Source organism: Strix aluco, chromosome 2 (assembly GCF_031877795.1).
Source record: "Strix aluco isolate bStrAlu1 chromosome 2, bStrAlu1.hap1, whole genome shotgun sequence".
NCBI classification, from domain to species: Eukaryota; Metazoa; Chordata; class Aves; order Strigiformes; family Strigidae; genus Strix; species Strix aluco.
The window spans coordinates 36983985-37056073 of record NC_133932.1 but is presented as its reverse complement, the minus strand read 5'-3'; the positions used below and the strand labels follow the sequence as shown (position 1 = coordinate 37056073).

Sequence of the window (72089 nt, the reverse complement as noted above, 5' to 3'; positions counted from 1 at the left end):
GTGTACCAGAATATTGGGCCATATATATTTTATAAAAGAATAACGGGCAGAGTAGTTTTCTATTCTAGATAGTCTACTTGGGAAACCCCTTCCATCCCCTCACTATTACAGATCTATTTTGTATTGTATACTTACTGATGTTTCCTTAACCTTCTTCTCATTTGAAAAGGTCTCAACTCTGGGGTATTTCCACCCATTCCCTTAACACAGAGGCTAATACATCTCATTGTCAAAGGTTTTTTTTGTTTTCCTGTTATTTTTGTATTTTGCAATTTCTTCTGATTAAACTCCCCATGCATCACACTCCAGAGTTCCTAGCCTGCCTCAATGTTTACAGCTTTCCAAATATTTGTAGTTTGTAATCATGCTCCCTTTGACTGGATATTAGCCAAGCTTAGATGTATTCCACTTCACAAACCTATCCCTCTTCTTCTCTGATAATTGGTAATGGGCCCGTCTTTTTTTTTTTTTTTTTTTTTTTTCTTTTGGTCTCTGCACATGGGCAGACCTGATGTCTTCTGCTGTCTAAACCGTCTCCATCTATGAATTCTCTGACTGCCACCTTCTTCCCACTGGAGTCTGTGCTGCTGTCCCCAGTCAAGCAGCTAATGTGCTTGTAGGCTCACCTGGCTGAAAGGTCTTCCTTGAGCAGCTAAAAGACCCTTCATCCCTTCAGCTCTGAATAGACTTCCATATTCTTCTTTGCTTGGAGCACTTTCTTTCTCATGAACTGAAAAGCCTCCCTCAGATGTCTCCACCAACAGACCACTAGGAAGGTTTTCCCAAACTATTGTTGTGAACTTGCTGCACTAATTCCACCAGCTCATCTCGCCCAACTGTACAGTGTTTGTTTTGGCCCTGTTCTGTGTCCTGGCCAGGCTGAAAGCTGCTTCAGGCAGAAAATACATATCCACGGAGCACCCAGCAGTATGTTGCTGCTTATTACTAGATAATCATGAGGAATGTTGCCAAAAAAAAGTGCCTATATATTTTCGATTTTCTTTATGATGAAGGTGTCATTCTTCTCAGCTGGAAACTTGAAAACTGCTCTGCAGAAAATGGATACAGTGTTCTTAAAACAGCCACAGGCACTTGGGCTAAATGTTTGCCATGGTCCTTTTAGACTTCAAATCAGTCCTAAGAGGATGTGAAAGACAAGTTTTAAGTTTTAGACATGTCTTTCATTCAGTTCTTTCATATATTTTTGCAAAATTGCCAGTTTGTATCACCAAACCAGCCATGGAGACCTCTTGACCACCTGAGACATGAGCGCAGGACTGCCAGGAGTGATACAGGGCTTCAAAGACCACCTTCTGCACCCTTCTGGAGAAGAGCTGGAGGACTTGTGAGGCTCTCCAGTACATCTGCAACAGCACTGACCACTGAAATGGTCAATTTTTAAAATAATGTTCCTTTTCCCTTGTGGGTTGGGGAGGGATATGTTCACTTGCATTACTGTAGTCAAAATACAAGGGGAAGGAAGAAAAGGGGAAAGTAAAAATATTCATTTGTTTTATGGTTTGAAAATCACCCCATGCTGTCTAGTTCCCAGAAACACTAGTCTGGTATATCAATATATTTCAGTTTCCTGGGATGAGAATGGCATTCAGATGACCCAGCCATGAGTCGGATCCTATTGTGCTGAATATGGTAAATACAGATCATGAGTAACAGATGTTGCTTTGAAGTGCTCATATCTTTAAATATACAAGACTAATAAATGCTGGAAGAGGCTGTATTTTCTACCAAGACTAGCTGAACATTCTCCATTTCATCTCTTTCTTCTAGGAAGGAGGGTAAGACTGTTTTTTTCTTCTAACATGCTCTGAGGATAAATCCAGGAAACGTGTAGAAGGTGCTTGGACATTGCAATGGGCCTATATCCTGACACAGATAGACAGCTCACAGCCTGGCTCCCCAAGGGACTGCTGTTTCCCTGAATGACTACTGGTTGCAACTATGGAAAAGTTTTAAGTGGCTCTGTATGGTTGTGAGCAAGTTGTAAACCTCCTACCACATGTTTCCAAGGAAAAGACAGAAAATTAGGACTACAGCAAGTGGCACACAGCCTTTGGAGCAGAGCAGGACTTGATTGTCAAAACAGGTGTGAAAATAAAGGTTACCTTGGCTATTCCTGGAAGGTTAAAGTGGAGGAGGTGGCAGGAAAGGGGGCATACAATCAAGGATGCATGGAAATGATACAGCTATTATCAGTTGGGCTTGGAAAGGGGAAGGAAAAATAGGAGAAGGAGGCCAAAATCAAGAAGAAAAGAAGAAAAAGAGTTATGAAGTGCTGTCAGAGGGGGTAGCAAAGGGTCATGGCACTGGCGTCCTTATTAGCAATTTATGGAAGGGGATGTAAGTAGACCTTTAAGACGTTCTTGCAAGGATTACTTGGTGCTAAGTGTTAGACCTGATTTGATGATGGTGACATGAGATCAGATCTGAGGCGTCAGTAAACAGCGAGCCAACCAGAGGATCAAAACACAGGCTGACAATGTGAAGGCAGCAGTCAAGGAGGTTGACTTAGCTCAACCTACCCTCCCCCTTGGTGAAGGGAATTGCATGTGGTCAGGGGATGCCAGCGAGGTTTCAATACCTGGGGAAATCCAAACAGGTTATTTTCCTGTATAGGCATGGAAAGTGAAAGATGGATCTGAGGGATATGGGGAAGGAAACAGCAACTGGATATCAAGAGGATAATAGAAAGAGAGGTGAAAGTGGAAGAAAAGGACCCCATAGACCCTAGGAAATTTAGAGGTTCAAGAGAACCATAAAAGGCTTAAAAAGAAGGTGAGGTCAGGTTGAATTCAAAGTACTGAGCCCAAAGTAGATGCTGGAGAGCAACTGTGATGTACAATTCAGTAGGAGGAGGTAGGTTAGCACATCTGGGCTGAAGTAACAGCTGAAGCTGCCTGCGCTGAGGAGACAGTAGAGTTTGTAAATGTTATACTTAATTTCTCTTTCTACACTTACCACTTTAGTATATTTTCAGCTAACATTTCATTGCAATTTCCACAAACATTTCATGTCACGACTTCATTACAATGTAGACTGCACACTGAACAGCTGTAAAATAGCTTTGCCAATGCTGGTAATTTGCACTGGGAATGTAATATCCAGTTTCAATCACTGATGAGTGCTATGCAAAATGAGCTAACCAGCATTTTTCATTTCTTTAACCACTTACCTCAAAAATTAACTGTATTGCAATGCTAAATGTATAGTGTATAATAAATCATTCCAGACTGTATAAAAGCATCAGACAATACATCTCTGTTGTTTTGTCATGAGCTGTATAAAATGCTGGCTTAGCACTCTGTAAACGGCTTTGTTCACTGTTGTTATTTTAATTGTATACCAAAACCCAGTAAAGTTTCATGCATACAGTGTGTGCCTCCTGCTATGAGCCAAATCCAATATGCTCTCCTTTTCCTGCTAGATGCAGATCACAGTGAAAGGTTTTAGCATAGCAGTCTATGAGGTGGAAAGCCAGTCGCTACTTCAACATTTGTGATGTTCCATTGTAACTACTGGAATAGCTCTTGAGCTGAGACACAGTAGGTGCTCCGTGCTCCTAGATACTGTTGCATTTCCATTTCCCTACGTTGGATAAAAGCTGAGACATTTGATTTGTGGTTCAGTCATCTAATTCTCAAAAATGTCTGAAGGGCTTTACTGTAATTATAATTATGTTACAGAGAACCATTGGGGTCTAGCATGCCTTTTTTCTTCAATTTTGGCATAATACAATATAAAAGTAGAGAAATTGGAAGAGGTAGTACAGCTTTATTTAGTCAGAATACCTGGCAAAATGTAATTAGTTGACTGATGATAAGGTTTCCAAAATACCCAAAGTAGCTTAGGCTCTCAAATCTGAGATTTGCAATGGGTTTTGTGTCCCTCCTCAGACGTTCCAGAAATCCTTCCCTGGTGCTTTGTTTAACAAAGCTATGTTCGTTTGGAAGGACTTGAAGCTGAGTGTGCAGCCCTGGGGGTGACCCACCCTCCAGCAAAGGCAGACATCATGGGGTAAAATGCCACCATACAAAATGTTCACTGTTAAAGGAAAAATAGTTCACCAAAGCACTTTTCAAAATGGTGATTGATAGCTTTATGTCCCCATGGTGGGGCTTGGGGTGGTCTTGAAAAGAAAAGGAGATGGACAGCAATTTAGATTTGGGATTTTGAGTACCTTTGAGTATGAAGTCTACAGTCTTGGTCTGACACCTGCATGTTGATGTGCAAATGTGATCTTCTCTCCCTAAGCAAGCTCTCCCACACAGATGGATATGGCTCTTGGACTTCAACATGCCCATGCATTTTCTAACCTATTCTGTGGGCCTGCTGGGGCCTCTCATGGCCTTCAGGGGAGTAGCAGCCAACAAGTCTCTGGGCAGCCACCTATTTCAAGGCTACTGAGCATCTGTAGGGAGAAGCACTCTCACAGACTGTGAAGGTGCTAATGAGTTTCCTGAACACAAATATAATATGAGACACTAAGGAAGGTCTGGGTGCTTGTAGCATTGTCTGACTGCCAAGTGATCTGGGCAGGGTTGTGGTTCATTGTGAACTGTATGGAGAATTGACAGGTCTCCAGAGAAGAAGCGTTCTCATACACCTGATGGGCCTCACATGGTTTATGCAATCAGCCTTATAATTAGGCTCCTGGAGACTCTCAGGCTTAGTTCCCTGCAATGCCTATAGAAAGAGGTGACTTGAACATTTTCTCGGAGTGCTATGGTTTGCTTGACTGTCAAAGTAAGTACAGGAGTGCATGCCGGACTTAACCTGCAAACACTTCATGTCTCCGCTTTGACCCTCCCTCATGTTACACAGCGACTGACTCAGCTCCTGCAACTCCTCCTGTCACTTAGCTCAGGCTTTGAGATCCAGAAACCATGGCTCCAGTGACAGCTGGACACCCTGACTGACCAGTTCCTATAGGCAAAGTTGCTCACAGAGCTGTGGGTGTGCAAGGCAACAGGCATTTTTCTCTTCAGCAAGAAAAACAAAAAATGTGTTTTAAAAAATACAAGAACTGGTAAGTGAATTTGAAAGCCATGTGTTACTGGTGGCAGCATGCCCAGACTGGACCACTGGGGCAGGGCCTCTCTGGCTGGGCTCCTGCAGAGCAGTGGACAGGGTGGGCTGCCAGGCTGGGACCAAACCCACTGCCACGGCCATGCCGACAGCCCCGCATCCTATGTCAAGGGGCGCCAAGACAAAAGCTGCTGCTTTCTCGTCCTGCATGGCCACTGCACTCCTCCTATGGTGGGGTTCATCTTGGTGCATGAACCTGTGGGGTTGGGATTTGTGCAGGCAGTGACCTGCCGAGCAGCCCTGTATGCCCCCTGCCCGCCCCTGTAGCCCCTCTCCCCACAGCCATGGAGGAAGGGCTGGGCACCCTCAGGCACCGGTCAGGGCTTCCCTCAGATGCCAGCAGAAGAGTGTGCGTGTGCATGCGTGCACCCATGTGTGTAGTTTCCATGCCCCTAATGCTCCCTGGTAAAGTCTCCCCAGGATCTTGTCATTCATACACGAGTGCCCTGTAGCACTGAGTGATCTGCAGTGTCTTGCCAAGTTGTTTATAACCGGCTTTTTGAGGGCTGTGTTTTGCAACACAGGTCATATTCAGTCTCTTTGCTGTCCTCCCTCATCTCTTTCTTCCTGGGCTACGGCTGGGTGGATAGCGAAAGCTGAAGGCACAGGACATTTTTGGATGCCCTCTGTATTTCAGATGCTCCCTGAAGTTTCTGTTTGAAGGTCTGGGCCTGTGCTTCTTTCCCTGGTCTGGAGTAGGCTGTGGTGCTGAGCCTGGTCCCCCCAGAGCAGCTGAAGGAGAGACAGAAGTGTGGGAGAGTGGGAGATGAAGACAGCGTGGTCTGGAAAGGTACTGCAGACTGTGCTGTCCCTGCTCTGCTGCCCCAGTCCCAGGCTTTACACTGCTGTTGTACCACACAGCAGGTACAATCCTGCTGCACCTTCTGGGGACAGCCTGCACACTTCCTGTCCCCTCAGCAGGTCTCTGTGGTGTGGGTGACAGTGTGCTCACCCCAGGGACAAGCGCAAGAGGCTCCCAGCCCAGTGCTCACCGCCTCCTGCAGTGCTGGACGGGCCTCACGCAGCCCTTGTTGAATGTCACACTGTCCTAGTTGGCCTGGGTCACAGTCCTGCTCACAAAAACTAGCTCTGGTTTGTCTCCTCAAGCTGCTGCAATACCAAGGGACCCAGGAGACCCTGCACCTCCAGCTCTGCCCTGCAGGCACATCAGCCTCAGAGATGTCCTGCTCCCCCGGCAGCCAAGCGCTGGCAGCAGAACAACCAGAGCTGCTCTCCTCAAACACGTCAGGACATATTCACTGGTCAAGGCATATTCCTATTTCCCCCAAAAGATGGCACTAGGATTCACCAAAAGTGAACCACTCGGCACCCTGAATATTTTTTACATCTGTGAAAAATGACACCAGGGCCCTTCACTGTGGTGCCCATGCCTCACTCCTCATAACTGAGGGCATGGAGCCCTCCAGAACAGGCAGCCACCGCCTCCCCAGGGCAGACCCTGACAAGTCTCTAGGCTGTGAGCAACAACAGCAGAGTGAAAAACGAGTTGTCACCTGCTGAGAGTACATGGCAGGAGGGGCTGTCTTTTGATAGGATGAGAATATTCCCCCCCACATATATCCTGTGGTTTATTTCTAAGGCGATGAGAAAAACAAATATGCAATATTGGAATTAATCCTCTTGTATGCTGACATTATCTGCTGTAGCAAAATTGACATCATTAGGATTTTTACTGAGAAGTTAATTATTTTTTCATTTGAGCAACGCAGCCTGTAAACCTGTGAATAGAGAGTCTGGTAATTTAGGCCACGTTTTTTTGGATGCAAATGTTTCTACATAATGATAATTATAGAAATATTTTCATGATTAAAAGAATAAAAGTAATGAAAATAACTTTTGGTGAGATTATTTTTCCTTGCAATTTTTATAACATATGAAGAAAGCTTTTTATCTGTCAGTGAAGCAATAGTTTTTTGCTTGGAAAACAATCCCCATTCCAAGATAATGGACTTTTTGTATTCATTAACGTCTCTAATAGAGCTATCACCTGAATAGCTGGGGTTTTTCTTTTCATTAAAGAAAATTATAGAATCATAGCTCTACAGATGAAAATAAGTTAAAGCATGCAGATAAAGGGTTTCAAAAGACAACAGAACTCCAAGGCTGAAGGTGCTGCCCCAGTACGTTTAAAAATGAAGGGAGTGCCTTGTCAAAGTGACTCACCTTCCTGGGCAGCTCAGCAGCCTCCGAGGACTACTGGGTCCCACAATTGCCCAAGCAAAGAGTATTCATTAGCAATAGCAAGTTCAGCAGTGACACTTCTTGCAGGAGGGTCTTTTGTTTTGCAAATGCTGGTGTCTCCTGAAAGATAGATGTCGGATTCCCACGTGCTTCCAATTTTTTTGGACCAGAGGTTAGCACACAGTCATTCCTACTGCTAACAACCAGAAAGATGCTTTTTTCCCCTGCATGTTACTACCACTACAGTGTGATTAAAAACGTAAGTGTGAAAGGCAGTCTGAAGACTGTACCTACCTCTGAGCTGAAAAGCACAGACAGACCTGGGGAAGGTGAGGTCCTTGCAATGCAGATATTCTTCTAAGTACATAGGCCTGGAGGTATCTGTTGTGCACATTACTGTCCCTGAGCATCATCCTATTTTAACAGTGTGAACTGAATGTCCCGCCTATTGCATTGCCCACTCCTTTTGTTGTGCTTAGCAGCACACTTCTGCTACTTGTGCCTTTGGGTAGGAAGCTGGTTTTTCAGTGGTCTGCAAATTGCCATGCACTGTTACAGCACATCTACTAAGGAAATAGTAAAGTGGTAACACAGCCTCAGAGGAGAAGAGTGCTCTGGGCTGGCTTCATCCACAGCCCTTCTGGAGGGCAGCAGTTTGCTGCCTTTTGTAAACTCAGGAGACTCCGGACAGCAAAAAAAAACTAAAAAACAACAAGCAACAACAAAAAAGGACTTTACAAAGCAAACCCTGACTGTGGAAATGCATTGTGTAAAGAGTATATATTTAAAATGCTTTGGAACAAAACGCGTAGGCATGGGGGAACTGAGTGTTTTAAAATGTCCTGACACTAGATGGTGCGGTGGGTTAGAGTAATCTCCTCTTTGCCGGAGGCCCTCTTTGGAGCACGTTCCAGGCCAGTCCTGGGGTTTGGCAGGACCGTGCATGTTTGTCAGCCTTCGCTCAAGAGGCACCAGGGTCTGATGGAGCCCTGTGGTTTCGGGTCAGGACGCAGAGAGGTGCTCAGCTGTTTGCATCTGTGCCAGCCCACTCCGACTCCAGTTCCTCTTCTCTTTCACTCTCTCTCATTAACAGCATCATTGCCCAGAATTTACAGAAAAAGTAAAGCTAATTACCAAAATTAATCATCCCCGAGAGGACAGAAGCTAACCATTAGTGCCGAAATAGGCACTGGATTGAGCCTAGCTCTGCTGCTGCAGGGACTGTTTCCCCGCACATACTGACACGGGTGGGGCGGGCTGTGGGTGCAGAAGTCAGCATGTGTGCATCGCTGCACCAGGGCATCGGCAACTTCATCTGGCAAGTGCTGAGCTGCCATGGGGAGCCGTGGGCGCCTGCCATGCTCACTGATGTCAACAGCAGCAAATAGGATTCGGTGCTTTGAGGATGGCTTGGCACCTTGCAGGCAGAAGGCTTTCATGTGGTTTCTTGGGTGTAACTGAAAGCAGCTTTTGGCCCAAGGGAACAAATATTTTTTGCCTTCATATATGCCCTGATTTTTGTAATCATGCTGTTAAATATGTCTTCTGGAGAGTGCTAATTAGCAGAGGCTATATTTTAGTTAGTTCTTCAGAAGCCGTTGAGTATGGTTGTTCAAGGCGTGATTTTTTCCTCTTCTGAATAGATGATTTTCTTTTCATCAGCACACATGCCAGCAGCATACTGGGGGTCAGAACAATTACTTCTGAGGGATTTCTTTCATGACACCATGGATTAGGCACATTACATCCTACTGACCTATGTTGAACTCTGTGGTCTTCAGGCACTTCAGCAGTTTTGGTCACTTTCCCACCACCCCATAAAATATTCTGAGTGCAATTTAAACTTGTCCTAGTATTTGATACTTACCTACTTATTAGACCCTTCTTCAGTTATATGCATTAGTGGTCAAAACTGGGGCATTGTGAGAGAGCAAAAGGTGCTTCCAGTTGAGGCATTGCTTTATAACTCATGAAGAACTGAAAAGGAAGTAAATGTGACACATTATAATAATTGAGTAAGGCTGTCAACACAAACCATTATAACTGTTGTTCCTTAAATGTCTCTTTCTGTGGTCCATGCGATGTAAACCTGAGCTTAGCTTCCCAGAAGAATAGTTTCTTTAAGCACATGAAAGAGGTTTCAAAGCTTGATCTTTTAAAGCCTATGGAAAAATAGACATTGAAATGATGCAGGAAAATAATAAGCTTGGGGAGGGAAAGAGGTATAAGATAATGATCGCAATAAAATGGTTACGGGCATGATTTCACCATCAGGAATGCTGCAGCGGGAATCTGAGATTGTTTTATCATTCATCAAGAGGGACAAAACCTAAACAGTTGGCTCAGGAATATTTTTTATGAACAAACAAGGCAAGTTCAGTTTGCTGTGACTCCTGGATTCAGTTCTGAGGTGGACAGAGACCAGTTGTTTATCTTGCCTGACCTCCTTCATTAGCAGAACCCACAGGATTTCATCCAGCCACTCCTGCAATGAACTTGACACTAGGAGAACAGGTTCGTAGTTTTTCATTAATATGCAGGCAGAACTACAAGAATTCTGTCACTTCCATCAGTTTTAGCACAAATGTGTGTTTCTGCCAGACATTCAGCCACTACTCTGTTTGTTGCTCTTTAGTTCCTTTATTTGTTTACTGTCTATAGCAAATATTATGTTCTCCCCTGTATAAGTGCCCACACGTCAGTCAGGGAATAAGAAACAATCCCACATCCCTGAGGTGACTCACACACCTCGTGGATACTGAATCATCATTAAGATGAGGTGAACATGTGGTGTGCAAAGCGGAGGCTGGAACATTTTCAGCCAAAACATTCAGAAAATACTGGTACGCATTAAGGAATTCACAGGAGGGGTAAAGGAGCAGCTTGTGAATGATTATTTACAACCCAAAGGGCTAAACTAACACTTCCCAAATGCTTCTGGCTGTCGCCCCCATTACAGACCATTCATTTTGTGTGACCCCAAAACCACAGAGAAATATAGCAAATTCAGCTGAACTTTGTCTAGCTCTAGTCCACAACCCCTCCTCAGCAGTCTCCACTCCAAGTCTGGGCACTATTGACCTAAGCTATTATTTGCTTAGTACTTTGAGCACTAATAATGCAGTGGTACACTGTCATACACCATGTACCATCAAAAACTCCCTTTTTGTACTGAAAATAAAGCTCTGCTGTCCCTGTCATCCCCAGGAGAGGGTTGGAATTAGTGCTACCCAGCTCCCCAGAAGATGCTGCCGAGCTGTGATGGGCCTCCTCCTTCAGAGTTTCCACAAACATCCAGGTTAAGGAGGAGCAAGGATGTTCATCAATAGCTCTCAGGCAAACTCATCCCCTGTCTGGGCATGGTGCAGGTGGAAGACATGTGTGTCTGATCATCGTGGTACCAAGCAAAGCCAGCTTCTCGCCAGGGTCTGAGTGTGTGAGCCTGGAGGCAGCATCATGTTGAGACAATGGCCGGGCCCCCAGCAGCACTGAACACAGGCAAAGCTTGACTGTGGCAGCACAGCATGGCACAACGTGGGCACAGCACAGGGGATTTTGAAACTCCATTCTTGAGCGACCTGGCCAAGGCTATACTAGAAGCACACTGAAATTGTAGGAACAGAGTCACAGATCCCAGCACAAGTATTCGTGATGGATGCTTTTATAGGTTAAAAGCAAATTCTCTTCAAGAGGTGCATTTTTTTTCTCCATATGAAGGTGATTTGGGGGAACTGTTTTGTGCAGAGTTGAAGCATGACGTTTTGTTGTTGCTTGAACTGAGAAGTTCATGTGTTAAACACAGTTCCAGAGCTGTACCTGATTGTGTCCAGGTTAATAGACAAGCTTTTGTCAAGGACATTGTGCAAACACATTTCTACAAGATATTATTGTCTGGACACATGAGCAAATATTTGCCTAAAAAGTGTAATTGACTATTGTTCAAGAACTGCCACCTGCCCCTTGGTTTTATGTCATTCTTGTAGAAGGGACTATGCTTTACAGCATTGCCTTCAGCCAGCATTTCCATGGGAGCCAACTCTTGACCAACAATTAAGTAAACATTCAGCTTGCTGTCATTTTTTTTTTTTTTTCCGCCAAGGCTGCATAGCGCTTTTATAATAAAGGAAGTGTTACAAAGAAAAGGAGAAAAGGCAACCAGCCATGATTCAGCAATAGCGCTACGGGGAAATGATATACATGGGGAATGGTAGTCTAACATGAGGGACACACTGGAGTAGTCATGGACAAGAACAAGCAGCAACACAAAGGACAAGCTCATCTGTGTTGTCAAGTTTATTGTATCAGCTGAAGCTATGAGAAGTGATGACAGTCACGATGCCAGGGGATGGATGGACAAAAGAAGACTGTGCAGCTGTCTTGTAATATGTGATGCATGACATGCCAGGCGGTTTGAGCAGGAGCTCTGCAACCTCCTTTTGCATCTCCAGTAAAGCTGCCCCAGACTGCAAATAAATGACTTCAGATATAAACACTTGCCCACCTGCCGTAATCTTAAAGATATATTTATACAGAGAGATATTTTTGAAAGCTACACACTATTTCAAACTGGAAAACCAAATATTTCTGTTTGAGAATCTTGAAGTTAAATATTTTTTTGGTTAACCATTGTCTTCTCAGTCCTTTCTGGTTGAAGTAGTTCAACGAATTTAATGGGAAATCACCAAAATATTTGGCCAATTAAAATATATATTTTTCTGATTTAAACCCTTTTGTTAAAAATGGTTTAATTGAGTTCCACTCATGAAAACCTTATGGCTGTCCAAACTGTTTTTTTTTTTTTTGTATTTATATCACCTTTCTTTCAAATTTCTTCTCCCAAAAACAAGTGATGTTATTTCCAGGCTAAGCTGTGTCACAGGTTTTGTGGAGGTAGTGACTGGCTAGAAATATGTAATTGCACTAGGTGCATTCCCTTTTAGTTTGCTCAGTGTAATAAAACATTTTGCCACCAGTTAGCAGAAATTAGTATTTCTTTTCACATCTATCAGATTTCCCTACTCACTGGTCCCCATGACCCTGGCTGTTGCAATTCTGCTGGCCTCAGAGCTCAGCAGATGAGTTTCTTCGACCCCTCCTTTGTCTCTTCCCCTCAGACCCCCACTACCTGCTGAAATGGTCCCATCTTTTCAGAACTTCATCAGAATTGTCCTAATCTTCACCCTTATGTTCCCACTTGTACTTGTCTCGTTGCAGAAAATATGGCCCATGGAATCCCTGCTCTGTTAAGACCTGACTGAACCACTGAAATAGCTTGACTTTGCCCTCTACTCTTTCTTCTGTACTGTCACTGCAACCCCCCCAGCTACCACAGCTCTTCAGAGACATAGTTCATGCATGGTATTATGTACATGAGGATTTGTGGCATCTCTGTGCTCATCATCCCTATCCTTGCTCATAAGATATGATTGTCAGGTGAGGGACAGCTGGCCTTACCTGAAGATGACAAGAGTTGAGTGGTGGGACACGCACAGTGACCTGAGGCCCTTAACTACCATCATCCTTTTGATCTGTAACTGTACTTGTGTTATGGTAACCATCGATGCTGTTGACAAGAAGAGTAAAATAATGTTACCAAAACTTCCCCAAAATAGCCTCCTCTCTCTCCATCACTTGAGAAGCCCTTTTTCAACACCAGCTGTCAACTGCCCACAGCAGGAAATGCTTCCTCCGGTGTGTTTTCCTCCTGAGGGACTGTTAGCTCTGAAACATGCCATTGTGCAGAGCATGGATTCAATACACAAAAGGCTAAAAACTGCACAGCATCCTGTCCTTGCTATTCATAAAGTGGAGTCCTTCTCTCACTCTGCGACACAGTGAGGGGCCAAAGAGAAAACCACAGGTGCCTAACCCAGTAACGCCGTTGTCATAGCAGAGTCACATCCCTGAAAGCTGAGTCCTATACCAAAGGTGAGCACACTGAAAACAGAGCAACAGTTAGAGAGCTGACATGCCATCACTGCCTGGAAAGAGAGGGAAATGAGACACTGAACTATTTCCTTGCACAAGGACTGCATGATCTGCTAAGCTGAAGGGAGGAGAGGTGCTGATGAGTTACAGTGATTTCTACCAGCAGATTGTCACCATTACCTTGCCTACCTTCTGAAAAAAATATTCACACTTGTCCTTTGCCGTGCAAGTGGCTTTACTGGCATAGTGCTCTAGGTTTCATATGGCAATGGCCTTGACAACGTCTCTGCTGTCCAACCCATTTGGAGAAGGGAGCTGAGGTGAATGAAAGTGAGCCACAACAAATTGCCATTGACCCATCAAGAGTGTGAAGGCAGTAAATGCCAAGAAATGCCCTCTTGCTGCTTACATTTAGTCACCGATGAGGCTGCACTGGTCCATAGCACACTGTGCCCTCTCTTGAGCCAAGGAAAATCCAACAGTGTCTTTCCCGCCAGCTCAGGATCCAGGGGAGACATGTGCAAAGGTTTCACTGGTGAAAGAGGAAGTCATTTCTTGATGCATGCCAAGGTTATAATGGGGGGGATTTGCGCAAATGGGAAAAACCTAGACTTTTCTTCATCTTTCTTGAGGAAATTGAGAAGCTCAGTCGCCAAATATCTGTTGGGAGAATCAAGAGGAAGCAGAGGTGTTTATTCGCTGAAGGAAATGGGAGGGCTCAGCGGCTGCAGCAGTGACATTATCTGAGCACAGGGCATGCACAGGGCCATGCTGGGACTCTCATCCTGTTGCCTTGCTGGAGCAGGAAGCTATCATCCCTGAGCTCTATGTCCTGCCAGTGCCCATGTTACACTGAGCCTCATGGGAGACAGGAGTCCTGTGAGTTTTTTTATTTTAACCTCTGCTTCAAAGACCACGTGTTTTTCTGTATGGGTGTTTATGTAAGACTTGCTTCTCATCCATGCCCTCCACAGCCCTCTTATTTGGCTTTTCCTGTTGACTGAAGGCTTGATGCCACTCTGGAGAAAAAAGAAACAAAACACAAGAAATGCCTCTCTGTGCATCTCACTCATCCTCTGCTTCAGCTTAATAGGAATGGCTCTGTGAATTTAGTGAACAGAACTGTTCAGGCTGTTCTACAATTCATAGTTTTGGCGTTATTTTATTATACTGCTTTTATCTTCTCAGGAGCTGTTCATAATTCCAGGAGTACATTATATCACATGATCAGTATATGGTGCATGTGGTTTGGTTTTCCTTTCCCAGAGGAAAAATTACTTGTGCAATGTTGTGTTTTGATTTAGTGCTTTCAGGGGTTTCAGGATGCACTTTTCTTAAAATATTCTCATTCCTCTGTGTGTGTGTATTCGAGGGTGACAAAGGCTGAGATATGGCCCACAGTTTCTGTGGACAGATGATTTCATGGTGCAGGACCAGCTTCCAAAGCAACTTTTTCATCTGAACAGAAGAATATTAAGTTTATGGGGGTAAGTTATCGGCAGTGGCAAAGTAATTCTCCACCTCAAAACTTGAGGCAGTTTTTTGGAAATGTTGGACTCAGGCCTGTGGCATGCCTGTGGCAGCCGGAATTGCAAAGCAGAGCTGCCACAGCTTTCTCTTGAAATTAGTGTTCCCATGGGCTGATGACTTTATGGTTTTGCCTGTGGTCTACATCATAAGTGAGGAAGCCAAGGGAGTGCAAATGGCCATGTCCTAAAAGAATGGCAGTTCCCAGACAATGGGAGTTGAACAAAAATGTTGTTCATTGTTGCCATCATGCATTACTTAACACACAGGGAGGACCTGGCAGGTCCCTAAAGCTGCAGGCTAAATGAATCTGCTGCAGTTCTGCAGATTGAGCCCCAAGTGGCTGCAGTAGAGCTACAAACTCTTCCAACAGCTGCCCTTGGCCAACCAGCACCGCCTTCACCCTCCACTTTGGCATTGGGTCAGAAATTGTGCTTTTCCCTGGTTATACTTGCCCATCTGGTCTGAAGAACAACAATGCTTATCCATCATTGGAACACCTCAAAGATCTGTTAAATAAAAAAGTAAATGTTAAAGAAAAGACAGACAGCAATTATCTGGCATGGTTTTTTGGCCTAATGCCCCTCTGGGAAATGTCAGTGCTCTGTGAGGACAGAAGGGGCAAGGGTGAGTGTAAGGGGTGTAATTACCCCTGTTGAATAGGGAACTAGAATGACAAAAGCCTCTGTGACACTGGAGGTCTAGGACACATCATCAAATTTCTGAAGACACTCTTGCTTTTCATTTTTTCCCCAGGACATCCCAGTCTTTGAAACCTGTGAAACAACACAGAGAGTGCCCACAGAGCCCAGCCTGGGATGGCGTGTGCTCTGCACCAGGTCCTCGAGGTGATTCCTGCCAGGCCTGCCCAGCTGAGCAGTGCCACCTTCAGCATAGGAAAAAAAGCCCACAAAAGCAGCCTGGGTGTTTACACCCCTATATGGGGCTGAACCGTTGCCCGGTGCAGTCAGTGGGCAACTCACCCCTGAGCTCTATGCATTTCAGACAAGGCTCAGGGTGTCCTGGATCAGACACCTTTTTCTTCATGTGTGCATGTAAGATGTGTTGCCCTCCATCAGCTGGCCCATGCCCACTCCTACAGAGCCTTTCTAGGAGAATCCAACCAAGTTTTTAAAGTATCTGCCCATTTACACAGTAAAACCAGATTACATTATTGTAGATCCTATCAAAGACCAGGGAATATGTGCACAGAGCAGCATGATTTGGCCTTTAAACAGGAGCCCTCTTACTAAATTGAACAATGCTGCAAAGACAAAGTCTTGTAAATAATTTATTTTACTTGAGTAGCTGTGGAAAAGGAGAGAGCAGAGAAAGAAGGAAAGGGTACCTGCATTTGCAGCCAGCAAGATTGGTATCAGCCCTGCAAAAATATCTGAGTAGGGATCAGAGGAAAACTGACAAAGATTGTCCTTTGTGTGTGATCTGCAATAACAAAAGGGGGTATAAATGACTTCCAAAGTAAACAGCAAACCTTCTCTCTTCTTTCAAGACATGTGTGACCAGGGATGGCAGAAGCTCATGCCCGGGATTGTGGTGAGGAGAGGGACAGTGGGCGAAGCCGTGCAGCTGCCAAGGCCCAGCTATAGCTGCCATGTTGATAAGGAGCACCACAGCCCCTGGAGCTGCCATGTCAGGGGCAGGTCTGTGTCAGGGCACAGGGTGACAGGGAGCATGCTTTGGCCCATGAGATGCACCTGGAAGAGGAATATTTTTCAGTAAAGCCCCACTGCTGCCAGAGTTAGCAAATGAACAACCTGTCTGACCCAGAGAGGTCCACATGCTCTCCGAACCCCTCTCCCATGCCCTGAACCCCTGCTCTCTGTGTGATGGGGGAGGCATCCCCCAGGTCCCCACAGGTCCCACAGGTCACCAGGCACTGCCAGCTGCAGTTCAAGGCACCTTCTGCATTGCCCACATCACTCTGGGCAGCTGGGCTTGTTTATGTGAGCCACTCTGACTTCAGTCCCACCAGGGCAGGGATGGTGCTCTTCAGTAGCAGGCACAATCTCCAGAACCAATGACTTTTAATTCAATCAAATCCACTTCAGAGAAAAGGAAAAACAGAAAACTTGATTCTAGCCCCTTCCTAAGGGTTGACCCTTCCCTGCTCCTGGAGAGGCCCATCCCATCCTTTTCCATTGCAAAAGCAAACCTGTCACTTGCTTGTGTTTACCCATCCTCTTACCTCCCACCAGCAAGAGGTTTTAGTTCTCTAATCTCCTTTTGATCCCAAGCTCCACCAACATATAATTTTCAATGCACTGCAGACAAGACCTCTGAACCCACAGCACTACTTACTATCTTTTGATATAACCTTAAATCACCTTACCCAGAAAACTGGTAGGTTACTTCCCTGTTTATGTTTTCCACATACTCCTTTAAATTAAAATGTACAGTCTCTATTCCTGGACGCTGATAGAGTTTATACGGTTTCTCTTAACCACCTTCATAAAGTCATTAAGCTTATTACCTAATAGTATATAGTTGGGAGTCATAAAATTTATTTACATTAGATAGTTTTCCAGGTATGTGGAAGGTAATTCAGCACCCCCAGCCTGTGTTCTGATAAGGTCAGACGGTTTCCTTAAAATACAGGAAGTTTACCAGCAAACCAATTTTTTTAATCAAAGTAATATTCCTGCCAGCTCTGAGATATTTCTTTATAATGTGTTGACTTTCAAGAATAGTGTACTTTGTTCCTTTGTTCCCGTCATGCTACAGTAAGCGAAGCTGTTCATGTTTTTCTTTCCTCTTGGACCAAAATGAGCCACCTGAGAGCCAGCAGCCAGCCATCGCCCTTGGGAGGATGGGGGTGACCAAGCACTGCAGTTCATGCTGTGCATCAGCACCAGTGATGCCCCCCTGTGCTGTGTGTCAGGACAAGTCCTGAAGTCACCCTCGGTCACAGATCACCTGCCAGGGTCTGTGCTGCAGAAACATGTCCTTTGGCACCCAGGGACACCCAAGCAGGGATGCCTCCTTGCCCCAACAGGGACCCTGACCTCCCTGGATACCTCCCCTGCACAGGCGGTGGTGGCTGGGGGGAGGCAGAGCGGAGCCTGATGACAGCTCATCTGGTGGTGGGTCACCTCAGGTTGCTGTCTGAGCATTACTGCTCTCATTTCTTTGGCTTTTGGTTGAAAGGAAGTCTTTGCGAGTAAGGCAGTTGCCTGGAAATCACCATCTACGTTCAGTTTTGAGCTCCGCCATGGACTTCCTGAGATAGCGTGGGAAAGTCACTCCATCTCGCCGTGCTGCACAGTGTCTGTCTGTGAAGGGGGAAGGGAAAGATAATCTCTCATTTCTTCCTCCCTTTGTTCATTTTGTCCTTTAAGACTAGCTTTTGAGGTTAATGGCTGCTTCTCATAGCATATATGACTATTCTAAGTTTGGCCAGTGCCCATAGGTGTTATTCTAATATAGACAACAAATAGTAATAAAAGTAGCCTTGAAATTGCTGTCACCAGATATGAACCAAAAAGAAAATAAATAAATGACATGCTGCTGAGCTTCTATGGCAGTGGAAACTGTTAGTTTTCTCTGTTATGTGGAGCTCCTATGGCAGGTCAATGTCACAGGTTCTTGTAATGGCACTAAAAGTCTCACAATATTTGAGTTTTTCTGAAAACTTCATGTCCTACAGTCAGATGGTTACAGCTGAGTGTCAGCTTCCACTGGAAAACTATTTACTTCTAATGGTCTAGAGAAGAGCTTTAAAATATTAATCCTGGAGGAAGAGAGAGAGATGGAGAGTGAGAGAGAAATTGGAGGAGGGGAGGAGGAGAGGGAGAAAGCAAGGAAGAGAGAAAGAAAGAGGGAAAGAGATAGAAAGCAAGAAAGAAAGTGAGAAAGTAAGTGAAAAAGAAAGCAAGCAAGAAAGCAAGCAACAAACAAGCAAGCAAGAAAGAAATCTGTATTTTCTTGTTTTTAAGGTCTCATGATGTTTATGCCAGTCTTAAGATCTCTAGTGGCCTGATTTGTGGTTACTGAATGGATATCTTTGGCAGCACAGGAATCTCATTTAAGACTTTAAACAATTATGTTCTCAGAGTCTCCAAATAAAATTCTCGTGCTTTAACAACAGTGGAAAAGTGAAAGGCTTGGCTTCTTTCCCTTTTGGATCAGCACTGGAATGAATGGAAAACCAGTGCTGTGTGCTGCACTGATAAAAGAGCAAACAGATTTATTTCTAGCAATGCTGGAGCACATCAGCTAGGAGGACCCAATGCAGATTTCATCTGACTCTGCTGGTCTGTGGACAGGTTGTGTTGTTCCTGCCAAAAAGTGTGTTTCTTATATAAGCTGAGAGAGATGCCACCCTCATTAGTTTTGAAGACCTCATCTTCTTTTTTAGTGTGCTGTTGAACACAGTGTGGTAAGATGCTGTGGAAGGAAGTCTCCAAGAAGTGAATGAAAAACTGATGATAAGCATCCTCTCTTAAGCCCTTCTACTGCAAAATCAAATTCAAAGAGCAAACAGCAATGCATATTTATGGTACAAATCTGCCATCTGGCACAAGTCCCTTAGCCCAATCCCAGTGACCTGGCCAGCGCAGCAAACATGCTCACCTCCATAAACCATAGCAGTGGAAGTGCACCACCCCACCCCCCAGCTAGATCAGGACAAAGCCCAGTCCCAGGCATAGTCTAGGTATCACACAGAGGCTAGAAGTCACAATACCTTACAGAGATCTAGGGTTTTGAACCCCACAGGCAAACCTGCTTCAGTGGATACTGTTCAGCATAAGAATTAGAAAATCATAAGGCTCACATAGTCTGGTTTTAGGGTTTGACTGCAAGGTCTTCTGGTCATACCATGGAAATCAGTGGATGCTGAGGGGATACTCTGTGTCCTGCTCTGCTTCATGTGTGCCCCAAATCCAACAATAGCAGCTGTTTTGGTAAGAATCCTCATCAGATGAATCCATGAATTTTCCACTCCTCAATTATGACTATGAACTCTAGTCCTGGGTCAGATTCGAGCCACAAACCAAATCTAAACTTAATCTGGATGCAGACCCAGCCCCTTCCCCCGTTCAAAACATGCAGGAATTCCAAAGGCAAATTTTGGAATTTTCCATGGTTTGTGATAGTCTCTGTGGAGCAGTGTGTGGGCAAAGCAAGCACGTAACATGGCTATTGAAGTCCAGATGAGTGGAAGCAGTTGTTTTCATTGTGGGTAATACCTTGGAAGTCAGTGAGGCTGCTCTCTAGGGAAAACATGGGAAATCAATGGCAGAATCTGGCTCTGTGTCTGTAACCCTCTATAACTACAGGGTTCAGCAAATACTCCAGAGGCAGATCTAGCAGGGAGCACTAGAGAGGCTGCTGCTAGCCCACTGCAGACCTGTTTTCTCCAGGTTTGAATCCTTAAGGAGGAAAAAAGAAAGGGAGTGTTAGCTGTATCTGAGTTTCCCATCCTTTGGATTGCCCACCTCTAGGAGAATTTGCCCTGTGAACATCTGCCAAAGTGGAGCAAACTATTCAAACTGGGTAAAAACTCTGTCCTGTTCAAAGGGCTTACACAAAAGGCTTAGCCAGCTACTGAAGCTCATCAAGTCCCCATACCTGAGCCCTACTAGGTGGGCTGAGTGACTGGTTGGGTGGGCACAGGGCTGCCTCACTGCCCAGGAACGCCTGTTACCCCATGAATTCTCAGCTGTTTTTAACCTAAATGCCTCTTAGAGTGTTTTTCCCTGAAGGTATTTTGCAAAACTGTCAAACTTCAGACATGCAAGTGTGTATGAAACCCAGTGGTGGAGTTGGTTTAGGAAGCACTGGGTCAGTTTGCCTAGCAACTGTTTCAGATGTATATAACAGTTAGACAGCACAAATGTTTGAATTCCTTGGCTGCTTTCTGGAGTCCCAGGCCTTTACCTTGGCTTCAAATCTGGATCAGACCAGAACTGCTTGGGAGAGATTTTCCTTTATCAACTACTTTACAGATAATTTACTAGCAGTCCAAGCTGCATATTTACTTTGAAGAGCAAAACTTCATCTTTCAGACAAGATTACTCCCCTACAAGTAAATATTGGGCAGAGCATAAGGAAGGGAGGAAAACTGAAGACAAAATGAAAAGGAAATGGCTGATCAGGCTGTTAGATAGTTCAGGTTGAAGTACCTTCAGAATCAGTCAGAAAGGAAATTAGAGGGGAAATCAGTTCACGGCTTTGTAGGACCAAGTGTAGAGTTCTACACTGGCTTGTAATCCTTATAAAGTATTCACCTGTCAAGCTTACTAGATTTAGACACTGAAAGTTAATTGAGAAAGAGTCTGAAGAGCTAGTATAAATACTATTCAGCTAAATGTGGCTGTTCATTGTAGCATCCAAAGTCTGTTGCGTGCTAACCCAAACTCTTGAACAGAATAATTCAATCCTTTCCTAGAAGCTTTTTCTCTGTGGAGGGGATGTTGCACCACAGGGCAGCAGGTGCCAGGTTTGCCCACTGTTCCTGTGAGGGAGCTTTTAGAGGAATGAACATTTGTAACAAGCTCTTTTGGAGCGAACACCATGGGAAGCATGCCAGGGTGGGGAACCTGGGAGAGAGACAAAATGATGACGAGCTGCATCAGCTGCAAACCTGGGTGCCACATTTCTATGTGGTGCTTAGCTACCCTGGTGACAGACGTGTTATAAATACCTCAAGACAGACCCATTTTGGAGGGGTGCCTGCAGCTGTGGGGAAGCTGCAGATTAGAAATTCCAGCTGACTCGTCACAGGCATGAAAAATATTTCCCAACGCCACTCTGTGCTTGGGGGGGCTTTTCTTAAGCAGATGAAACTTCACTAGTCTCATCAAACTGCTGTTAGAAAGGACTGTGAGAGCTGCATTCAGCCTGAAAACTGATTACTGCTGTTGTCAAAGCCAGTGTGATGTAATGCTTGCCCTTGGAGCAAAATAATAAGACTAGTGAGGAACTGACTGTGGTTGAGAGGCGAAGGCTCCAGCTGGCTTTTTAATGCCATCACTGGCTTGGGAAATGGAGGAACCAGTAGAAGAGCCCACATGCATATCTAGCTACTAGGTCACGCAGTCCAAAATGTGCTTGTAGGGCTTATGTCACCCACATGACATCAGCCAACAGAAGTCTACAGGCAGGATTATGTCACTACTCCTATTCCAACCTATGTTCAGGGAGACTAAGTGTCCACCTTCAGCAGCATGCTTTAAATTACATTTGACATTCAGTACAATGTCCGAACCATCCCCACCCATTTGTTCCCGTGCTTTGTGCTCCTAAAGAAGTGACCATCACACAAAGCCTATCTCATGATAGTAGGTGCCTACCTCATGCATGATAGAAATGTTGACAGCACAGTGCACCTCCTAGGTGAAAAGTGAGACAGATTTTATCTGGAATTATGAACCTCCTAGATCTAAAACCTTTCCAGGATAGACTGATATTACTACAAATACAATTGTGAAGACTCTTAATAGGCTGAAAGCATTTTCATTTTTGAAAGATAAACATTTATCATCCTGATGTTCCAGCAAGTTCAGTTCCAGGCAGTACAATACCCAGGACACAATCAAGGCCTCGCTCCTGCGCAAACAACGGGAAGCAGAGGAAATGGTGCAAAGCCACACTGGAACATGTACCTTCCCCTTCATGAAGACATGAATGAGAAATCATCAGGCTGAATCATTTCTTTCTTATAAACGACTCTGTATTAATTAAACCTAATCACTCTAGCATAGCTCCTTACATGGCTGTTAAATTGTTACCAGCTTACTGATGATCATGTTTAGGAAAAGTAATTGGGCTACCTTTTTATTGTCATTATCAGAGTTTTCCACCCCTCACTACCTTGTTCCTTCCTCCACCACAGATCCCTTAGATGTGCCAAATGCCAGATTAACTATTTATGGGGCTGCTGTCTGCCTGAAGGGGAAGAAATCTCCAAACTGAAGAAGGAGGCAGGTGCAATAAGCATCTTTAATAGGGTTTTTCCTCCTTGTTGGTCACTGGTGGTGCTTATAAGGACAAATGAACAAACAAGAATGATATGGTGCAAAATATCTTTGCTTCCCCGTAAGTGCCATTTTTCTGCACTACCACAAAATTCCTCCTTGCCCAGACTGATGTTAACATCAGGCCTATAAGTGTTCTTGAGGCCCTGGTTACATTCACTCCCTCCCTTTGCCAACGAGTAATGTATATATATTTTCATATATCTTTTATGTGTTCATAAAAATCTATACCCCACTTGACATCTGTTACCTGGATTGAGGCTATTCATTCAGCTGGCCAAAAAGGGATGGAAATCTGTGGAGCATTTAATTTGCCACAATCCACAGATGATGGTCATTTGTCAGGTTGATAATATGAACAAATCCAATAAAACAAGCAATCAGCCTATGGACTTAAATAAAACGAAAGAAAGGGGAAGAAATACCAGGCCCTCCTCCATAATGGTCTCCTATTTATTATTTTTGTCTGTGTGGTCTTGTGATCATAAATATTGCCATTATGGTTTACATTACTTTCTTGCATGTATCACTGAGCAAGGGATTTATCACCAAGACCTTCTAGTAAAGAGAAGACAAAATGCAATGCTTTGAAGGTCTCTTCTGAATTCAAATGCTTGAACTGAAAATGGACAGTGTTGAGCCAACTCAGAATTACTGCTACATTTGCTAGAGCTAGTAATGTCCAGAGTTATTTCCGCTCTGCTCTTTTACAAGTCATGTGATTTCATTTCTCCTCTATCAACAGTCTGGTAAATGAAAACCAGAATTATAATCATACAATCAATTTTATTACATTGCCACTGCATGAAAAAGAAGGCTTCAAATATTAAGCAGCATTTTAGATAAGGAGAGTGAGAAAACCGTGACTGCTTCAGCAACAACAAAGAGGGAGCATTTAAATAAATGATTGTGGAAAAAACCTATTTCATATAGTCAAAATGTAATTTGGTACATAATATGGCCGATATTCTGATGGCTGTGAAAATTTAATTACCTTCCGAACCACTGAATGAATTATGCAGCCTCTGATCGCTGCAGAACAAAGTTTATAGGCCAGATTCATTGTTGGCACAAGCAGTTACATTGGCTTCCATGGAGTTGTCATCATTTGTTCCAGCGGTGAGCTTGGCTTGCCATCCCTGCAGCGTGGATTGAGAGTCCTTTGAAGTCAATGGAAAGGGTTCTTGACTTCAAGGGACTTTGGATCATGTCTGGTGTACCATGTGTTTTGCCAGCAAGTGAATTAGTTATACTGCAGATCACCATGTACATACATATTCGGTGTCGTGACACGTACTGACCTGGGAGTGGGACTAGAAATGCATCCCTAGCAGCAAATACTCTATTTCTGTAACGCAAGCCCGCATTTGGCGCTGGTCTCTTCACATTTAGAATATTTCCACTTAGTGCCCAGCCCCTCAGTTTGTTTGCAGTTTAATTCCTTCTAGCATGTTATTCCATCACCCCCTCAAATCGCTCAGTAACTGCCTGAAAATTGAAGCTATTTTAGATGAAGCTTCATCGGAAAAGATGTGGTTATAAGCTAACATATTCTTGCCCTGCACCAGCTGTCTGTTCTCTAAACCTAGCTGTGAACATAATTTTCCCAAGAAAGCTTTCTGGCAGAAGTTAGGTAGGAGAAGGATGACGGGGAGCAAGCTCATGCATTTAACCACCGGTTAATAGTGTTAAATTGCAGAGCTTGCTCTTGTCAAATGCTGTCCAACCTGGGCAGACAAGGTACATGTGAACAACGCAGTGACTCCAGTCATCACATCACTAAAGAAATGCAGAGAAAGTACAATGAAACATGAAGCTCTTCATATGCTCTACTTCCCAATGACTTGGTGGGGTGCATCTCTAGACAGGTTCAGGATGCATCACCTGTGTGGTTCTCAGACAGACCTGTGTCCTGTCCATCCTGGGCCTGCGGATTTAGCCACAGATCTCAGCAGTGGCAATCCACCTTTCCTACTGACAGTCTGAGGGAGTAAATGGATTTTTACTCGTCCATCTCAGCACAACAAATGTTTGTGGGAGAAGGAAGCCAAGGAGAGAGGGAGACTGAGTAGACATATAGAAAAATAACCAAAGGCTGTCCTATCAGGCAGGAATGGCAGCACAGGCTGACCAAGGGAACTCAGGAGGACAACAAAAATTGTGCCAGTAACAGTGGTGTTTATCTCGATGGACAAACATCAGCGTGAATTTGAATTATCTCCTGGATGATAGGAGGATGAGCTAGAAAATCTGACACATACCACTTCTCAGGTAACATCAAATGTATTAAAAATGTTTACATGCTTAATGTGACCTAATTGCAACCTCACTGAACTAAAACTCAGGTCTCCAGCTTTGACATTTGGTATTGACACCTCCAGCTTTGACCTGCTGGGTCACACTTGCTGTTTTACTATTCTGTGCCACAGCTTCCCAGTTATGAAGAGGAATGACAGTAAATCACGTTGACTGTTTAATAAAGCACTAAAGAACCTCCTGGTCTAAAGAAGAGCAAAAGCAAAATAGCCAGAGTTACTATTACTTAGCAGCAGCATTCAGGTATGAGATGGATACTTGGTAATGGGATGGTGATATCAGATTGCAGGTTTAAAATAGACACTTTTAGAATATGAAAGTCCGCAGATGAACTTGTGAAATACCAGTTCAATCACTGACAATGGATTAACAATGAATTCTAAGTTCAAATTCCAGCTAAAATGCCAAATTTATGGTTGTAAAATATAATGTTTGAACAAACCTGTATCTGACACCAACTGATCATCACAAAACAGAATTAGAGCTGGATACAATTCTTCTGGGCTAGCATGAAACTACTGGAAGTTTAAAGCTTTTTCATGTTTTGTCACAATCTCGTTAATGGGCTTATTATGGGGGTTGTAAAATTTCATTACAGCACATTCATTTCTTGAACAAAATGAGGCTCATTTTTCCAGTGGAAATAGCCTGGTCTTGATGATGCTTCTCTCTGCGCCAGTGAAAAGGTTCAGCTGGCTTCTTGGATCAGCTTTACGGCCTCTTTGCAACGCCAGGCTGCTGCAGAAAGGGGAACCATGGAGCCAAGAATTTGGCTTCTGGATTTCAGTGACATTAACACCCAGAAAGAATTCCTGGGAAGGACCACTTCCACGAACGAAACTGGAGCCATTCCTCGCAGTCTGGGGCTTGTCTGCACATGCGAATAAATGCATCTGGAATAAGAGAAGCCGTAAATTTAAAGTAGGAGAGTGGTAAAATGTAGTAATTCATGTGGCAATGTGATTATTTCTTTTTTATTTCTGAAGGAATCGGTCATGAAAGTCAGTGAAGCTAATGCAGGGAAAGATACCCGCATTCCAGTCTCACACTGTCCACGTGTACTATGACTCCAGACTGAGTTACTTGGAGTTGTTAAGTGATTGTGCTGGAATAATTCCATGTGCAGACAAGCTCTCATTTTTCTGTAGAACTGGGGAAAGGCAGAAGTCTATCAGGGAATAAATTAATCTTGTTTCTTTCCTCCCAGTACTAAAAATTTGCCCAGGTTTGTGAGGTTAGTATAAATAAAATTCCCAGGATAAAACAATCAGTGTTTTATTAATGGACATTTCACAGCTGAGTAAACTTTTTTCAACGTATCAGCTGGAAGACTCAAAACGTAAGTTTTGAGTGTCTGTTCTAGATTTCAAGCACTTTGGTTGAAGGAGAAAAGGTCAGCTATCATATTCACCCTGATATAAGTCAAAATATGGGTTTAGGGCAATTTTCTAGGAAAAAAAAACCCAACTTGCCTTACACTTAGGTGCAATTTATTCGAAGAGGAAAGCAAGTCTCCATTCTGAAGTGCTACACATTTAGAGAAGGTATTTATCTGTTCCTCTTTTTCTTGCCTGTCTTTTGATAAATGTTTTCCTTGTTTTTTTTGCCAGCCATAAATTGTCATAATAGGCACCCAAGTCTGCAGCTTTTAGAGATGCTTCAGGTACATACAGAACTTTTAGGGATGGCATTTGTTATTCACTGATATTTCAGGTCATTTGGTGTACAGAACAGAACCTCTCAAAATGAATTCATGGAAGAAAGCAGAGGAGAGAGGGAGGGAGGAAGAAACATGGGGATCTCATTGGAATTACTCTTAACCTCCATTCTGACCATCCCCAGATACTTGATGGTATGCACTGAGATTGAAGTGAATGATTCTGTCACATGAATATCAGTTGGACATGCCTTGGGAAATGAACATTGCCTAAACCTTTGTTTCTCACAGGAAAGCAGCTATATGTCTGCAGTTTTACAATGAAAAACTATCTTGACTTACAACAAGCATCTTTCATAGGCCACTATGGTATATACTGTTCTTTCCAAACTTTGTCTACCATCAGGGCAGCATTTATGATACTTTTTTTTTGGAAAATAACAATCTGGTTTTTTCCAATAACTAGCAAGATTGGCCATTTAGAATGAATCACCTAATTTATTCCAGATCTTGGACTTTGATATTCATTTTGAGAAATTTCTTATTTTGGAGCACAGAGAAGGGTACATTTCACAGACCATTCTACTGATTTCATTGGGTAAAGAATGAATAACAATTCCCTAACTTGACAAATTTTTTTTAACCGTAGCTGTTAAGTGAAATCTTAGTCTGTTTATGATTCAAGTATGTATCTTTCTTGCAAAGGAAAGGTAAATTAATTAGGATCCTAGTCAGCATTAGATAATTAGATGCTTAATATGAGCAGTAGAAGGGAAAAGATGTTGAAATAAGCCTATGGTGGTGAACAATTTGTACTGTAAAAGGTGTTAATGAGCGCTGGAGCCATCTGACCTCTGCTAAGTCTTTTCCTCAGACACCTCAGCCTTTTTTAATGTAGACAACTCAGTCTCACTGCATTTTAGTTTGAGGCTGGTGTGTTCCCGAGAGAGAGTAGATATACAGTGAGGGTGGCTGAAAACAGCTTTATGCTGCTGTCCCCATCAGACACTTCTGCTCTGCATGAAAGTCGGCAGAACAGAACACACATCTTGCATCTCCACAGTGCAGGATCTTAGAACCAGCTTACTTCCATGAGCTGGTTTTGGTTTCATCAGAGCCTGCACACAGTTGAATCTTAGCTGGAATCTCAGTAGTGACAGGCAGTGCTCCATTCTGCTGTTGGTCCTGAGAATGCTGATCTTGGGCAAAGGAGAGGAGCAGGTATGTAGAGCAGTACAGTCTTTGTCTGCTGTGAAAGATTCATGGTCTGTCAGAGTCATAAATCACATGTTCTTAAACACTTTCCTCCTCTCAGTATCACTAATGTCAGTCATCATGTCATATTTTGTCTGGATAAACATTTACAGGGTATAATAAAGAAGGAATGAATTTGACAGTCATGCAATATGGTGAGGTGCACGGTGACCATTGCAGAATTTATTGTTAAGAGGAGATGCAAAAAGCATATGTATGTTGCGCTACTTTTGGAATTACATTGTTTTGCTGTGTGTACTATGTGCTAACGCAGGACAGGGCAGCTCTGAACAGTCTCTGCTGAGGGAATATATGACATCCTGGAAATGCTCCAAAAACTCTTTCAAGCCATTTAGGTACAGGATGTTCAACCAGTACCTATTGCATTAAAAGTGTTCTGGTAATCTAATATTTGCAGAGAGTATCTGCTGAAGGCTGGGCAGGCAAGTCAGGGTAACATTCCTTTATTCATGTAATCCCAACACATGAGGGTGACCAGGACATGACTGCTTTGCAGCCAAACAGTATATTAGCAATGAATAAGCAAGAGCTAGAGCATGCATTATGCTTTTTTAAGCTTCTCTCCATCACAGATTTGATAGAGTCATCACAGAGTCTTACCTGTTCTCTTTCAAGATCAGGCTGTCATCAGACTAACACTGAGCAAACATATTCAGAAGTCATCAGGAACATTTGTTCAAATACAGAACTTGCATTCACTTCTCCTCACTTTTCCCAGTCCTTTGAGTCATCTCAGCAAATCTGAGAGGTTGTTGGTTTGTTGTTTTTTTTTTTTTAACCTGGCATCCTATGGAAGTGGCAAATGTTCAGTCATATGGCTGAGTATGAGTGTGCATGTTTGTTGGTTTTTTTTTTTTTTTTCCTCTCCATTTTTCCATTCTGCATCCCCTCCTTGGTATGTTTTAGACCTAATGGTTATTTGCCCTCTTACATCTCTTCAGAAAATTAGAGAACCACATTTTTCTGGAGGCCAATGCTCCCCCGTCAAATTCTTGGCTTTCCACAAATATTGTCATCAGTTTGGAAGATGAAGTGTAACATTTATGAAGGATGGTGGATCTGACACTGGCACAGTCAGCCTGTAGTGTCTGGGGGTTCATTTCTTATCTTCCTAAATCATCGCAAGGAGAAACAGAAGTGAAATTATGCTTCTTCAATCACCTACTTCCACAGAAAAATAAATCCAAAAAAGAGGAAAAAAAAAGAACAATAAAGTATTGAAGCCTAAGCCAAAGCAAACAGCTCACAAACACTCCATGGGCTTAAATAAGTTCCCATTCAGCTGTGTGCTGTACAAATCCAAATGATTAAAAGAACTCTAAAAATGTTCTGGTCACTGATAACTCATGAATAAAAGAAAGAGGAATATGTCATGTTTCTCAGTAAATTTTAAAAAGTAAATTTTGATCTACCATGACTATTTTCTTCTGAATGATCTAGTGACTTGAATGGAGGATTTACTTGATGGACATACTCGTGCACTTAGTGCACATAGGGACGTGGGTCTCCACTGCTTTCTTTAGTCCCTGAAATTTTAGATTCAGATTTCATTTAAATTTATTCATAAAGTTAGTACATTTTAGAGACTAGTATAACCATCAAACTCAGTGGTTTCCAAAGTGGTATCTTCCATGTGTGGGGCAGGGAGGGGAGTGACAAGGTGCTGCTGCTGGCTGTGTAGGGACCTGACCTGCTGGAGCTGTGGATGCTCTGCCCTGACACCCTGGGGACCAGCAGACAAGAAGGCTCTCACACTCTCAGTCATCATGTGGGGCAGGACAGTACTTACTCATGGGTAAGGCAGCTTTGGGATGGTCATGAAGTTTTGTTTTCTGGTTCTCCATCCTGTCAGTATTCAGCCGAGGTAAATCACCATAGTTATGTTTACACAACCAGAAGAGCTTACCACAAGCAGTGAGAGGTTGTGGTTTGCTGGTGATTCATATCAGATCCACATTCATGACATTTTTCCACTACAGTTCAGTACTTTGCAGCTAAGCATGTTGCTCCAAGGCCACTTCTGCTCTTCTTAACTTGTAGATACGGCAATATAAGTTATGCTTGCACGAAAGCAGGAAGGAAAAGTACAGATCATTGCAGAGTAAGACTGTGTTCTGAAGCTGGAATGAATAGCAGAGTCATTATATACTATATTAATTTATGTATATAGTACTACTGTACAATCTCTCACTACCTGATGAAGGTTTGCTTTGACTTTGACAAAGATTTCTAGTGTTCTGTTTTTCTTTCTCCTTCCTTTCCTTTCCTTTCCTTTCCTTCCTTTCCTTTCCTTTCCTTTCCTTTCCTTTCCTTTCCTTTCCTTTTCCTTTCCTTTCCTTTCCTTTCCTTTCCTTTCCTTTCCTTTCCTTTCTTTCCTTTCCTTTCCTTTCCTTTCCTTTCCTTTCCTTTCCTTTCCTTTCCTTTCCTCTTCCTTTCCTTTCCTTTCCTTTCCTTTCCTTTCCTTCTTCCTTTCCTTTCCTTTCCTGACTTGTAGGACTGAAAGTTCAGAGAAAATAGTTTCTGTGATGCTTTTTTCTTTCCAATATTTTGGCTTATGGTGTTTTTTAATTTGGGATAACCTAATGACTGGAATGGTGTAGTGAAAATAGTGACTGAAACTTGGGATTTGTGTACATGGGGACTTAAGTCTCTACCTGCTTCCTTAGCCTCCCAGAGTGAAGATCCTAAAAAATTACTGCTCAGCAGCTGACAAAGCCTGGAGAAACTTGGTCTCCAGGCTCCTAAAGGGTTGCAACAAAAGTCCCACATGAGTACACTGCTGCAGCTGGGTACTCACAGGACTTCCTAGATCTGACACTCAAGAAATATGTAGGCCCACTGGGACTTGACATGTGTGTACCCTACAGGGCTTAATGCACTAGGATTTCTTAAGATACAAGCATGAAAGTGCAATAACAAACAAGTTTATTGAAATCAGTGGAGTGCTCACCTGAAAGATACAAATTGGCATGTCTCTATTTCCAGGGATGGGAAGGGGATGGTGAGAAGGGGATCAGTTCATCATCAGATATTTCTGGAGAAGAACCAGCTCACTTGCTGTTGGTGAAGCTGTTTTACAGTTAATACACAGCTGAGACAATGACTTTAGGAATGATCTGAGCACTTATACAGATAAGAAAGAATTGGAGTGTATGTTTGATTATGAAAACATGGAGGCTAAGGCTTGGCAGAAGGGTTAGGAGACCTGCACTCTTTCACCTCAGCATCCCAAAGCAGTCTACAAAGTGACTGCAAAAATTCATGAAGCACATGTTTCCTTGCAATGAAACAAGTGATCAGACAAAGTGAAGGAAAACTGAAAATTAACAAACAATAATTTATACATTAACATCCTCTATATGTGGTTGAAGATGAAAACCTGTGTGACAACACAGCATAATACCACCAGGAAGTTCTTTCCAAAAATGCTAGGCGATTACCCTGGTTTGAGAAAACTTGCTCACATTATAGTGGGTAGGGAACCTTCTTGGATTAAGTTAAATCGTTCTCTTCAGACAGGTACTTGGATCTCTGACTTCTCATCTAACCATCTACATAAGTGAGCAGTTTTAAGCCTCTCATGCTCCCCCTTACCACTACCATCCCCTGAAGTATGCGCTCCCTTCTTCTTGGTGCTATGGGCATCTCTGTGCTCAACTTGCTTCATGCCTCTTTAGGCACCAAGCCAGATTCATTTATTGTATAGAATATTGTATGGCAGACTGAAGGACTGCATTCCACTAGGCCACACAGTGCCAGGAAGCCAAGCACAGTAACAGTAAGTTTAATGATGCCAAAAGTCCTTTCATCACTGCAAGGCTTGGTGGCTCTCAGGCCAAGACCTGGTCCACAGACCCAAAACTTGTACTTAATATAGTTTTTCCTTGCCAAAGCTTTAGAGAAGCAAAATCTCTAGAACTCAGAAAGCTACCAAAGTGATATGAGTTAGAAATAATTTCTAGGTCCCAATAAAAATGCTGACCTACATATAATAGGCATGCTACATGTACACCACTGCTACCTGGTTTGCTACCTGTAATCTGACCACTTTAGTGACCTGTTGAGTCCCTGGGTTAGATGCAACTGCTTATGCCAAGCACTCAGCTCTTTCAACATCTCTGAGGTACCACACCCTCTCCCCGTGCCACAAAGAGATCAGGAGCTGCTCAAATGAAATTCCTTTATTAATGGAATGGTTTTAATAGACCAAAAATGAAATGGATGAAAGGAATGTTTGTCCTTTATGGTTGCCAGAAAAAGTAAATATTGTCTACAGACATTCTACAGCTTTCTTCTAACCAAAATTAAATATGGTCCATAGCAAAGCAAGCAATCTGTAGAAATGTGCTGTTATGCTGCTATTACAAACTATTTACATTCGATAAAAAACAGGTGTCTCAAAGCCAGCTTTAACCTTAGTTGATTACTGTTATGATTCTTTGTATGTTGCCCTCATCTCCCCTTTTTGCTATGATATATAAATCAGCCATTAACAAGGTTAAAAAAGTGAGTGATCGCAAAACAAGCTCTGAGCAGCAGAGACAGAGAGTGAGCTCCCTTCCTCACCACCCATCACGACTACTCTGTCACCCTCCTTCAAGATTTAAGAAGGAGTTTATCACCTTCCTGCAGGCTCTTCCCACATCCAACCATTTGTCTCTCCAATCAACTTACTTTAAGTGCCAGGAATCTCCGTGAAGGCAATACCTGGTACGAGAATATACATTTTAAATATATGTATTTTAAAGGAGCATATTTTCTTCTAGCAGTACTGTGTGCTGTCTCTGCAAATGCATGTTCACAGTAAAACCATGTCAAATAAATATTTGAAGGAATCAGCACAGTGCATCCAGTTTCACTTTCCAAACGGAAAGTGGTGTGTCTGCTTTTAGTGGTGGTATAAGGCAGAGACTTAATACAAATCCAACTTTGCTAAGTCACGATCATGAACAAAGAAATCCTGCCTAATTACAAAATACTTGATCAACAACTCAGCCAAAGGGTCAGGTTTACTATACACCAAAGCTATTTGCTGAAAAGGGCTTCACTGCTGGTTTCATAGCAGACATACATCACAGAGAGCATGTTTTTTCAGTTTGCAAAAAGGATTAATCAGAATAGTTTGTCCATTCAATCAAACATTGCTCTGCTGTAATAACATCGTTCTCAGTTCCCTCTCTCTTTGATCCTCCTGCCTGTATTTCTCCTCTAGTTTTTGTTTTTCAGAGTCCATACTATAAAAAGTGGAATCTGTGCTTCTCCTAATCTTCTCAAACTGACTGAAATCCGCAACGTACTTTCCATTTGGAGAGAGAGAAACCACAGGCACGAACTCATAGCCCCAGTGAATCTCCTCAGGGATGTAGGAAGTCCTGCTTTGGCAGACAGCGCTGGTGGACTCCACTGTGGCATTCAGAAGCACCACAAGCTCGAAGTCCTTTTCCTTGAGATTTTGAGGTGTCAGATCTCTCAAAGGGCTGCTTTCATCCAAAATATGGTAGAAGGTTAAAGGCAAAATGAGAAATGGACTCTCTGAAGAGGAGTCAACATTGAACTTGACACTGGCTTGATTCAGCAGGATCCGCTCCCCTTCTTTGGTTTCATATGTCTGAAGAAGCTTCCCAGACAGCTGACACTGTATCAGAAGGCTCTTCCTCATATTTGCTACTCTGATCACCAGGCAAAGTTCTCCATTGTGCTTGGTAATGACAGCACAGTGGCTGAATTTAATAGTCTCTGCCCGTTTTTTAGGTCTTGCAATTTTAGCCAGAAAGGTCCCTGTGATGAAGATTTCAATCAAGGTGGTGATGACCAGTTGGGCCACAAGTAAGAAAATGGCATGAGGACACTCCTCTGTAATGAAACGAAATCCATAGCCAATGGTCGTCTGTGACTCCAGGGAGAAGAGGAATGCCCCAGTCAGAGAGTCTACGTTCTTGACACACGGCTCACGCTTTGGGGTGAATTTGTTTATTTCTAAATCACCATGAAGGAATGCAATGGCATAGTAGATAACTCCAAAGAGGAACCAGGTCATAACAAAAGTAGCAGCAAATAAGGTGAGTTTGTACCTCCACTTCATGTCTATAACTGTAGTCCACAAATCTTGAAGGTAGAGTAGGTAAATGCCATCAACTTTGTCTATCCGCACGTTGCTGTGACCACTTTTGGACATCACACGGGGTTTGTGTGCCTTGAGCATGGCAGTGTCGATGCCTCCATTAACCAGTGGGATGCGGGACATATTAATCTTTGTGGTTTCCATTCTCACTGTTTCAGTCCTAAGGAGAGAATAAAAGAAGATTGTTATTTAATGAAATCAAAGCACATAACTGATTCTGAAAGCATTTGAAAATGTTGATGGAGAGAAGGCACAAACATAATCTAAACACAGCAGCAGTGAATAAAGACAGTTGGAATATAGAGTTAGCATCATACAATTTGACATTACAAATAATTTGATATACTTTTTTCCAGTAAAAAAAAAATATCATTCTTTGATTCTGGTGGCCACCAAATATGGAGAAGTAGGTTTCTTTATGATAGCCTGCAAAAGAAATTTGACAAAGCTGAAATTTTATATTAGTACTTTATTTCTGTAAAATGAATTAAATTTTTTTTCTTACGTTTCTCTAGAGAAGAGGCTCTTTTTGATTACTGAGCAGGTTTTCTTTAATGCCCTGAAGAGAGACATCTGATCAAAATTAAAGTCGCGTCAATGCTTGGTTTAGAACGCAGATCCAGCACACCACCTCTGTCTCTTCCTGCGACGGAGGCAAAATGAGCCAGACCAGCTTTCACTGTGAACAATTAACTTCCACAAGTGATTTACTCAATCGGATCTGGCTCTTTGTTACAAACCTACAACTAACCTAAAGGGAAACAAAGCAGACCTGAACACATCAAAGTCGAGTTTTGGAAACGAATATTTACACCTGAAAACACTTCGAAGCTGTTTGCACTGTACAGCACTCTGATTTTAAGCTGTCTAAGGAAAAAAAAGGAAGCAATTCACAAAGTCAGCATTCTAGCCGTGGGCCCTGACCTGCGCGAACCCAGAAATCATTGGACCACCCGACTCCTGAAGTTTGTTTACTGTGCATCAGTCCGGATGGAGAGTAAGTGTGCGGACACTCAGGACTGAACAAAGCCCACAGAGTGAAGCAGAACGGTGCCTGTGCCAGTTTGATGAGGCTTGCAGGACCAGACAGTGATTACGTAGAGCAAGGACAGTGCATGTTATAGTCGTTTCCAACAACAAAACTTCCTGCTGATAAAAACAACAAAGAAAAAAAACAACCCATGCATCCTTTGTGCTTTGGCAGGTCGTACAAAAAGCATTGTTTTGTTCCATTGTTTTCCTCAAAAAGAGCCTTAAGTGATTCGTTTTCGTGAACCACTGCAGAAAAAAAAAAAAAAAAAAAAAAAAGAACGTCTTCCTTACAGCAACTTAAAAGAATTTTGCAGGAAGTACAAGATATATTTGTGGTACACACATGTGCCAGTCCAGGACATCAGCATAATTGCTCACTGAAGTACCTTTCCTGTTATGTCAATCAAGGAGAATTTTTGTTTATGACCATACTCATCACACTGTTGCAGGTTTTCTGGGAAAGGGTAATTAAACTTAACTCCCATTAACACCTGTAGGTCATTCCAATTTTGGTTAAATCACCAACATTTCTCTTCCATAGCCTTGGAGCCATTGCCATATATATATACATATATAAAAGAAAGGAATGCATCAATGATCCCAGTAGGAGATTCCTTATGTGACAGTCAAATCAACACAGTGCGCAGCATGTCCGGATAATAAACAGGAAAAAACCTTCAAGTGATCTGAAAAAGAACAACGGGAGGAAATGGGGGGGGGGGGCGTAGGAGGGGTAAGGGTGGGAAGGAGCGTACATGCAACTGCTCTTTAGACAAACTCAAAATCAAGCACTACTGTCAGTGCGCGGTAAATACATGCAACCTCTAATGTGAAACCTTTTAGGAAAATGCATACTGCTTAGTGAAGAGGCTCCATTCCCCACACCAAGCCTCACCCTGGATAAGTCATGGATATAAAATATGTGCAAAAATCTGTCCCGAAATAAGTACACATCTTCCTCTCAAGCACACTTCCCCATAGCCATTACTTCCAGGCACAAACATTACATTGTCAGAACAGATTTCACTGCCACAAATTGCTAGGCCAGGAGATAGCTGGTCTCTCCAATCCAGTTCCAGGGAACGTCCCCATCCCATCCCCCTGCTCAGCCTACCTGGACGCCTACTCCTGGGAGCAGCTCCCAAGGGCTGACGGCTCCTCCTCCTCTGGAGGCCAGAGGATGGAGACAGCCAAGGCTCCACCTTCCCTGCTCAGTGCTCCAGCTGGTGGTCTTGAGCTGGTGGGGCAGGGACGGGGCTTGCAGACTTGACAAAGAGCAGACTTACCTGTCTTCTGCACAAATGGTGGGCGCATGTGTAATAAATCTGGCATGTTTGGGATGCACTGGGCATGCTGTGCACAGCACCTCTGCCCCACATACACTGTGGCTCTGATACTTCCTTCATATACCCAACTTGGTATGCACACACCACACCATTCACCTGCAGTACCAGCTGGGTCCACAGTTTCAACCCGCACAAGGGCCTGGTAAGAGTTCTTGCCCTGCCTCTGCTCTGCCCTGAAATACATTGTTCCCTGTGTGGGAGCCCTGAATGGGGAAAATCCTGAGACTGCAGCCTGCCACATTTCCAGACCCAGTGGAGGACACCTAACATCACAGATGTACCAAAATGCCATAGCAGAAGAGTTACCCCCACCAAACGGGAGATAGGGAGGCAGTTCCAAGGCACAATGTCTTCCCTGGGCTACGCCAACAGACGGACAGCTGCAAAATTTGCCATTTCAGGCTTAACCTGAGAAGTAAAGCTGTGCTGCAGCCCTAGGCAATGTCTGGCACGCTCCAAACTGTGTTTCAACTCACAATCAAAGCCATTTCTCACTGTGCCTCTATACTGTTCCCATGTGTAAAGTTGATCTTGCACATGTAAGGTCAGCATGGCAGAGCTGTTAGTTTTGGAGTCTGCCATAGATGAAAGAGGCTGTATCAGAGCTCCCCTGTCATCTTTTGTGTCCTCCCTTGATTTGTATTTCTGTATGTGACAAAGTTACTCAGCTTTACAGTGATTTCCTGAAATGGATCCCAGCCAATTTCTGGTGCTTTTTTTGGTGGTAGGGTACTTTTTGTGTTGATTTGCTTCCTATTTTTTTCTCTTACATCACTTTTTCCTGTGTGATCCTGAATTCCTCTAATGCTTTTTTCTTCCCCAGGGAAATTAATCTTGGTTTCCTTTCCCTGCGGAAATACTTCCCTTCTTCTCTGACACACTGATACGGGAAGAGAGGATCTGTCACGCCGTCTCGGAGCAGCACTGCCTCTGCTCCCCTCCCTTATCACTGGCAGCAGCCAGCAGCAGTCATCTGGGGAAAGAAACTCTGATGAAACCAACAGCGGAACAAAACTGGGCTTCAGACAAGGGTTTTCCCCTGTCCTCCACTTCCCCACTGCTTCCTGAGTGAGGTGACTAGTACGATATCCCACAATAAATGATTCGTGGGTGTCCATATGTATAAAACCCATGTTATAATACCTGCATTACTATTTCCCATCTTATACCTTATACAGGCACCTCAGATACTCTACACCCTGACAACCATTCCCAGGACCTCTGCCGAAATATTTTGGTTTGTTTGGTTTCTACTCCTTTCCCTCTAAATCAGAAAACACGTCTAACACAGTAAGTTAATATAAGCAAACAAGCCTGAATAAAAATAGTAGTATACATTTTTAAATTAAAAGAACATCTACTGTCCATTAGCTAACTGATAAAGTATTTTTTATTACTGTAAAAAAACCCTATTCAAACTGTAGCTGCAAATAAAAGTGAACTGAAGTAGAGTTAAGGAAACAGATATTTCAAGAGGGAAGAAAATAAAACTGTCTCAGACTTGTCTACGGCTCTACTGTCCCATGAATTACCTCCTTTCCTCACCAGCCCTTTGGAACAGCCAAAGGAAACTCCCCATCAGCGCACATGCTGGTAAGGAAGTTTAGTGCAGACAAAGTCAATAAAATGTAGAGCTACATACCAAACCACCAACCATGAATACCTTGATATTAAGGTAATTCCAGCAGCCAGGGATATAACAAGCACATTAACACTGCTTCCAGAGACCACATTATCAAGAAGTTGAAGCCAGCTTGCATACATGCAAAAATGTTCCTGTTGCATGAAGCCAGATTTGCTTGTGCAAGATCTCTTTTGGCAGACACAACCGATTAAAAGTGTACAGGAGCATGACTTTTCGAATGGCCTCAGCTGTTTTGTTTTTTTCAAATCAGATAAGCTTTGCCACTCGAGCAAACCCTCACGCACGCTTCATTGCCACTCTGATACAGGGGCAAAACTTGAACTGTTTTTTCAACCAGCATAAACCATTAGCAGGCTTGGCATTAAAAAAAAGCAGGGGTGAGGACAGAAAACATTGAAAAGAACTACATAATCTTTAGATCTTTCCTAGGTCTTATGTGGTTCAGTAGCTTATAAAAGCCCCTCCTGAATTCTCAGTGCTCTGCCTAGCATGAACACCCTCCTCCCTTTGGGCTATGCACCAGGTTATGCTGCACACTTGTCAGCCAGAAAAATCCTCCTCTGTAGCTGACTTATAGAATACAAAAGGAGAGAACAGAGGTAGAGGGAGGGAAGCAGCGGTTGCAAAAGGATGCGCCACCTCCACCACCAGCTGCAGCATGCAGTCATACAGCCAGATACTGCTGCCCTGGACTTCATAATTGTCCCTCAGTGCTAGGACTGATCAGCGCTGAGAGTGGTGATAGGCAGGCTGGCAGTCAGTCATATTGTGAAAGATGCTGCCTTTAAAAACTAAATTAACGACTTTTTATTTTCTTTCACAAAAGGACTGAGCCAAGAGAACTGTAAATACCCCCTCAAGTCAAAATCGGTTCCCAAAGCTCTGCCTTTAGCTTCCCATCCTTCCGTAGAGCCACCCGTCAGCACAGGGCAGCCCTGTGAATGGTGACTGTCCCCAGGCTCGGGCACCCAGGAACGGGAGAAAGCAGAGGCACAGCCGAGCCTGCAGGCAGGGTAGTGCCAGGGGCTGCAGATCTAACTGCATCAGAGGTGGGGGTGAGTGGCAGGTGGGGGAGCTTGAGGCATGTTTTTCATCACCCACAGCAGGGCCAGAACAACAGCCATTTACAGACCAGTGTCCAGAAAGTGAAAACCCAAATCCATCTTCATCTCTCCTAGGCTGCCTGCCTGACATCTGGCCATGGAAGGTGAGTTAAAGCTGGAGAAGTCTCATGGTACATTGTTTCTGAGGGAGATTTGTACAGGAATCTTGTTCTTTTCAAGGGCAGGATGTAAAGCTTTGCAGTAACTATTGATTTATGTAGATGAGCCTTGGAAACTACACCGATGCAAGCAAATAGGAAAACAACCAAGCAGGCAGAGAGAAGGCAAAAGATGACTCAAAGCTTACTGAGGTTAATGGAGAAGCTCCAGTGATGGTCTCTGGATCAGCCCTCCAAGTGGAGAAAAAGCACATACCACTAGTGTCTGAACAGCTAATACACTGCAAGTGAGCCATCCATCCTTCTAAAAATCTGCCCTCCAGCCTCTGCCCTGGGCTCTGCAGATGAACAGGGGACTTGGCCATGCAGAGCCTTCAGTCCAGGAACCTTCATGTACACCAAAGTCTTCTTTCAGAACTGGTCAGTTTCTGAAACTCTCCCTTTTGTGTTTGGTAATATGGTTTATACAATTCTGCTGGAAAAGAGAGAAAGGTTCCCCAGAAACCTGTTCCACTTTTTTATTTTTACAAATAGTTTTCTTCAGCAGTGCAACATTCAATACTTTCGAATGTCTCCTTTGCTGGCATATTGTTGCTTCAAAATCTTTTCAGTTTCAAACACTCCAGTTAAGCATTTGAAAACTGCCTCTTCTGTGATGCTTTTCCCACCCTCTAACCTTTTCCTCGTTCTTGCTGTGCAAACCTTACCTGGCTCTTTCTACACAGACAAGTCTAAACAGACTCTCAAGAGCCTGTCCTTTCTGTTTCTGGGGAGCTGGGTGCCAGAATTATTCTGCAAGGCTGAAAGGGACATTATTGTTGTGTTATGCTTATCAAGCTCACACCCTGCTTCCACTTTCATTTACATCTTTGACCTGCTATAGGAACATTAGTGACCCTTCACAGTAGGCCTCTGGCACAGGCAAACATCTCAGTAACACCACAGAGAAGGAACTGAGCTAAGGGAGGACAGGAGTGTTGTCCTATCCCAATCAATGTAAGGAGTCAATACTAAGGCCAGGACTAGACCTTCAGAGAGCTTAATGCCTACTGTTGCCCTGTTCTGCAGGCACTGCCACTATTTCTTCATTCTTCACTTCTAGGATGCCTTTGGGGGCTTTTAGTAGCTACATTCTGTCCTCCCTTCTTTCTTAGGTATTTCTCTTTTCCACAAGGGTATCTCTCATTATCCTATTTTCCTCCATTTTGCTTAGCATCCCACTCCTCTCCTCTCTGTGAATCAAAAGATCCAAACTAGTTGTGCTTGCAACACCACCAGAGGAACATGTAGCTGTGTCAGCAGAGTTGTTTCTCACAAGACCACACACTGGTCTGTGTTCTGCAAGTATCTTGCTGTAGGTTCACAGCACTGACCTATTCCTGACCTCTCCATTATATGACTTTTCAATGGTTTCAAATTTTGCAAGACTTCAACCCTTTGGGCTGAGGTTTTCCTCAAGACTGGTCACAAGCAAACACACTTTTTCATTCATTTGTTTACTTAATGTGCCAGTCAAAACAAAATAGCCATTTTCAAAATCAAAGCCAAGAAAATATGTTTTGGGATGTTTCTGCATCTATGTTAAGACAGTTTTGGTGTCTTTCCCTTCAGGAAGCCAGAGTGTAAACACATAAGTAATTCTTGGTGCAGAGACTGAAGCTCACACTCTCCATGGCCAGCTGAGTACCCTAACAGCTTGGCCATAGAGTAATGTTGATACCTTCTTGCTTTCTGGCCTTACAAATCCTCATCCATACAGTGATGCAGCTTCATTAGGAAGTGCAGAGTCTCCCCTCCCCATCTCCCTAGTTTCTTATCAGTGAACTCACCTGCAAGAGTGGAAATGTGGGAACAATGCACCTCAGACACAGGAAGGAGTCTCACCTCCACCTGCTTTGATGGTCAGATTTGGGAACACAAGTGGCAGCAGCCACACAGTTTTGGGAGCCTTGTTATGCACAAGGGAGGTAGAGAAGTAGAGAAGGGGGTATGCTCGGAGAACGTTGAAGACAAGCCAAGGAGTGCCTCATTTCTGGCTCTTCTTGCTTAGACTTGAAATAAACTAATCCATTTGGTATCTTACAGGGTGCTTTGTGGCATGCCCAAATGGAGAGTGTTGGGCGTCCAGCAAAATGAGGTGCAGAAATGGAGACACCTGTATGTGTGGAGCACTTCCAGCACAAAACAGAAGCTGGGCAGGGATTTTCTGCAAAATAGTTTTTCACTTAGTCAACTAAAGCCTACCTAAGTCCTACTTAAGTACTTAATTCCCTTTTTGGGAACGGGCCCTTTGCCAGCCAGCGGCTCTGGCTGCTGAGAGAGTGTGCTTTCACACAGCTCCCACCACCTTCTCCATCCTGGCGGGAGGACAGGCCACCTTGCAGGAGCACAGCTCCCAGAGGAGCACTGGCGGGGCAAAGGCACCCAGAGAGGCTGTGCTACTCTTTTCTCTGATTTCAGGGCTGGGGCTCAAGGTCGCTGAGCTGTTTTCCCAGAGGCCTATTTTACTTCTCTTTATGCTTATTTATATACTGCCTGGTATAAATCACCTGGCTATAATCTGACCCCATGAGCTCATGTGCCAAGGGAGTTTCGTGTTTCTGTACACAACCAAGTGACAACTGTGTTTCCTTCTAGTATTTTAGTCACATGATGGTGGGTTTTATAACAATATAGAAGATAATGAGTCTGAATCCATCTGCTGCTCGGGTTGTTAAGCCCAGCAAAGTTCACAGGGAAGGGAGCCCCCTCCCAGGTCAGCGTGGAGCACAAATGTACTGAACTGGGCTGCTGCCTAAGTTTGCTGGGACTGTCATTCCCTGCTCACTTTAGGTTGGCTGTGTCCTTGTTTTTCCATCTTTCACAGCAGGTAAAGGACAGCACCTTGTTTTTAACCTCCACAGTACTCACCCATCACTTCACAAGCTGGCAGATGCCTACTCTTGCACTCAGTAATAGTAATAATAAAGTTAAACTCAGAGTAACTGACTTGCCAATCTGCAGTTGGTTTGAAATTTGCTGGTTTTGTTTCAGACCTGAAGAAGGGTTAGTGGGACAGAAAGTTTGTCTGCTTTCCTTTCTTGTTTGTTTGGTTTTTTGTCTAAATTCATTTCTTGGTCTAATAAAAATCTGCTTTCATTTAAAAACAAATAAGCAAACAAAACCAAAACCAGACATCTACTCTAGATTTTTAACTTAAATTGTCAGCAGGTGGCTGAAAATGAACAGTGATGTGCCTAGTCATGGTTATGCAAGAGGCAGGGAGAAAAGTTAGCACTTTGCTGATAGTTCATGGAAGCTGGCTAAAACATCTGCAGTCTGCCTTCCCCAGGGCCATTTCTTCTCCTTCTCCTTCTCCTTCTCCTTCTCCTTCTCCTTCTCCTTCTCCTTCTCCTTCTCCTTCTCCTTCTCCTTCTCCTTCTCCTTCTCCTTCTCCTTCTCCTTCTCCTTCTCCTTCTCCTTCTCCTTCTCCTTCTCCTTCTCCTTCTCCTCCTTCTCCTTCTCCTTCTCCTTCTCCTTCTCCTTCTCCTTCTCCTATGGTTTCTTAGCTACCATAGTTGGTACATGAAAGACATTTATCAGGCAGCAGTGGGATATTTCAAATCTTTTAGAGAGGTTTGTGCCTCTTTTTCCTTTCTTGGAGTACAGATACCCTGAGCCTCAAACCCAAAATTGGACACCAGGTTCCAGCACCAGCCTTGTCTCACTCGGATGAGCAGGGTCATCAGCTCCTACCTGTATGTCAGCTGTACAGTATGAATACATCCAGTGGCTCAGTAGCTCTCTTTTTAATTATCATTTGTGATGCCAATTCATCGCGTGATGTATGCACTGTATCCCAGTCAAGTTGGGTTTTGTTTCTTAATTAGTCATTGCACACCAGTGCTCTCATAGCTCAGTGTAGGTGTGGCCATGAGGTGAGGCTCCCTGAAGGGTGTCAGGCTTCTGCTGTGGCAGATTTTTTAATGTGCTCTCTCTCCATACAAAAGCTGCATTTCCTGTAAATCACAGCAATCCTTTAGCCCATACCATGAGACATTATGCTGGTGGAGGAATGACCTTAGTACGCCACAAATATCCCACTGTATGTACACATTCACAAACACTGCCCAAATAAACGTGTCTATAATTTTCCATCTCTATGCAGTCACTAAATCTCAAAACTGAAATACCAGTCTATGAAAAGAATTTTCCACCAAAAAAAATTTCTGTGCCTTTTACATATGTAAAAACCTCAGTAGTATTGAAAATAATCGTAGAGCTGCAAAAAGCAAGGAAACTGGCAAGGGTAAAGAACATTTTATTTAAAGGTCTGTGCACTGGTAACCTTTTGTTCATCTAGTGCCTAATGTAGACAGAATCAAATCTAGCACACCTTGACCCAGCAGGAAGATGGATGCTGTTACAGTAGTAAAACTTATCCTCTGGGACAGTTTCTGGGTCCCTCTTACCTGTGTGGTGTAGCTGCTTTGTGCTTCTTCATCTAGGCAGAGTAACAATAAATGCAAAGTAACCTGCTAATTAAGCCAAATCTGTGGCTTCTCTGCATGGCTAGGACATATCCCTGAATTTGGCCTTGTGATTTTTGCAATACTACAAAGCACATTTCCAAGAAAGAAGGATAGGTTTGTCATGGTTTCATCTTAAGACTTGTTACAAGCTGATTTTCTCAGGAAGTTATTTGGTTATGAAGAATTGCCCTACCTGTGTGAACAAGTTCATACCGTGGAAAATGTTTTCAAAAAGTGACTCTTCTTTCATGCTAGCAAAATGCAGCCTCTGAGATAAAGCATTCACTTCCCTCATCCAAACCAAATGATTTTTAAATTGGTTGTCTTTCTCTCTGAGGCAAAGCACAGGTGATGCTACTTACTTATTTTCTGATAATGAATTACTTTATTGTGAATTACGGAGTAAGTGTGGCCAGTATTCTCTTTGAGGGACACAGCAGCTTCAAAAATGTTCATTCCTACTCCACATTCTCTGCACTACAAAGATTTCAAATTGCACCAAGCACCCATTTCCCTTGATTGTCCAAGTCTGATAAACAGAGAGCAAGTTCTACTTGATCTCAAACAAATATTTGGTAGCTACTTAATAAAAACAAAATGTTAAAACTTTTAAGTGCTGGAAAGAAAATGCAATAGTGTCCAATAAAATCAGGACATGTGATATTTCACAGGCAAGCATATATATATATGCACTTACATAGAAATTACAAGTTCATTTTTACTATTTAAAATATTACTTCGGTGTAAGTGTGTTTTCATAAATGATGAATTGCCTGTTCTGCAAAGCTCAAGCAGTTGCAAATATAGAGTATCAATGTGGGAGATTTTGTTTTATCTAGAGTCAGTTGTGAATGCATCTTCTTTTATGTACGTTTCCCTTTGTGCCATTATTGCCCTTAATAGTCTCTAGATCTTGACACAAAATAATTTTCTCAAACGGCAAGTCTCGGATGCATCTGCAATGACCAGTAACCACAACCTATGCCTATGGTCTCAGAGCAAAGTCCTCTCCCAGTCAAGTCGCCCCTTGATCTTGCCAAAGCACTGCCCAAACGGTCACAACACAGTCCCCAGGAGGCCACTGGTGTCACCCTGGGGCTCATGCATACTGTCCCCATCCCCATCTCCATCCCTGGCCCCATCCCATCCTGGTTCTGCCTCTGCCCCCAGTCGAGCACTGCCTCCTTACTGGCCTTACAGAAGGCAGCCATAGCTCCCTGCGGGGACAGAAATGGTCACAGGGGTCCTATAAACCATTAAAATGCTGCACTGGAATATAAACCGGGACCTTTCACCTGCCTCTTTGAAGTGATCAGAGACAAATTAAAAATATCAGTGACACTTTCATATTGGTGTGGGGTTGCTTATTCTCAGTACTGCCCAAGACTTTTATTTCAGGGTAGGTTTCTCTTTTTTTTTTTTCCTGACCAATCCATGGATGTGGTTAATTTAAGGTTTAAAAGGCTTTTTCTCACACATACACACACACCCATATATGTTTTCCATTGAAGTCTGTGCTTTTTCCTAGACCCACCCAAATTCCAGTACATAGCTTGCTTGTGTGCCAAGCTTTCATACTCTCCCTGCAGTGAATGGAAAAATGCCCTTTTTTCCACTTCTGCACATTTTGGGGGGAGGAGAAGGAAAGCATGTAGAGGAGAGGGAGGAAAGACCTCCAGAGGAGTTTAGCTATACCTGTTATTTCAGAGCAGAAACAGGAGAGAGTTCCAGCATCATCCATGGGAATAATCTGTTTCTGTCCACAAGTGGAGGGGCATGGGGTTCAAACCCCACTGCCTGCTTGGGACTCAGCTTTGAGGAGTGCTAAGGAGATTTAAAAATTAATAATTATAGAGTAAAACTAGCATAATCTGCTGTCTGGTATGTGTTTCCATTCTGTTTATATGAAGTACTTTAGTAACACTCTTGAATGCACTGATATTTTATGAGAGGGATGAAAAAAAATTCAAAGCTTAATGGTGAGAAATGTTGGAGAGTTTTAAATGGAAATGATAGTTTTCAACTGTGTCATTCTATGCTCCCTTTAGTAGGGTATTTCAGGCCATAAACATCTTGGTAAAAGGTGGTGGACTGAGAGCAAAGGGCTTGTCTTGTCACCTACAGCAGCCTGGCAGGGGGCAGGCTGCAGGACTACCTTCCACCTTTCTACCCCTGCCCACACCTTCCCTCCTGCAAGGGCTGCTGTTGCAGGTCATGGGGTGGCAGGAGTCGCCATGCCATATGCCAGCCAGCAAAGCCCCGTTCCCTCCTGCTATTGCATCTCCAGTGTGAACCCCAGGGCTGAAACAACATGCAAGCTCCGTGCAAAGCCTTTTCTATTGCACTCTCCTCCGTGGGGATTCTCTGATGTATGGTTAAGGCTGATCCCCCTTGATTTCCTCTTCTCAATGAAGGCATTAATAAAGTCTCTCTGACTGACAGAACCACCTAGTTTCATGAAGCTTGTTAGAACATAATTCATGAAGCCTCTGTTCACCTGCCAAGTTAAGCTGAAGTTAGCCCATGGATTTAAAAATGTGGGCTGTTTTGTATCCTTTCATTGTGAGGGGATGGAAATGAAAATATGCTATGTTAATTATTTCTCCTTTCCACCAGAAAAATGTTATCATTATACAGAACCTTATTGTCACTCTTATGTTGCAAAAATTGGAATAAAAAATATAGACTTTTTTTAAGACAAAGATGTTTCCTGAGTTTCTTGACTGGGAGGTTACACAGCCCAGGATTGTATGTCTTCCAGATAAATTCCCAAGGAATCAGAGGGAAAAGAATATTTGTTTTCCTCATTGCTTTCCCAAATTACTTGATCCCTGCCAATTTCCATGACACAGACCCCTCAGTCTGCTCAGAGACTGTGGCTTCTGAAAGGGAGGAAATAGCATGAATGTACTGGTGCACATCAATGTTTTTTGATTTTCTCGCCAAACCAAAAATATCAAAACAAACAAAAAAATGAAAAAAAAGTTTCAACTTTTCTGGCAAAATAAAAAAAAAAGAGTCATTCTGGATGGAAGACACTGTTTGTTCAAAGCAAAACTAAACCTTTCATTTTGCTTTGACGCTTGTATAGATATGTGTTGTGTGTGTCTAATTTAAATCAGGTGAGGAACAAAACACTGCTTGAAATGACAGATCTCAACATCTTGCTTTCACAAAGTCAAAATGAAATTTTTTACCTTTCAAAATTGTTTTCAGACTTTTTCAGTCTAAGCTGCTCTATCTTGTTCATATGAATTCATTATATCTTTCATCTGACCTAAATCTGCATTTTCAGCCCATAAGACTTTTGGCTGAAAAATCTCAGCCTTCTGTAACTCTAAAGACCACATGAGTTTCCTGGCTGGTTCAGTGACAAGTGAATCTTGTGCAATGAACTACTGTTCCTCTAGGAGAACACAGCAGCAGCAATGCCTGTCCCCATTGTTGGGATCTGGGGACATAGCTGTGTGATTCACTAGTCATTTTTCTTTGTCCTATAGTTTCTTGGGAACCTCCATAAAAGCTTTGTGGTGCTATGCTAGAACAGCCTGAAAAAAAGCAGTGATAATGTGCCCAAACAAGAAAAAAAGCTCATGCTGTTTTTCAAAGTTACTACATTTCCTTATACTCAAAGGAGGTTATTTTGCTTGTTTATTTACACATACCTTATCTTTATGACTGCTCCTTTATGATCCCATGTCATCTCAAAAGCTCCGCAATCTTTTACAGTTGGGAACTTGGGAAGGTCTAGCTTTGATCACTGAAGTAATTAGACTGAATAGAACATTGTTCATGTTCTGCTGAGAATAGTTTCCGACTACATTCAGAATACCACAAACTTATTTTTAAAATTCTACAATATTCAGCAACTTCTACCTTGTTTTTTGTAAGTTTTACAGATGCCATGAATTTCAGAAGTCACTTTGATGTTTTCCAAGCAGCCTGATTTATGAGAACAAAAAATACCACCATTCCCCATTATTTTCTGTCACCTTGTTATAAGGCTTGATACATCAATGGAAATATAGTCTGGCTGAGGAGTCCAGGCATAAAGAATAACTAGGGTATGAAGAAATCAGCTACATCTCCACAAGAGATCATTCTTTCGGTGGAAAAATCAAACTTTTTGATCTCTAACCCTCTGTACTTTTCCTGTAATTTTTAATTAAATAAAGCCTCCATTTTCATTCAAAAACATACTTGATGGGAAATGTGTAAGCAGACCTAGTAGATGCTTATATGTTATTTTAGTGCTGTTTATATGTTAGTGTTATTGAACAGAACTCGTATTTTGTAAACAATTGCTAAACATTAAGTGATTGTAAGAAGTAGCTAAGCAGGACTATAAATATATCAAATTGCAGCAGCATATTTCAAATGTGGTTAAGATAGTGCCATTGCTGAAAGTCCCAGAGACTGTGACTCTACCAGTCAGATGACAGCTTAATGGCAATGCAGAAAACTCCTTCACTCACTCTTCTGATGACACATTGTCAAATCTAGTCTTTCCCAAAAGGACATGTCCTTTCTGAAAGCACTTCCTCTGCTCCACTTGCTGTGTGGTTCAGACTTCTTGTCTGTAAGCAGCCTGATGCCACAGTATCACCAAAATTCATGTTTTCTTCAAGTCCAGAATTTCAGTTTATTAATTAACCATTTCACGATGTGCCTCTTGTTCACAGTCCTTCTCATCTGTCCCATGGCCAAATCACTCAAACTTCTAGTGTAAAAATCTTACTTCCTTTCTTCCATTCTGACCATAATTTTCTCCTTCATTAATGCAAACATCTCTTTCATTATTTCATACCCATAAGGCTCACAGCCTAACATTTCCACAGCTACTGCCCTGGCCCCCATAGCTCTGCTTTCTTTTGCTCTTTGTTGGCATCTCATTCCTCTTACTCATCAAAGCCTACACATTGTGATTTTTAGCTCCCCTCGTGTTTTAGATTTCTCTTATGCTGTTCCACAATAGTTTCCCATTTGACATACATTAAATTCCCCCTTCATCAGCTTCCAACCAAATCCTGAAAATACACCTATTTTAAGACACATTACAACTTCAACAAACATCTGCTCATCATTCATCTAGCAGGTTCCTCCTTTGTGTTGCATCATGCCTCACTTGCTGTTAGATCTGAAATCATTTAGAGCAGATCTAAAGTTGTCCTCTTTGTTCATCTGACTGCAAAGCATGTTGAGGAACTACAGCATGGTGAGAAATAACTTGCTCTGATTATAGGCTATGTTCAGCATCAGCATTGATAACAAGTGATTTGTTTTCTTGGAGGCACTCCTTTTCCAGGATGACTCTGCCTACTACACACTTGGGATATCTTGAATAATGCTTCTTTATCTAACAGTGAATTTCATCTGAAAGAAATTTGGAGATACGCTTTTCTTAAAATTTGGCTGGGAACACCAGACATCTGGAAAACTCACTGCGAGACAGTAGTTCTGATTTGGCTGCCAAGCATCTACCAAACTGAGTCATTTCTAAAGGTACATGCACTGCAAGGCCTATTGTTGGATTCTGTAGGTCAAAATTTCTCTTTGTTCACATTAGTTCTCTAAAAGGTTTCCATCTAGTCTGAGCTAGTCTTCTAAGGCACCAGAGTCAGTGGAGAGAGCTGGACACCTCCACACAGTAAGTGTGGCTCTTCTTCCTCTAATGCCTGGAGATGCGCATCTCCTTGCAGTGCCTGATGAGCTGAGATCAGATCTTTAACTTTCAGACAGCTGAGATTCATCTTATCCTTGCACGTATATAGCAAGGCCAATGCTTCTGAGAGGTGCCAAGTTTATTGCTTGTATGGAAATCAACTGTTCCTGTGTATGTGAAGCTACCCCCACTCTTCCTGGAAGCATGAGGCTTACATATGTAAATTATGTAGTACATGTATGTATTTTAAGTAGGAATATCCTAAATAAATACAGGTCACTCTGACTTGTGCTGATGAAGCCTTTCAGGTTAAATCCTGTAGAAGATGCTGTACAGTGTGAATCCAATGTAAGATTGCACAACATGATGTACTCTTTCCATCACACATGGAAATTATTAATTATTGTAAAAGAATGCAAATTATGCACTGAAGCAGATGAACAAGGTTCTTTTGTAAAAGCAAGCTATCTAGGAATCTAAAGCAAGATATAGGATATGTCTGCTTTGTTTTACAGGTTCTTGCCTATGACATTCCCTACCAAACATCAGCTTGCTTGTCTATGTCATCAACATATACACTGCCACCACGTCCCTTACCAAAGTAGGGAGTCATCATGCTTGTGCTGCTAAAGAGTCCCTCATCCATGATGGTCTTACCTACGCACCTCCATCTGGACCTGCCTGTGAACAACGTGCACCCTACATCTTTGTCACCACTGCTTCTTTTGAAGGTTCCACTTTTCACAGTGCAGCTCAAATCTACCTCCGCTTTTTACCATGCTTAACTTGCCATTCAGCAAGATGGAGCTAGTAATCAGCTGAAAAAGAGAAGATGACTAAACCAGAGCCATTCAGTGGCATGTATTGTCTTGAGCTGAGCAAAGCTGAAGATCAGAAGTAATTTTTGTTAATAGCACCTGGAGTTTTAGGAATTGATCAAATTCTGAAACTTTAACCATTGTTTTCTTCTGAGGCTAGGGAATGAGGATCTGGTCCTTCTTCCAGTTTTTTGTGGATTTCAGTGTTAATGTTGAGCAACATGCTTAAATCAAAGTTTCTAGTGAGAACACAAAGGTTATTGACTTCTGTGACAATGTCAGTCTTAATGTGACAACTTGGGTGGTTAACAAGTTCCTTAAGATCATATAAAGCAATCAGAAACAAAAGCTTTTCCTAGATTTTGTGATCATTATTTGTAAGATCTAAAGAAGTAAGGTAGCACTGAAAGGCATGGTGTATCCCTCTTACATTTTTACTGCTTACAAACCAGAAATATATCTGCAAAGGCAGAATCCCACACCAAGGTGCAGTAGGAGGATATATCACTGGGATTGCTTCACTGAAATATTTTCATGGATTTCTGCACTTAAACACTAAGAAATGGTCTTAAAATAAGATTTTATGTTCCCTATCATCTGAGACCTTACAAAGGGGAGGGAGGTTTACTACTGATAAATATTATTCTGGGTCATAATGAAGTCACAGCTTTGGTCATTTTACACTGACAGGAAAAGAAATCAACACTAAATTTTAGACATTCTTTGTTCCAAAAAATATATATTTAAGGTTCAGTACATCTTTTTGTTTGTTTTGTTGGTTTGGGGTTTTTTTCTTCTTTAAACTGCACCAATTGAACAGAGTAGGAGCGAACTTCAAGGACAAGGCACTTCCTCAAGACTTGGGATGAAGCACGCATAATGTTGCTACCTGTACTGAGGACAGGGACTGAGTTTTGTAGCCTCAAGTGTGTTGACATAATTATCTCAAGAAGAGCAAGGATATGATGAAAAATAAGATATATCATTAGGATTCCTGGCAGTTCAAAAGACTTCTAGGCCTCGGCAAAGCTAACTGAAGTATGGCATAATTCCATGAATTTTGCTTGTTGAAATCTCTTCTCACAAGATGAACTTGGAGCTCATGGTGTGATGCCACCAGCTGAAGAACTCCTTCTGGCCTCTAATTTCCTATAGCAGTATAAAAGGGCCACAGTGTGAATGAGAACCAGACCTGAAGCTTTTTCTTTGTGCATTATACATAGATAAAAATAGCATTGTTAACTTTCCCACACCTGCCTGAGTTATGTTCATTCTCCTCTAGCCTTGTGGAAGCATTTTACACTGCAGGCCATTTCAACCTTGACTCTTTTTTGTGCCTTGACAAGAGCTTTCAGCACATTTTACGTAGCACATTTCACAAGTAACAGACATATTGAAGGCCAGCACCCATGAGCTGACGTTCCCTATGTTAATTTATAACTTATAAATGGGGTCCCTTGTAACAACTGACTTTCTGCCTAATCTTAGGGAAAGAGAAGTTGTGATCTAAAACCAGTAAGCTGGGAACAGTCGAGACCAACTACCGTGTACCACAGAGGCCACCAAGTGTGCCTGTTAATGAAACTCAATATAGTAGTAAAATAAAATGTTGCCTTTAAGGTTTTTATTTTTTTCATCCTAAGCTTTTGCATTGCTGCAAGAATGTTTTGTCATTTGCCTAAGAAAAGGTATCAGAATTGCAAGTGCTCTGTATCATTCAAACACCTCCTCCCATATGCTGATATACCTTTGGTGTGTGAATGAAGCCCAGCCTTGCTCAAATGCTGTGAAAGTCAGAAAGCACATATTTACTTGTCTTTCCTCGGTCCTTTTATCCATTGCTGCAGCACCCAGAGCTGTGGTTTGACTGTTTAGTGTCAAGAGAGGGGACTGTTGATAGGGTTGGTGTTGTAGTGTATGAGGAAGGAAACTTTCAGGAAATGTTATTTCTGGATAAGGCATCAGGAAACTGAAGCTGTTTGCTTGGGTGAGAGGCTGGAGGGGGTTCAGAAGAGGACAGCTGGCATGGGAGTTTCCAGGAGTAAGGGTAGGCAGCTTTGAGAGGGATCATCATTGAACAGAAAACAAGGGGGCGCTTAGAGGGACCTTTACAGACAAGGTCAGAAAAGTTCAGAAACATTTTTTTGGTTGACATTTTCCTTGGAAAATGTTGACTGAAATAAAAATCATTTAAGCAGGAAGAATTTATTTACTGATCAAAATGTTGCAAACATATATTTTATTATATGTTTTTGTCAGGCTGTGTAATTAGAGCCAGAAAAAGGGGAAATTTTGATCATATATTTCTCCCTTTTGTCTTCATCACTTCATGCTAAGAATATACCTTTTAAGTCATCTAAGTAGGTGTACTGTTATATATACTGCTTCATCACAGATTACAGTCATTTATTCAACAGATAAACATTTTTATCATGTAGCCTCAATGCAAAAGTGCTAATTGTAGATAAGTAAAAGTTCATAATGTAAAACCAGAGAGGTATCCTGCAAGCTATGATCTAACCAAGAGTGAATCACCTCAGTTAAAGCAATGGAGATTAAATTAATCTAATCAGGCCATACTATTGTTCCAGTCAAGACTTATTTTACTTTATCACTTTTGATTTACAAAGAGAAGGTGGCTTACCTAGGCTCTCTAAGCATGGACAAATCTAGCTGACAATCTCCATGAGAAAAACAAACCAGAAAGGATTCAAGTGTGGTTTTAAAAGGCACGAAGCTGCAGTTCCGAAGCTTTAGACCTCCCCTCCACCTTAAAAGCCAGCTAAAATGCAGTATGCCCTGAAGGTCAAATTGCAGGGGCTACTTTGAACCATGTGGAAGAAAGACATTTCTTAATCAAGAAGCCCTCCTGGGAGGCAACAGAAAGGCAGCTGGCTCTCATACCTCGGCAGACACAGTGCAGGGAGGGAAGGGGCTTTGCAAGTAGTGAAATGCCTAGAACAAAATGATCAAAAGCTCACCACTGACACCTGCAAAATGAGTCACATCTCCTCAGCAAGGAGGCCAAGGGGATCCTCAAGCCTTAGTGACTAGAAGATTTCAAGGCTTCCCAGTATCCCCAAGGGTGCCCTGCAGACATAGGGAATCTGCACACCACCATGGTACTTCCCTGAGATACATGCTGAGTCCAAACTATGTCCCTGCAGTTCAGTTTCAACCTTTCACCAAAGGCAGACCAAGGTTTCCAAAGGGCTCTGCTGGAAGATCAAATTTGCCAAACACCTTTCTACTCAGCAGGTAAAAATGACTGCAGATGTGTTATCCCAAAATATATGCCTACCCTTTTTATGTACAAGCATTTATTTTGTCCAGTAAAGGATGCTAATACTTAACAGCATTCATGTCATTGCTTGCTCCCTTTCTGCCTGACCATGACCTCTAACTTACTGTGAACCTCAGAATGTGCTGGTCATACAAAGACAACTTCATACACTTAGGAGGAGGGAAAGATACTATGGTTCTTACTTGCCATTTTTTATTTCTTCCTCTAGCCCAATTAGTAATGTATCCACTGTTTTTGGCTGTTCTCCATGTGTGTTTCACACCGTTCAGGCTAGATAGGTATAGAATGAGCAGGCGTTTCTAATTCATGCACAGTCAATACAAGGGAGCTACTTTTTCCAGCTGTACCCTGTTTACTCCAAGAGCGTGCACATGCTTAACACCAGGCTGTTTACCATATTAATGATACAAACACATTGAGTGCTAAAATGATCCTCTAGCCTATAGTAACTCATTCAAGTCATGAATGTTCTTTCATCTCAGCTAAGGACAGCTCAGGAGGAAGATAGCTTTCAAGTATTTAACATTTAGTGATTTCATTTGGACTGAAATGATTGATTTTTAACTTATACTCCAGCCAATATTTTTTTCTAATTTTCATATACACAATATAGCCAATAAAGTAAAGACTTTTTCCTCCATTAAAAAAAAAAAGTCATCCATAATCTGCTTTTTTTTTCCTGGAAGTGAATCAAAATTTATTTCAAAATGTTCTGAGGTTCAGCATGCAAAACAGTTAAGTTACTGTTTTTCTTGGCCCCTCTCAAGAGTACCACATGGTACTTCACAGCTTTGGTCTCTACCTGTTCCCAAAGAACACAGCCTGTCCATGTGAACTGTGTGTCTTGAGAGAAACAGTACAGGAGGAGGGAATAATATTCCAGACTGCTTTAGTGAAATCTGGACAAACAAAAATTTCATCTCCAATCAGGGCTGTGGGCTGATGGCTTGTTGTTTCATTGCAGGAGCCAGGATAAAAAAGAACTATTTGTTTTCACTGAAATTCTATAAAAAGTAACAGGACTGAAGTATTGTATGTATGTTGGAAGACTGAAGCCCGAAGTCATCTGCTGCTGTTTTTGTCTCTAGGCCATGCCTCATTTACTGGGATGAAATTCTTGGGGAAGTTTTTGGTCTCGTCTACACTCTACTTTACAAAAGTGATGCCAGTTTGTACTGTACAACCAGCACTATGTTACATTCCAGGCTTGTTTCCTCCCTCCTATAAGCTAAGTATTAGAGAGTGCAGAGAGCACAGTGACATTTTACAACCAAGGAAATAAAGAAGACATTTCTGTAATAGCAAATTACCCCCTTTCCCTCTCAATTTTAAAAGAAGAAATTGCAGGTAATAATATCACAGGAGAACACAGATAATAGGCTTGGTAGATAGGTATGCAGGCACTGTGATCGGAAAGACCCTAGAAATACAATACAACCAAAGGCAAGCGAGGAAACAAGGTTAGTTAAAAAGTAATGTAGATACTCCTGGTTCACAAAGGAAAGCCAGCTTTGTTCCTTTTTATGACCAGCACGTCATGGAGAAAAAAGGAACTTATCTGTAAATCTCTTTACAGCATGGTCTCTATTTGAAAATAAAAAGGGAGGCAAAAACAAGCTACACTGAAGTAGAGGGGAATTTGCACCACAGGCTCAGACTGTGATTACTGAGGATAAGCCAAACCTGTTGTAAACAAGTATTATGAAGATACATGCAAAAGTTGGAAGAAAATGCATGATGTTCTCCAACTCAGACATGTTTACATTCTTTATACCTACCACAGAAAACTTACATAATCTTTTCTTATACAGATAGGTAACAGGGACAGGATAAAGTTCTAGGCAAGTTTTCCCACTATGTCAATGAAAACTGAGTTCTGCATTGAAAAAAGAACAAGAACTGACTGAAAGATATGCTTCTAAGACCCTAAAAAGCATTATGTATTTCTATAAGAAAAAGTGTCTGGCAGGCAAACATTTACAAAGATACATTCAGTATCTGCCCCCCTCCCCAAAATACAAAAATATCAGCCAACATACATTACAAATCTCACATTCAGTAGCTTGCATCGGTGGAAAGACCAAACCATGACAGATTTTGCTTTATCATTGCTAAACTGCCTGTATCTCAAAGTTCACAAGAAGGCATAATCTTACAAACATTTTTCTTTTACAGACAGTTTCTAAATCCTTAGATTACTAAAATAAGAGAAAAATAAGAAAAGAACCTACGCATTAGCTTTCAGTTCCGCAGTTTCCAAAGCACTGTTAAGCATGTATGCATTTTTGACAAATACCTCTTACCTGTAAAAGAGCAATGTTCAGATTCCTTACTAGATGTTATCGTCATGTCAAGTCAAACAATCTTTTTTATAAGAGGTTGGATGTCTTTTCAATAAAGCATGTGTGCATGGTTTAAAAAAAACAAACCACAAAACACAACCCTCAGAGAGTCTCCCTTCCCTCACTGTCAGTCAAAAACAAGTTGGAATAAGTCTGAGTTGGAATTACCTGAATAAAGAAACTGAAGAGAGGGAGGGAGGAGAGGGAGGGAGGGGGAAAGAGAGAGAGAGAAAAAAAAAATAGTCTGAGAGGAGACTCAGTGATGTCAGCAGTATGTCTTAAGGAAATCTACAGCTGAGCCCGGCAAACTTTATAACTACATAGCACTCAACACCCAGTTATGTGGTAAGCAAATACCTGCTTAAGAGGAAACTGATGTACTTTTAAAGAACGTCAGTTAATCTTTGAAGAAACTTTAGCCAGGCTGATCAAAGTCCCTTAAAGGCCTTATTGCCTAAATAAACAAGATTACAAGTGGTTGTATAATGCTAAGAAAAGAGTAAGAAGAATAAAAAGTCAACATTATTGATTTACCCCTTTCCTGTTGGCAAAAGGGAGGCTGAAACTCATCTGAAATAAATTCATACTATGGTTGTAACACACTGAGTTGCAGCAGCCACGGACATAGCTGAAATCCCTGACCACCAAAGTTTCCAATCTGTTTAGCCAATCTGATGACTTACTCTGGGTTTGCTTCAGTGCCTTTCTACTCTTGTTTCCTAGGTGCAGAAAGCACAGATAGCGTTGTTTAGAACTGGCAAAAGTCAGGTACCTTGAACACAGCGAGGAAGAGGTGTGGATGTTTGCCATCTGTAAAGCCAGTACACTGCCATTGGTACCACTCTGGTATTTGATGGGATTCCCAGAACTGAATGCAAACAGCAGCAGAGAAAGGGAAATCACTGCAGCTCTAGAAAGGCTTATGTGATAGCCCTTGGATATCATTCTTCTGTGCCCATATTCCCAGGGATAATGCTTCCAGGAATTACATATCTCCGCAAGCTAGTCCAATACACCTGTAGCTCAGCACCACCCGCAGGGACATCTCATGGTCCAACCGATGCCAGGTGAACTTCGTTCTGTTTTGCTTGGAGGAAAGAGGACATCAACACATGGGGTGAGTGGTTTACTAACAAAATTCTGCCCACCTCAAATTCACAGAGAACATATTAGCAGAAGAAAAATCTCTCCTTTCCTCAGCAGTGTTGGTAAACAGACATTTAAATGCCGTTAACAGACGTTAATAATGTCATGATAGGCAACCACAGGAAAGTAGAGGCTGGAATTCTGCCGTCAAGTGGTCAAGTATGTAGGCATTCAGGCAGTGCCAGTAGGCAGCAGCTGTTTTACATTTAAAAGGACAACAGTTAGATGTGATTTTTTTTCACTTTGCCAGAGACTAAAGAATTTCACACAGCTTGGATTGTTCCCCAAATCCATGAACCTGTTGCACTGGTATCTCTTTGTCTATATTTACTATGAGGGAGATCGCAACATCTCCTATCGATTTTCATTTTATACATATAAAAAAAATGCTTGTAAATGTCTTTTTCTGCTTTCGGATAAGCTCTTCTGTTTGCAGAGCCCTCTGCAATGTCATGGGATGTAGCACCTATACTAGAAATTCTTTTTCACTATCTACTTAAATTATGTTTAGCTGTAACTGAATTATACATTATTAAAAATCCCCAATTACACCTTTCCTCTTCTTTCTTCTGGCAAAGTTTGGGAAACTGCCCAAATCATAACTGAATATAAATATTGTAATGTGTTAGTCCCACGCATCCCCCAAATCATCATCCGTGGCAACACGGTGCCCATGAAGTCAGCTTTAGTGTGAGGGGTTATTGGAAGAGCGTAATACGAGGATATGCTCTGAATGATGCATTTCACGCGTTGTGCAAATACACTACAGTTCAGTTTTTAATTCCTGTGCTGTTTTACTAATACCCTGTGGATCCTTATCCCATTTCAGAAGACAGAGCAGCAGAGCAGAGGGTAAACTATAAGTTGCATGGGCATTTCCCAGCTTTGCACGCTTGACTTGAACATGTAAATACCCTTCTCCGAACACAGTTTTTCATTCATTCGTTTCGCAGAGAGCCTGCAGGTGATCAGGGCTCTTAGCAGGAAACAATGACTACAAAACCTCTCTCCCAGGAAGCTATGGAGAAGCTCCAGAAGCTGACTGAGTTGACTGCGCTGCTCACAGCCATGCAAAGTGGTCTTCCAATTTCTCATTCCCCATCTTCTCTCTGCTTTAACTGTGCTGTTCCTTCCCCACATTTGAACCATCTCTGGTGCTTATCCAACACTCAGTGAATCCCGTCAGCTTGCTAAATCAGACAGAAAGTGCCGTATGTCTGTTACTTTCTGCAGGGTTACTTTTCTGCCAGTCTAGCAATCTGAGGCACCTCATCTAGAGGTCACCTGAGTTTGGGAGCTCCTGCAAGAGGAGTGAGAGAAGCGTGCGGCTAGCAGAGGAAGAGCAGGACATGGGTTGCCACAAGTCAGCTGTCTGCCAATAATTGTCTCCGCTCAGCTCTTATTCCTCCTTTATTACAAGCAAACTATCTTAAACAAGCATAGTTTCCTGGTGAGTGACCACACGCTCCTGGACTGTTACTACACTGCTGCTGAGGTGGGCTAAAAGGAGAAGCTAATTTGTTAGTTCATGCAATCCAAAACACATAAGCTCATATGTTGTTTCTTTCAGTACTGAAGCTCATAAACCTGTCTTCTTACAGCAACAACAGGTAAGAGTTCAAAAGTTTGGGCTAGATAAGTTGAAATACTTATCCAAACTTCTTCAATCAATAAAGCTAAGCAGGAAATCCCTTGATGGTAAGAGACTTGCTCAGGGTATTTTCTGTTCTTATGTTGGCTCTGGATAGACTTAAGTTAGGAAAAGAGACAATAAAACTTGAATACCTGGCAGAAAAGTTAGTCCTACACATCAGATCTGCACCTCCAACTTATCCTTGATCCAGAAGTCAGTTTTTCTTTTACTGAAAAAGTGCTTTGGGCTTCTCATGTGGATAGTGACACTCAGCTCATGAGGATGTGCACAGTGAGAATGGGGAAAAGTCACAGTGGCACTTCAAGCCTTGTCTCTTTTTCTCTGTTCCTGTGAACCTCAAATTCATGAGTTAAAAATCAGATACGGGACATAAAGAAATTGGAATTGTTATATAAAACCAGACAGAAGACTAGAAATGGACCTTGCACAAAATAAGTTCCAGACGTCCTGAGCAGACATGTCACCTGAGAACTGCTAAAAACCTATTTGTACTTTTATGCACCTAAATATCTGTGTAAAGCTGAGCCTTGTCTGCCCTTGCCCAGATCCTTGGAAGTGCTGAGGAGCACAGCTCTCAAAGAAATCACACCGGTGCCCAAACATTGTTGCTTACATGCTGTCTCAGGACTCAGGCTCGTTCTGTAGCATTGGGAGAATAGTACAGTCAAACCTTAGAAGCATTTCATGACAAATACAATAAAGATGGAAGGAAAAGCATAAAAATTTATCTCTTGTAATAGTGCATTTATTTTCAGTGCATCCTCCAAGTCAAAACAATGTGGTAAAGCGTTCAGTTCTGTTGGCTGGAGGCCAGAACTGTTCTGCCATGATTCATGGTGCTCTGCATTCTGCAGCCATTTCAGTCCTGCAGCCCAAACACTGCTTTTACATTTCAGTACTAAACTGCTAGAACTTAATGTTTTCTGCATGTACCAGCTGGCTTTCCACCTTAATCTACGCAAGCTATTTTTTCTACATTTATGGTAAGCTTTTGAAAAATTGCATCAATAATAACAAAGCCTTCAGTCAGTAGAAGTGTTAGTGAAAGGCTGGTAGGAATGCTGCTTAAGTTGTCCATGGACTCATTACTTCAAAATGTATCTTGATTTGAAAGCAAGTACTATAAAACCAATGCAACAGAAACTATCTACTTCATATTATCAATAACAAAATATAATACACAATGCAGAACTAAGCCCAAATACCATTTCATCAAGCATTATTTGAATTATATCTCATCATTCAGTATGAGACACCTCCAGGATTAAAATTACATTTCTTAAAAATGGTAAAAAACCCCACGTTGCTGTGCACATGAAAGAAATTGATTTTAAAAGTAAGAAACTAACCTGAAATTTATTTTCCTATTCATAAGCTTACCAGAAGACCCCTTGCAGCTAAAGTTTCACTGACTTTCTGGTATGGAAGTAGAAATATATTCTTTCCAAACCAGAACACTTGAATACGAGATATTTGAAGTATTTAATCCAAAACTGGTTCTTGCTAAACACAGAGAAACTCTCCTGTGACTTTGCACTTTCTTTACTGTGTGTTTTCTTTATTGTTTTAAAATAATCTCCTATTTTTTTTGTATTTTTCCCCTGTGAATTAGAGTATTTATCTAAACTGTAAATCAAACCATTCACCTGCTTCTTATTGATGAAGTTCTTAATAAAAAAAGAATTGAAAGGGCTAAAATTCATTACACACATTCCCATGAAATTAGGTAAAACATTGGACCTGAAGGTGGTGTAGGAAATGCAATTCTCCAAGCATGTGAATGCTAATGGACACATGAATCTTCGCACTCCAAAGAAATCAGAAACCATGTTCTCACTGCATATGCTTGCTCCTAGGATGGTTGATACACAGTTTTCCATCTTCTTTCTTTTGTCGCCTCTTTGCCGACATTGCAACAGCGGCCTGACCAAGGAATTCACAGCATATTACCTAGCCTGCTATGGTTTAAAGCAGTGGTTTGCATACAAGCCCTCTACCATATGTTCTTTGCATTATGAGAGGTTGTGGCTGACACTTTAGTTCCTAAGGGAGATTTGTGCACATGAAAAGCATATAATTGGAACAGTATTTTATTCCACTTGATGAGCTTCACACGGAAGGATCTGGCTGAGGAGGGCCCAGCTCTGTTCTCAATGAAGCAAGAAGTGACCTTTGTGGAAACCCTGTTACCGCAGCAGTTAATGCTTTCAAAAGCTTCAACTTCACCCCAGGTAATTTGGATTCGAGAAGACTGCAGTTGCTGAGATGTGTCTTATCTGTTCACATTAGGGAAGGTGGTTGTTCTTCATCCAAATGGCTTGGGGTTTCAGAACCTCAACAAGGCTGTCCTGCTACGGAGGGAAGGATTTTAATGACAAACCTCAGCTTCCAAATTTAAGCTCCTGCCCAGAAGTGTTGTTTCTTGATGACAGAGGTACTGATATGTTACCGCCCAAGATGTCAAAAGGACTACCAGGTAGCAGAAAGCTCTGGAGAAAAAACAGCCCCCTGAGAAAAGCCACTTATTCCCAGGTGTGTTTGGCTGCCTTCTTCCTGGATGCAGAAACAAGCATCCTCCGGTTTTGGTTCTAGCCCAGAACTGGGGCAGATTCATAAGCAGGAATTCAAATCCAAGCTGACTTTCCACACCAGAATGAAAATGACAATGGGTTTCAGATCCAAGAACGATTTCAATTTCCCCTCCCCTGCCAATCTGGTCAAAATGTCTGAACCAGCCAAAATTCACCTCAGATTCCTAGAACTGGGCTACATGGCTTTACTTTCTGAAACTCTGTGGTGGGTGCATGCTCGGTTTGCCACATCATGAGCCAGCAGGATGTATAAATGTCTCCATGGGGATGGTCTGCTCACATTGCTAGTAGCACCCCAGCAGGCAACAATGCTTCCTGTAGCACTTTTATGCTCATTCTTATGAAAGCAAGGGCAGACAGCTCTCCAGGTCGTTCAGGTCATAGGTCTAACATAACATTGGTTTTGTTGCAACAGGATTGAATCCACAGTCATGGAAAACTATGCTCTGCAGGACCCAATCCTGAAAATTGCTCTCGGCTATAAGCAGAATCTGGCCTAAGAAATGGCCCTGGGTTATGGTCCAGAAGAGCTGCTCCAGGGGATGCTGGGAGAAGCAGGGCTGAAAGCAGTCAGCTGTGAGAACCACTGACCACAAAAAAGGGAGGCAGCTTTTTCTGATCTAGCATTTTCCTCCACTTGACCCATGATGGTTGGTCCCCCTGGTGTTACTGTGGCTTCTCCTCAAGTGTGAATTTCCCTAGTTAGAGCTGCCCTGATGACCAGAAATCCTTCTGGGAAATGCTGGAAAGCCCCACTTCTAAGCCTTTTGATCCGTCCTTCTATTGATGTGTTTTCTGTGGCACAAAGAACATTCCTCAGTCAAAGAGAAACTTGCATATTCAATACCTTCTAGCTATATCCTGTCACATATCTTCAATAGCACACTTCAGAGGACAGCAAGGGGAAGGGAAATCTATCCCTGTCAGCTGTGTTTATTGGGGTCGCTGAATTTGGAGAGTCCACTCTGAATGCTCCACCATGGGGCCACAAGCTCTACTTCTCAAACATTTCTTTGCAGCCTCCAGGTAGGTTAGTTTTTTCCTTACCTTTACAACTCAGTGATATTTTACTGGAACTCTGAGTTGGAGTAATTTGAAAAATAATGTATTGGAAAATTATTTTCATGAGCAGCAACAAAAGCTGTGTGAAAATACCCATTCTGGACTTTCTTTACTCATTTTCTTTGAGCTGTACAAGCCTGTGACTATTTGGGACAATAATGTGGCATTACTATTACCAGTTTCAGATGTCCAGACTAGATGGCCTCTCAGGAAGCAGTACTAAAAAGCCAGAACAAGTTAAATGAGTACCTTTGTGCATTTTAAATGTGTCTTCCTGGAAAATAACTTCTGGCTTGAACAAAAGGAACTAAAGTGTATACTTTTGCCAAACTTTATCAAAGAGGATTGTGAAGTGAGGCTACAGGCAGCTATTGAGGTTGACAGAGTATATGACACTACTGAAAGTGCACAAAAAGAGGGTAATAAAGGGAAGGGTACAGAGTTTGCAGTACAGGGTGTATGTACAAAGACTATCCCCAGGCTTACTATCACCAACATAGATCAAGGCATCACTACTACAAAAAGATTAGGAAAGTGGTCTTCCAAAATCAAAATGCAAACATTTGTCCAGACAGTGCTAAAAAGACTTAACTTTAAGATCAAATTTTGTAGAAAGCAGAGTTGTCATAATTTATCTACTGAACTCAACTTTGAGAGGAAGTAAAATATAATCCATGATATTACAGGCAAGAAAATTATTGTTTCGTGACAAGAAGATGGCACTGGGGTGTTCGCCGCACCCATTGTCACTGTGATTGCACCACAGTTTCCATCGCAACCTCCTATTTCATATGCCATAAGCATTGCAAAACGCTGACCTTTGGGGTTGCATTTTTCCATGCTTGCTCCCTGCCCCAAAGGTGAATTCTTTCAGAAAGTCGGAGCAAAATCTTTTCAGGGACCATGGCTATTACATCCGTTGCCAGGACGTCTTGCCTGGGGCAGATTGTATAGCAACTGCTTTGTTCCTCTGAGCTATAATAAATCCTACCATCCATCATGTAAAGCAGAAAATTAAAAGCATGAAAAACAAATCAGAGCTCTCCTGATTTTAATGTTTGCGAGGACTGTTTAGGCTTGCAAATGGCAACAAGTAAAGAGAAGATAGATTTAACTGGGAGATAATGAACTGAGCAAGAGTCTCCTTTAATGACAATTGCCAACACTACCATATTCATATCAGGAACTATTGGGTTACAGAGACAACTACTGACAAATGTTGTTAAATATAGTCTTCAAGACACAGCCACACGATAAGCCACGCGACAGGAGACTGGGTCTGTTTTTTCCCTTTGAGTGTCTCTTAAATGGGATACTTGCTTTTCTCAAGCAGTTCATTAAGAAGTAAAAGGGTGAGCATTCCCACCCATTGACATAAGTTAGCTAGTTCCCTGAAAGGCTGGGTGGGTCAGTACCAAGGGCATTAGATGCTCTGCATTTTTCAAAAGCATAACACTTGAAGAAGCCTTAAAACATGGATAGAGATGCTGAACTACAGGTACCCATGCTTGAAAAATCTCTCTCAGGGCTCTAAAGACCACAGACTATGCATTAGGGTAGAGATGATGAGCAGCACTCAAAGCCAAAAACAATCCTAAAACAAAAACCCATGCCTACTGTTAAGACGTAGCACCCAGGTGGCCTTATATACCCCCACACATTCTCCTGATTTTATCATTCAGGTAAAACATGTCTGAAAGATACTGTACAGACAGGAAAAGCCAGTCTTCTTACAGGCTGTAATAAAGACTAGAGCTGTCCAAAGGTCTCTGGGAGTGCAAATGTATTTGTTTCAGTAGATCTAGTCTGTGAGGATGCACACCCTCCAGATTACAGCTTCATTTGGTGCCAAGTTGCAGGCAGAGAAAATTTGATTGCAATATGATCTTTAATACTGCTGAACAGCTGATTAATATTCAGCTCTAAGTTCATCTCCCATGGTTTGGTCCTACAGGGATTTCAGTCACAGATTTTAAAGAACAAGCTGCATGAATATCTGAGATAGGCTTTCTAGAAACAGATAGGATGGCTTCAGTAAAAAATCACAACCGATATACAGGAGTCCAAAGACAAGTTACACTGAAACCTTATTCACCAAAACCTTTGCAGGCAACTATGAATGATGTCTTTAAATGCCTTCTCTCTCTACATCTCCCAGGCTTTCAGCAGACACTGAGAACAGAGCAGCATTGCTCCTTAACCCTGCCTGGGGACTTGTTCCTCTACTGAGTCCAGTTTGGCTACATCCCTGCACAGGGCACCCCAACCCGTTCAATCTATTTCTTGTTGAATTGACCTTGGCTGAATTTGCATGACTATCTCTGGCATTCTGTTATCTGTTTGATTTCTGCAGTATTCCCACCATCATAATCTTTTCAGGTTCAGTCGTTCCCATGCCTAGATTTCACCTCCTACCCTCCTTCCAGTTTCCTCATTTGTCTCCAAATGATTACACTTTACGTCTGCTATTGTTCCAACTTCAGCCTTTGAGTGCCTGATTATCTACTTTAGTTGACTACATTGTTCAGTCCACAAAAACATACTGTTCTTGCAGTCTTGATACATTTGTATTTGACATTAAATATAACACTTTAATGCAATACTTTTAATGTCAAACACAAGAGAATGCCCAGCAAAGATGAAATTTACAAGGTGCACAAAATAATCTGCTTGTTTTATAACTTCCTTTTCCTAGTTGCAATTAATTCATCGACATGACAATTGTTAAATAATTCCTCCAGTTTTGTATGCTATTTCAGAATATGTCAGATATGTAATTGCACCTTGACATCAGACCATCAGTGGCTTTGTTCTTGAATACATCTAGCATTTGTAGTACCTGATTAAAAGTAAAAAGAGTGAATTCATACTGCTTTGTCATTCACTAAATTTTTATATGAAACAATTGCTTAATCCCCATAAATCCTTACAGCACTGCTATGTAGCTGTTCAGTCATAGCTTTTATCAGTGCATTTATGTAGAGGTCCCCATGTTTCTTCCACTTCCCACAACATATCTGAGCTGAATGCTATGATGAATCCAGCAGAAACAGTGACAGTGGTCACAGTGGAGTGCCTCCACTCTCCATACTTTTCCATGTACTGCTGGAGTACTGATATCTTGACCACTGCAACATACCCTGGCTTGAAGTCACACTGTCTCTTCCCCTTACTCGGCAGCTAACTGCAGCCTGTTGACAATTGATTTCATCAGGACAATGAACTTATACCTCTGGATTGCTTGGAATGAAAGGAACTCCTTTCCTCAGGGTTCACTCAGCTATTTATTCAGCTACCTTGAACCTCCACTTGCTCCAATATACCTTTGCAGATTTATTTTTCTTCTTTGGCAGAATTTGTTCCTCCAGCCCCTAAGAGGCCAGCTATGCTATTCATCTCTTCTTGGAGGACATCTGCTTTTAACTCTTTCTCAGAGCAGAGTTTTCTGATGAAGTAACTGACTCCATTCAAGCGTGTCTACTGTGTTTGCATTGCAGGGTGGACTATAAGCTTCTAAAGCTGTCTAAGGCAGCTTTTTTCCTCTATATTTACTTCACCTTTGTGGTATATGATTCACCACTGTTTTTTTTGTTGGTATTATTGGCCCAACTGCATTTCCACAGAAATTAACCTATAGCACACTGCTCTTGTGCCTTGTTTTCTTGATCTTCCCTCTGATCTTCCCTCAGATCTTCCCCTGTTTGTCCAGCCTCAGAGTGATTTGCTCAATTTTCTGCAAGATACTTTTACTTCTTTTGTTTCCTTCAGCCTTGGCTTGTTTACATTTTCCCCATATTGCCTTGTTTTATTGCTCATCTAGACTGTTGTTAACTATGTGTACTTTCCAATAACTTCCTTCACTTTGTTTTTTATCACTTCCTTGAATATATCACAGCTGATCTGTAGTGAGATTTCTTCTTCCTTGCAAGGCAGTAGCCTGAAAAGTCACCAAAAACCACCTCAGAGGACTGCCTCCAAGAGCTCTCATTTAACACAGTCCTGTACTTGGACACAGGAGGTTTGAGGTGCTTTCCACAGGTGAACGGGAGCAGTAAAAGCACTCCACCTTGACTGAAGCCATAATGTTTCCACTGAATACCATGGATAAAATACTACAGAGCCAGGTGCAGGGGAGACACAAACTCCAAGCAAGCAGCTCACAGGGCTACACAGGTGAGTCTGTCTCAGGGGACAGCCCTAAGTTCCCACCTGGATGATGGAAACTGTCTTGCTTTGAACAGCAAGAGGGCAACATCTGGTCCTGGCCACACAGCGGGCCCTGACGTGGCTCTCCTTCCTTCTGCACAAAATAGGCTGGCCAAAAAGGCACCCACTCTGTCCAGAAGAACGCAGTGAGCCACACTGATTTTTTCTGGAGCTTGGCCATCAGGCCTAGGCCATGGAAAGGGCTCTGGATTTCCAATAAGTTGAACCTCCAGGAATCTGGAGCTATCAAAACGGAGTGAGACAATTTAATTCCAGCATTGGCAAGACAGTATTTGGACGCAACACATTACAAGATGTCCTGCCAGTTCTGGTTTTGGACACACACTCCAAAGCAGGTGAATCCTTCCTTATTTGTAGTTCCACGGTGAGTAAAATGTTTCACAGAGCTCTAGCAAAGATGAAACTAGCTGGCTGCTAGAACGAGAGGGCTGAGAGAAGTGGTCCACCTTGAAAGAGCTACTGTGCCTGTTGCCAGCAGTTTCTGAAATGAAAGCCAATTAAATTAAAATAATTGTAGCCTATATCTATATCTGCATTGAGACAGATACCTGTGTGTAAATAAAGCCTGTATTTGTATATACAGACTTGTACTAGATGGCATATGTGTTTTGTGTTCATGCGGGCACACAGGAGCAGAAGTACTTTCTAGGAGTGAGCTTTTCACACTTTCCTTGGCAGACCAGACCACCTTCACTGCTTGTGATCTCAGATGCCCCGGTGTTGGAGAAGGAAGGGGTCCTTTGCTTCCCCTGGGTTTCTGAAACCACTTCACTTCAGATTCTCATTTTCATGTCTCTGCTTCTGACGTATTTGCCAATCAAAGTACATCTCTATCTCCCTCACTCTCTTACTGTCATGTTAAGAGTAGGCCAAGTATTGTGGACTTTGGCAACTGAGTCCTAAAAAAATTAATCTCAGGAGCTTTGTTATAGAATAAAGAAGGTTGGGCTGGATGGTGTTGCCAAACTTTGAAAAGCTTCCATAAAAATGTACATTTTCCTATAGTGCTACAAAGCCCATATTTACCAAACAGACTGTCAAGAGTCCAAAGGAGCTTCTACAATATTTCTGGTAAATAGTATTTGTTTTAAAAATTGATAGGCATGCCAAAAACAACGTACTGCATTTATCAGCTTGGAACTATTACAATCTTTTCAGTAAATAATATCCTGGTTTCTGAAAAAGCCTAAAATGTCTGTGTAATCCAATTGTGTCACCTCTCATTTCCTTCAAAGAGGGGGAAAAAGGCAAAACTAAGTCTGAAATTCTGTTTTGAATTAACTGCCACTTTATCTCTAAGTGACCTCTTTGTGCAAAGCTATTACTGAAAATACTGTCTCCGAGATCATTCAGTCATCTCTGATCCCTGCAATGCATAGCTACAAGGTAGTTAATACTATCATCACTATCAACTTGCATTTGTGCAGGGCTTCTCATCTGAAATGTTCTAGCTCCTTCCTGGGTGATCCTCTCACCGTGGACCAGGTTGTGCTCTTCAGGGACAGGCTCATACTGTGGGTGCTGTGTTAATTATTGCAAAGCACAGGGCAACTGGGAGTAGGGGAGAGCTGGAATCATACACTTTAACTCCACTTCAGTGTGCCGCTGTTAAAGCAAATAACCCTCCCTAAGGTGAAAACCAGCAACAAGTACTCTGCAGTGCTGCACAGCCATTGAGAGAAGGACATGAGGAATATTCCGGGTATTATTCTCAATTCCACTCAGTTCTTTTTTACATGTCTCTGGCATTATGGAGAGACCGAAGTGTAAGAAAGGTTCAGACTCTCTAACAGAAACTGCAAGGCTAGAAGTGGTACTTAGAGAGACTTGGTTATTCAAGCTTTGATAGAGCCCTAATTCTAGTCAGGACAAGCTGGTGTGGTAAAAGCTTGAATATTTCAATTAGGATGATTAAAAACCCAATTAACTTTCATTACAATGAAGGCAATTTAAACTCATTACACCATTCTTTGTTGTCAGTCATGCCACCCCCTCACTCTCTCCATTCAGCCATGCACCCACAAATACCTTTCCACACCAGGCCATTTATTCCTGGTCCCTCCTCCTCACCTTCCTCAGCAGACAAGGGCTCCTCTTCTCAATGGCATCTCCTGAGTGTGTTGGCGGTCAGTTGCTGAGGATTGAGAAGCTCATCTCACCTCTCTTCTGCCCTACTGGTTTCTGAGGCTCTGTCGTTTCTTCTAGTCAAACCCGTTCCTGACTGCTCCTGCAGCTTTGTCGCTCTCAGCTGCTGGAGAAGGTTGAGGTGGTGAGCCGGAGAGCTGGAGAGCAAAGAAGAAAGAAGAGAATTTATACTTTGGTATTTTGGAAGCTGGAATCCAGGGAGAAGCTTAAGAACGTGACTTGAGGCCAAAATGCTTGGCTCTCCAGTTACAGAGTGGAGCGAGGCAGGTTTATTCCTATCACAACACTGTGGCCCATGTCTTCTCAGGAGCTGCCAGCATCAGTGATGTGTGGTGGGTTCAGAGGAACCTCTCCCTCTCTCGTCTCCTTTCTGCCGCACTGTGAGAGGAAAGGGATAACAGAAGAATTAGCAGCAGTGCAAGAAACTTGCCTGAGCTAGAGTGGTCTACTGTGGAGCATAATACATACCACATTATGAGAACATGTGCCTGGGAGTTATTATCAGGACATCTGGTGGTTACAATTCCTCCTGTCACTGTCCTCCTCAACTGTCCTCCCTTCCCCTCATTCCAGCAGACTTGTGGCCCTCAAACTGTTAATTTGGTCTTTGACTACTATTTCATTTATCCCAGCTGCTGAGTTAAGGAAAAAAAAAAGCGGCATGTCACTGAAACCAGATGCTGCCTCTGTACTAAGCAGATAAATTAAATACATAAAGCATGGGTTGTTTACAATGTTGATTCTTTGTAAATTTCTAGTGTTTTTATCCTTGATATTAAAATTCCAAGTACATTGTATCACTTTATTTTTGATCTATCTGACTTAGTGAAAGAGCCCGTTGGCATTTCTTATGAGTTCTGTAAATTAAATGGACTAACAATCTACCACAGAAATGATAGTAAGGAGAAAAAAAACCAGAGACCTGCTTTTACTCACATAGAACATATGCAACTTTTCTAGCCTGCATTTTTCCACTGTCATTTACATTTCTATGCAATTTTTCTCTATATCCAACATGCATAACTTTAATGCATTGGAGTAAACCACACACTCCCAACATAGACCCGAGTACACACATGCACAGAGGAATAGAGCCCCATGCAGAGATGCTGGACTAAAGCCATTCCAGCATGCTGTTCTTCTCGGAGATTGCTGGCTCCCCAACAAACAGCGATGTATTTTGATATCTAGTTAGCAGAACTGACACAAACATTTACATTTGTTTAGTACAGTGCAATAGTCAAAGCTGACCCTACAGCCTCTGAGAGAAAAAGTGATCTTTTTGTTGGAAACACATGATCAGTGTTTACAGTTCTATGGAAACACAACAATGTGCATAGTACAGTAATCCTGAAAACTCAAATGAGAAATGCCTGTGATTTTCAGGTGTCAAAGTTAACGAAGAGATAATCTTTGCAACTTCTTAGATCTATTGAAACAGAGAAACTCTTTTCTTAGGAAAGACAGGCAGGGAGTTTGCGGTCTGCCAGGGCCATCAGAATTTGGAATTTGTTAAAGTTTCAAGATTTTGTGCCTCAAGTTACATTAAACAGAATATGTATATGAAAGCGTATCAGTGTCTACATTGATGTATGCTGATTTTCATCTCAGTAATATAAAAAAATAAATTACAACAAAAATGGTTTGGCAGCAAAGCCATCTTCAGACATGGTTAGGGCAATATGAGTGGAAGAGCGAGCTACGGTCAAAGTCAAAGCACGGCCACGGCAGAATTTAATGCACTACATGTTTATATAGGTTTTCATCTCCTTCTGCCTCCTTTGGCACTTATGATGTCTGCCCCACACAGATCCAAGCAAGTTGCCACAGACATCCTGGCAATCACTACGTCTGGGAGTTCAGACTAGAGTAGTGGTGGGGTATAGGGAGGGGGGTAGTGGCAGATTCTCACACCACAAGGCAGCCCCAACGATTGATGCTTGTGGTCCTTTTGTTACATCTTCTGCACAGGACTTAGATGACTCAGTCACTGTTTCGCCTGATTTCTGTGAAAACTGTCTGAATGAGCAGAGACATGAAAAGTCTCTCATGCTTACTTCTCACAATACAAGATGGGGCAAGATTTACCTTCGTGCTGTTCTCCTTGGAAAACTGTTGTAAAAGGGAGCTATGTGGCTGAAGCAGTTCATTTGGCTAGTTTTAATTTGTAGATAGGCACCTGGCTTTCTGTGTATAGCCCAAACTCTGAGATTATGCTTGTTACTGATGTTAGAGAGTTCAGAAAAGCCCCCATAAGCACACTCTTGCATGCTCTCTGGTAAACCAAGGGTAAAGTAACAAGAAAGAGTAGGAAGCCCTGATCTTTTTGATTTCTTTTGGGCAAACCACCTAAAATCTGGAAGTCTGGTGTCATCCAAATTCTTTACTGGAGTTACACCTGAGTAGCCTCAGAAATTGCTGTAGCCCAGTTGGAGATCAGGGCTTCCTACTCTGTCCTGTTGCTTTACCTCTGGTTTGCTGGACAGCATGCAAGAATCTGCTTATGGGGGCATCCAAAGTTTAACCCTTCGGAACACAGGCACTCAGAAGTACCCTTTTGCAGACCTCTTTGGACCAGTCACATACTCTTTTTGTTGGAACTAGGGTAAGCTTTTGCAGTGGTTGGAGATGGTGTTCGTGGTTTATAGAGCTATCAGCTGGTTTACACTCTCCCCCAAAAACTAGGATACCTGAACAGCTCTCATCAGTCACAGAAGGCTTCTGCTCAGGAGTAATCCCAGACTATGCAGAAGCAGGCTGAACACTGACCCTGTGTGTTCCTCCCTCCTGTACAAGCTGGCTGCTGAAAACTTCCATATACTTGAAGTGCTAAGGCTTGGACAACAGGCCCAAGCCAGAGTTGACCTATAGATGAATCCTGTATATTTTATAACTGATAACCATTGTGCTAGTAGGTATTGTACTAAGTTATAACAACCCACTTACGCTGATGTAAAAAGTGCTAAAGCATTGAAATACTGAAGCCTGAACAACAGGCCCCAAGCCGAAGCTGCTAACTTAGTATGTAATCATTAACAGAGTATGTAAGCTCGCTAGTGAAACATGCGGCCTAGAATATGATCAGTAGTGAGGACAAAATGCTGAGAGAATGTATTCAACTTCCCTTGTTTAGCCTTGTTCAAGGCGGAGAACCCACGTATTTGGCCTTGTTAGAAACTCCCTTGGTTTCCCTCCCCCCCGAGCCCTGGCCAGGCTTTGGGTAGAATCCAACAGGAGAATGAAACCAGAAATTTTG

At 42.4% G+C, this 72089-nt stretch overlaps 1 protein-coding gene across 4 annotated transcripts; it reads right to left on the bottom strand.

Moving 5' to 3' along the window:
* Positions 1-32168: 32168 nt before the first annotated feature.
* Positions 32169-56643, bottom strand: KCNJ15 (potassium inwardly rectifying channel subfamily J member 15). Of its 4 annotated transcripts, XM_074816865.1 has the most exons (3): positions 56543-56643; positions 55970-55998; positions 32169-34286 (listed from the first exon to the last, which is right to left on the bottom strand). In XM_074816865.1, the coding sequence occupies exon 3, from the start codon at positions 34268-34270 to the stop codon at positions 33140-33142; it is 1131 nt and encodes a 376-aa protein (XP_074672966.1). In that variant the 5' UTR covers positions 34271-34286; positions 55970-55998; positions 56543-56643; the 3' UTR covers positions 32169-33139. The 4 variants fall into 4 exon arrangements, with proteins under 4 accessions (XP_074672966.1, XP_074672967.1, XP_074672968.1 ...); XM_074816866.1 differs by lacking the exons at positions 55970-55998; positions 56543-56643 and adding an exon at positions 56177-56295; XM_074816867.1 differs by lacking the exons at positions 55970-55998; positions 56543-56643 and adding an exon at positions 35051-35506.
* Between the last annotated feature and the right edge of the window lie 15446 nt (positions 56644-72089).

Bases quoted from the DNA above. Each gene is read 5' to 3' on its own strand.
- KCNJ15 (XM_074816864.1), bottom strand. From the start codon at position 34,699: ATGTCTCTCTTCAGGGCATTAAAGAAAACCTGCTCAGTAATCAAAAAG. The intron at 34,287-34,631 runs GTAAGAAAAAAA...TTCTCTCCTTAG, and splicing joins AGCCTCTTCTCTAGAGAAAC to GACTGAAACAGTGAGAATGG.